Source organism: Culex pipiens, chromosome 2 (genome assembly GCF_016801865.2).
Source record: "Culex pipiens pallens isolate TS chromosome 2, TS_CPP_V2, whole genome shotgun sequence".
Lineage (NCBI taxonomy): Eukaryota > Metazoa > Arthropoda > Insecta > Diptera > Culicidae > Culex > Culex pipiens.
This window is the reverse complement of record NC_068938.1, coordinates 129,089,841-129,161,929: the sequence shown is the minus strand read 5'-3', so window position 1 is coordinate 129,161,929 and position 72,089 is coordinate 129,089,841. Positions and strand designations below refer to the sequence as shown.

The window sequence follows — 72,089 nt, the reverse complement described above, 5'->3', positions numbered from 1 at the left end:
GGGGTAAAAAGAAGTTTTCTTGGAGTGACAGGCAGAGAGATTAGGTTTGATTAGTTTCCTTGGCACGGGCCATCGTCTTTGTCTTATAAGGATACTTTAAATCAAATGCTTGGCAGCCTGAACATACACATAACCCATCAAAACCAGATGAGCATTACATGACAAGATCATGATAAGATGCGTTTCCTGTCCTGTTTGGCATCTGATGAATAATTGGAAAATATCCACAGCAGATTCTATTTATGTTGCATTTCTGGTCAACAGGGAACATGATTGAGCACACTTATGCATTGCACACACACACTATAAATTGTCGTCTTGCGTCTTGATTGACAATGTTGTGATTGATAGATGGGACATATTATAAATTGAAATGCCTCCGTTTGATCGTGCATTATTGATTTGGAATGCCCCCGGGAGGGGTGAGTAAGTGAGTAAATATTTTCTTGGAAGAGCCTAATGAAAAGCCTGTTATCAACTAGTGCAGAAATGTTTTGAGTTTGTTGCAGATTTAAAGCAAAATTAATTTAATCGATACTGTATCTAAGAGTGGTATTTTCAAGAATTCATACTGAACTGAAACAGCTTTAAAGTTAGAAACAAGCAAATCAAAACAACAAAACAACAAAACAACAAAACAACAAAACAACAAAACAACAAAACAACAAAACAACAAAACAACAAAACAACAAAACAACAAAACAACAAAACAACAAAACAACAAAACAACAAAACAACAAAACAACAAAACAACAAAACAACAAAACAACAAAACAACAAAACAACAAAACAACAAAACAACAAAACAACAAAACAACAAAACAACAAAACAACAAAACAACAAAACAACAAAACAACAAAACAACAAAACAACAAAACAACAAAACAACAAAACAACAAAACAACAAAACAACAAAACAACAAAACAACAAAACAACAAAACAACAAAACAACAAAACAACAAAACAACAAAACAACAAAACAACAAAACAACAAAACAAAAAAACAACAAAACAACAAAACAACAAAACAACAAAACAACAAAACAACAAAACAACAAAACAACAATACAACAAAACAAAAACAAAAACAAAAACAAAAACAAAAACAAAAACAAAAACAAAAACAAAAACAAAAACAAAAACAAAAACAAAAACAAAAACAAAAACAAAAACAAAAACAAAAACAAAAACAAAAACAAAAACAAAAACAAAAACAAAAACAAAAACAAAAACAAAAACAAAAACAAAAACAAAAACAAAAACAAAAACAAAAACAAAAACAAAAACAAAAACAAAAACAAAAACAAAAACAAAAACAAAAACAAAAACAAAAACAAAAACAAAAACAAAAACAAAAACAAAAACAAAACAAAAACAAAAACAAAAACAAAAACAAAAACAAAAACAAAAACAAAAACAAAAACAAAAACAAAAACAAAAACAAAAACAAAAACAAAAACAAAAACAAAAACAAAAACAAAAACAAAAACAAAAACAAAAACAAAAACAAAAACAAAAACAAAAACAAAAACAAAAACAAAAACAAAAACAAAAACAAAAACAAAAACAAAAACAAAAACAAAAACAAAAACAAAAACAAAAACAAAAACAAAAACAAAAACAAAAACAAAAACAAAAACAAAAACAAAAACAAAAACAAAAACAAAAACAAAAACAAAAACAAAAACAAAAACAAAAACAAAAACAAAAACAAAAACAAAAACAAAAACAAAAACAAAAACAAAAACAAAAACAAAAACAAAAACAAAAACAAAAACAAAAACAAAAACAAAAACAAAAACAAAAACAAAAACAAAAACAAAAACAAAAACAAAAACAAAAACAAAAACAAAAACAAAAACAAAAACAAAAACAAAACAAAAACAAAAACAAAAACAAAAACAAAAACAAAAACAAAAACAAAAACAAAAACAAAAACAAAAACAAAAACAAAAACAAAAACAAAAACAAAAACAAAAACAAAAACAAAAACAAAAACAAAAACAAAAACAAAAACAAAAACAAAAACAAAAACAAAAACAAAAACAAAAACAAAAACAAAAACAAAAACAAAAACAAAAACAAAAACAAAAACAAAAACAAAAACAAAAACAAAAACAAAAACAAAAACAAAAACAAAAACAAAAACAAAAACAAAAACAAAAACAAAAACAAAAACAAAAACAAAAACAAAAACAAAAACAAAAACAAAAACAAAAACAAAAACAAAAACAAAAACAAAAACAAAAACAAAAACAAAAACAAAAACAAAAACAAAAACAAAAACAAAAACAAAAAAACAAAAACAAAAACAAAAACAAAAACAAAAACAAAAACAAAAACAAAAACAAAAACAAAAACAAAAACAAAAACAAAAACAAAAACAAAAACAAAAACAAAAACAAAAACAAAAACAAAAACAAAAACAAAAACAAAAACAAAAACAAAAACAAAAACAAAAACAAAAACAAAAACAAAAACAAAAACAAAAACAAAAACAAAAACAAAAACAAAAACAAAAACAAAAACAAAAACAAAAACAAAAACAAAAACAAAAACAAAAACAAAAACAAAAACAAAAACAAAAACAAAAACAAAAACAAAAACAAAAACAAAAACAAAAACAAAAACAAAAACAAAAACAAAAACAAAAACAAAAACAAAAACAAAAACAAAAACAAAAACAAAAACAAAAACAAAAACAAAAACAAAAACAAAAACAAATAAACTTAAATTAATTATATCGGTTGATTTTGTGTAAAATTGCTCTTTTACAAGCGAATGCGTTTAATAATTGATTTTGTTACGATATCTTTAAAATTTTACATTAATATTTCTCCAAATAAACTCATACTACAAATTATAAGATTATCTCAAACCAAATTATGCTGATATACTTTCAAATCTAACCAAATGATGAACAACACGGCATCTGAAACAATAACACCGGTTGTGATTGCATCGTCATTCATTGATTCATTCCATTTTCACAACTGCTGCAGCATATCCCATCACCATACGCATCGTGGTTGTGTTGAAAATCTGCCTCCTGTATTTAATTGAAAAACATCCGAAACCACATGAAAGACCGAATCCAGCACGCTATGGCAACTTTTGCTGGGAGGAAACAAAAAATTAAAGCTTCCCCATGTTCATTCATAACTCATCAGTGGGTAATTCTCTACCAACTCACACGAAATCGAGAAAAGTTGCCCCGACCCCTCTTCGATTTGCGTGAAACTTTGTCCTAAGGGGTAACTTTTGTCCCTGATCACGAATCCGAGGTCCGTTTTTTGATATCTCGTGACGGAGGGGTGGTACGACCCCTTCCATTTTTGAACATGCGAAAAAAGAGGTGTTTTTCAATAATTTGCAGCCTGAAACGGTGATGAGATAGAAATTTGGTGTCAAAGGGACTTTTATGTAAAATTAGACGCCCGATTTGATGGCGTACTCAGAATTCCGAAAAAACGTATTTTTCATCGAAAAAAACACTAAAAACGTTTTAAAAATTCTCCCATTTTCTGTCACTCGACTGTAAAAAATTTTGGAACATGTCATTTTATGGGAAATTTAATGTACTTTTCGAATCTACATTGACCCAGAAGGGTCATTTTTTCATTTAGAACAAAAATTTTCATTTTAAAATTTCGTGTTTTTTCTAACTTTGCAGGGTTATTTTTTAGAGTGTAACAATGTTCTACAAAGTTGTAGAGCAGACAATTACAAAAAATTTGATATATAGACATAAGGGGTTTGCTTATAAACATCACGAGTTATCGCGATTATACGAAAAAAAGTTTTGAAAAAGTTGGTCGTCACCGATCATGGCCGTTCATGGTCACCCGCGACAGACACGGACGACGAAACAAAGAGAAACGCTAAAAGTAACTTTTTCAAAACTTTTTTTCGTAAAATCGCGATAACTCGTGATGTTTATAAGCAAACCCCTTATGTCTATATATCAAAATTTTTGTAATTGTCTGCTCTACAACTTTGTAGAACATTGTAACACTCTAAAAAAAAACCCTGCGAAGTTAGAAAAAACACGAAATTCTAAAATGAAAAATTTTGTTCTAAATGAAAAAATGACCCTTCTGGGTCAATGTAGATTCGAAAAGTACATTAAATTTCCCATAAAATGACATGTTCCAAAATTTTTTACAGTCGAGTAACAGAAAATGGGAGAATTTTTAAAACGTTTTTAGTGTTTTTTCGATGAAAAATACGTTTTTTCGGAATTCTGAGTACGCCATCAAATCGGGCGTCTAATTTTACATAAAAGTCCCTTTGACACCAAATTTCTATCTCATCACCGTTACAGGCTGCAAATTATTGAAAAACACCTCTTTTTTCGCATGTTCAAAAATGGAAGGGGTCGTACCGCCCCTCCGTCACGAGATATCAAAAAACGGACCTCGGATTCGTGATCATCTAATCTAATCTAATCTAACACAAACGCAGCCAGTCCGATGAAAGCATGCTGGAAAGTCTTGTGATTAGATTACGCCCCAAGCACTTTTCTTGTCATTATTAATAATTGCAGTACATCCGAGAACACCCGAAAATGTATTGCAAAAATTAAAGCGGCCAGCCCTACTACGTTGTGTTTACCGCAGAGAGGATTCTGAGAACGGATCACATTTCACAGAATCTACAGGGGAGGAAGGATGCGTGGACATACCGTACCAAACGCTCCTGTTTACAGTTTCATTTGTGTTTTGTATGATGTGTTAAGTGTAAAATATAGTGTGGTTATATAGTCAAATAAATATAATAATGCAATATAATGATCATTTAATAAAATCCCTTCACCTATATATAATAACCAAGCACCCCAGCACACAAACAGCGACATAAAAGAAATGAAAATGAGCATGCAAAAACAAGACAGCGCGTCCGCGTGGTCAGCGCACTAATGATGCCATTATTTAATTATAACAACCACTCACCCAAGCACACAAACAGCGACATAAAAGAAATGAAAATGAGCATGCAAAAACAAGACAGCGCGTCCGCGTGGTCAGCGCACTAATGATGCCATTATTTAATTATAACAACCACTCACCCAAGCACACAAACAGCGACATAAAAGAAATGAAAATGAGCATGCAAAAACAAGACAGCGCGTCCGCGTGGTCAGCGCACTCACGGACCTCGGATTCGTGATCAGGGACAAAAGTTACCCCTTAGGACAAAGTTTCACGCAAATCGAAGAGGGGTCGGGGCAACTGCTGTGTGAGTTGGCGGAGAATTACCCCAGTGCAAATATAAGGCCCAATTCGGGCCGGGTACCGTCCAGAAATGACGTCGGTCAAATTTTGCAATCTTTTTCGGTAATTTTTACTTTCGTTAATTTGTTTTAAATGAATTATAATTTCTGTATTCATTTACCACGACGATTTATGGATGACCCCACCCTTCAAAAAAAAGGGGAGGAAATAGTAGAGCAGTACTCACTGAGGTGAATAAAACTGGTTCATGCTACGATTAACTTTCATGCCAGACTGGTTATGTTTTTTTTCTCTCTCTTTTTTCCCTTAACCAGAGGCTCATCATGCAAAATGCGTGTGCTCCGACGGTGATGTCCGGGGTAGGCTTGACTTCCGTCGAACCAGCAGGCCGTGCCAGCTGCTGCCATCAGGACATGATGGACACGGCCCCGATGGTTAATGTTTAATCTTTTCGTCAGCCAGGTGGAGCCCGACTGCCTTTTTTTCCAGGTCGAAACATATGAACATTTTGCATGGATGGGATTTCATGATGTGGAGTGGCTTTTTTCATAATCAGTTTCGTAAAGTTAGTCTTTGGGACGCAGCCAGGTGAAAACCTTTCGGATGAGAAATGTTTTGTGCTTTTGAAGTAGTATCAACCCGAGTAATTGCGAAACATAAATGAACAGCTGTGATTCAATCAGCTTAGATGATTACCTGAAACTATCAATTGAAGAGCTTTTCTCGAATCATGAGAGAATAAAATTCAATCAGAAAAAAAAGGAAAAACTCAAAGAAATCTAGAATAGTTTAGAAGAACGCGTTTTACTCCATTGAAACTTGACTACAAGTTCGATTATCTTGTCTAACAACCCCATTGATATAAGTCTCATATCAGTTACCAGCTTTTTGTAGACTCTTCGCATTCCATCATGATCCCTAACAAATAAAAAACACTCAACTGATGCTGGTTATCTATATTATTGATTTACTTTGCACAATCTACAGAGCAGCTGCTAGTTGTAGTAGTAGCAGTAATGCGACTAAGCTGACGGCAAATCAGGTTTTACTTTTCCTCATTTTCCGCGTCCAACATGGCCTTGAACGAGAACGGCTGGAAGGGCAGACCCAAGCCCTCGTAGAACTTGCTCATGAACTCCACCCTGAAAAAATAAGAAAAACCCGTGTTAATCGTCTACCAAAACCGCATTTGAAGTTGTGTCGAGCTTACCAGTGCAAACGCAGGGTGTGCAGGAAGGCCGAAAGCCCTTCCATGCCGACCAGAATGGCCAGGGTAAGGGCCGCCCAAGCCCAGAACACCAGGTACAGCATGATGGCTCCCGTGTAGCTGTCCGACTTGAGTCCCATGGTGAGGACCATGCTGTACAACACCTCGGAAAGCTCTGATAAGTTGAGATCAAGTTATTAAATACTTTTTCAGGATAGATTTTGAGAGTAACTTACGAGCGTGAGCAAGCGACAGAGCCCACAAACGAAGGTACGAGGCGGTGTGAGAGATCGTACTCAGGATGTACTCAATACAGTGGATCGCCTGGTGGATGAAGATCTCGCTCATCGGTTCGTCATCGTGGCCGCCGTGACCACCGGAAGGTGCGACGTGCTCGCCGGGAGCAGGCTTCTTGCGAGTTGCCATGATGTACAGGGGCTTGGCCAGCAGCAGCCACGGGATGCAAAGCAGTCCAAGGAAGATGAAGATGGTTTGGACAGTTTCCTGGCTCTCGAACATGTACTCCTTGCAGGTCTCGAGTGGTTCTTGGTTCTTGAACAACATCATGTTGATGAACAGAATGAGGACCGAAGGGGCACAACCCGGCTTAAGGTGATCCTCCTCGGTGACGGCCGTGTACATGATCCACTTGAAGAACATCATGAAGCACATGTACGCGAACAGCAGCACCAAGAACAACAGCTGAGGCAAGAAGTCGAGCAGCAGGTTGATCGGACGCTTGAAGTGCAAGTTGTTCACGACGCTCATGCAAACGCCGAAGATCATGTGAATCACACCGAAGATAATCGACAACTTCATCTTGAACGAGTTCAAGAAGATGATCTTGTTGGTAGCCAACATCCAAGCCGGGTCTAAACCGTACCAGTACACAGTTTCAGAGTAGTCCTCACCCGGGTTCAGCTGCAACTCCTTGTTCTCCATGATCGTCGACGTGTTGTAGTTGATAGACCACGAAGATCCAAAGATGTTCATCGTCTTGGAGAACACGTCGTTGTACACAAATCCAGTGTACATCGAGAAGAAGCCCATCAACAGGATAATGTAACGACCTCCAAAGAACAGTTGCCAGATTTCGTCCTTGTTCCTGCTCAAAGACTTCTCGTAAAGCACCATCCAAAGTCCAAGCAAGAACAGAATAAGTCCATGACCCAAATCTCCAAACATAATAGCGAACAAGAACGGGAACGTAATGATCGTATACAAAGCCGGGTTAGCCTCACGGTACGACGCAATACCGTACGACTCGATCAAGTTCTGGAAACCCTGCGTAAACTTATTACACCGATTAAACGTCGGCGGAGTCTCCGTCGTCGAAATGACGTTCAAGAACGACGGAACCGTGCTGCCAACGGCGGAAGCCCCGTTAATCAACGCCTGCTTCACGTCCTGCAGATTCTCCGTCGGGACCCAAGCCTCGCCAAACAGGCACTTCTTCGATACGTCCACACTGAACATATTCATCGTGTGGTAGATCGCCTTGATCTTCTTCACGATAATTTCCCACTTGGGCACCTCCTTGGCCACGCTCATCAGGACGCGCTGGCGCTGGTCCTTGGTTTGGTTGATGACCATGTTGAGGTCCTCGATGCGGGTGCGGACGCCCGCCAGCATCTCGTCCCGCTCGGAGTACTCGTTCGGGCACGGGTACAGCGAGGCATGGTAGCTGTAAGGAAGGGAAGGGAATGGAAAATCAATATTAATAATACTTTGCAGGTCTTATTTAACGCTTCAATTTATTGTTTGTCTGTAAATATCATGATCTTTTATAAGAAACTGTTCACAGTAAAATAATGTGTAAATTTGGAAGTTGTAATTTCAACTCTGTTATGATGTAATTTTACCTCAATTTAGACTAAAAGTGACATTACACCAGAAAAGTGGTAAAATTACACCTTATCAGAGCTTTATTTATATGAATTATATATTTTTCTGACATAAAAGATGTTAGTAGTACCATTTAAGGACACAGAGAACACAGCTCAAGATGGGCGAGAGAATTATTCTCTCGAGGTTCATTTGCAAAAAAAAGTTCAGCCTTTAAACAAAAAACAAAAATAGTCAACAACGGGAATCGGACCAGAGACCTAAGGAGTGGTCAGATGTCAATGTATGGCACTTGTTGGAGATTAACTGTTTCAATTGGGTCCTAAAATGAAGCTTAGATTGCTGATATTATTGTTTGCAGCGATAAAGCTTATTTTTCTAAGCACAATGACCCTTTGTACGACCACAATTAGTTTAAAATGGATTTTTAAATCAATTTTGAAAAATTAACCTCGCGGTCCTTCTTGACAGCAAAGCTCCTACTTGACAGCTCGTTCCAAGGGAACCATAGTTGATCCATCGAAAAAATGTTGTCTTGTCATAGAAATTTGTTGCATTCAAATGAAAAAAAGTGATCAGAAATGGTTTTTAATCGTGTTTTTTACCGTTGTACATAAAAATTGACAAAGGGCTTTAGTACCCAATTAACAAATGAACACATTTGATGTGATGGTGCGAGTTGTTAGCATTATTCTTTCGATTTTGGCATTGAGCCTTCAATAAATTTTGAGGGAACGATTCTCTCGACTCTGAATTTTCAGTGTAGATGTAATATTACCATGATTTTTTTCTGTGTAGCGTCTCCCAACAAAACACAAATTCAAGGCAATAAATAGGATCAGTTCTCAAATGTGAGATAATCATGTAAGAAACAACTGTTTCATAAATAAAAAAAAATGAAAAAAACGTTAACCATGTTTCCTGAGCTTTTTTAATCAGATTTTTCGACAGTTTCACAAAATCTACTTAGAAATAGGGAAAATCTAAAAAAAACTGATGGTTTGTGGTCCAGAAAACAAAAAGATGTATCGATTTGATCTTAAATGACCAGACATTTTATTTTCTCAGTAGCTTTTGAGACGAATAATACATAATTATAATACGAGTTTTTGATTGGCTTTGTTTCCAATCACTTCCCTCGGTATTAAACATAAAAATAAAATATTTAATAATACGCTCATTTTAAAAGATAGGCTTGATTCCAAAAACCCTAAAATATTTTTTAAAGAACTCATAGAATTTCACAAATTTTGAAATTGGACCATTTGTTGCTTAGAATAGATGAGATTAGACTTAAATATACTTATAATTTAGTATTTCTTATTTAAAATTTCACAAAATAGGCTATTTTTTATAAGTAATCAAATTTCCAATACTTGTTAAATGAGTATCATAAAACGCAAAGTTTTGTTAACTTTTTTACTGTATTACTGTCACCCCAGTTTACGGTGAATTTTGCGTAGTTAGGATGCCAGATGCACAGATTTGTTTGTGTTTCACAGACATTTGAGCTTTGCCAGACATTTTTTTGAGGCTCACAGTCATTATATTTATATTTCGTATAAATAACAGCAGAAACTTGTTTCGATAGTCTTCAAATACATAGGGGAAGGTGGGGCAAGACGACCATAAGGGGCAAGAGGAACAATCGCTCGTACGGCCGTAATTTTTACAATTTTGATTATTTCCAGTATGAGGAATTGTTGCTAGCAGTGCAATTAACTAATTCTACTACCACGTAACCGTCAAAACGACGTAAACGCCACGGAGCATAAGATTTAATGATGTTTTTTAAAAACCTTTGTTTTCTTATAATATTTGGAAAGTACAAAATAAGGCTTACGGTTCGTTTTAAGGCTCATTTTATCAAAATCCTATTTTTCCTAGATCAGTAGTGTTCCAACCAATGATTTGCACCTATTAGAAAGTATGATTTAACTTTTGTTTTTTTTTTTGTTGAGAGCTTTTAGAAATCTTGTTCAGGTGGGGCAAGTGTACCATATGGATTTTTAGTATGGAAAAAATACGAATTTCTGCAACAACATATTTTATTGGGAAATAAATACAAAAAAGTTCTTAAAAACTGATAAACAATTGTTAAAAAAAAAGTTCCTACAAAATAAAGTGATACTATGAAAATTTACTATTTATCATCTAAGCAATAATTTGTTTTCGTAAAAACGATCAAATTTTTAGTAAAATATTATTATTAAACCTAAAAGTGAAAGAAACGTTTTGAATACATTCTAATCTGATGTTTCAAAGTGATAGCAGTTCACTTGTTAGCAAATTAACATGTTGTTTCATGCATCGTTCCTCTTGCCCCAACGGGTTGTTCGTCTTGCCCCACTAGTTGAGTAGAACGTACGGAAAATCAGAAATTTTAAAATCAATTTTTAACATTGAAAAACAGGATTTTTTCAAAATTTGTTCTGTCAAAGTCTTAGTCAAGACCTGAAATAAGGTGATTATGAAAAAATCCGACAGATGTTTTAACGTTTTAATGGGTTTTAACGAGGATTTCCTTAGCTTGTTACACTTGCCCCACTTTCCCCTAATAACGCAATTTCTCATTGATTTTCATGGCTAACAATTGACAGAATTAAATTTTAGCCAAATGCACAGATTTTTCTTGATATCCCTGGTCAGTGGAGTCGAGTCTTTTTTAAAAGCTGAAGACGGAATTGTTAAATCAGTGCCGAAGTCGGAATCGGAGTCAGTTTTCAAAAAATATCCCAATCCGCCCAGGGATCTACATTACAGTGCATTCTGTTTATTTAATTTGAAAAACTATCAGTCAGTTCTAAAGAAACAGTCTGTTCTAAAGAAACAGTCTGTTCTGATTTCCATTAATCTAATTTTTCCCAACCTATTATTTCAATGCCCACATGATACCCGAAGTAAACATTCTCCCACGTGACCCGTTTACGAAATCATTATCTCCCAAATGCTTACCCGCTGCAAATCTTCTTGACACGACTCTTCAGCTGCTCCCCTTGGAAGAAGGCAACAAACACGATCTTGTATATTTCATCACCCTGCGGAGAAGCAATTAGGTAATTATAATCACAATTAATTTTGTCTTCCTTGCATAACCTCGTGATGTCCCAATTAAAGTGACTCGGTCACGTGTGGTATCGCTCTCTCTCTCTCCCTCCCCCTCACTTACCGTGCGCGGATCCGTCAGCGGCTTATCGATGGGCGCCTGACGTAGGAAGACGTTACCACGTGACACGCGCCACAGCATTCGCTCGAAGCCGATGATGCGCTCACGTGGGATCACTCCGGCCACAAAGCCCAGTGGCTTGTTGTCGCTGGCACCGGGCTCGCCACCGGTCGCTTCCAGGTTCTGGGCGGCGGACTTGTCGCTGAAGAAGCCCTGACGAAATTTGAGGGACATTAAGAGTTGGACTTTTGAGCTATTGTATGTCACATGACCCACCTGGGTGTTCTCCAGGACGTTCTTCAGCTCGGTCAGCTCCATGAAGTTCTGCAACAGCGCTTGACTGTTCTCGGACAGCTCCATGATCTCGTTCTCGGTCTTCTCGAGGGCCGCCTCGAGGTCGATGATTTCGCGCGAGTTGGGCGTCCGCGGGATGTTGTCCGACAGGTCCGGCGTCGTGACCTCATCCTTGGTCAACTCGCGGCGGATCACGGCGACCTTGCGGGCCATTTCCTCGCATCGTCGGATCTCGCTGGTGTACTTGCGCTGGAACACGTTCACGTCGGCGTTGAGCTGCAAGAGAACTTTAAGGTCATCCAAATCCTACACTTTTAAGTTCTTGTCCGTCCTCACATCACGAAACTGAGCGATTCCGAGCTCTCCGAGTTCCGCCAGCGACGAGTAAGCCGCTTCCGGTTGGATGAGCAGCTGGACCAGGTCCATCTGCTCACTCCTGAACATGGCACCCATGGTTGACACCCGAAACTATTTCCCTTTCTTCCAAGAACCGCAAGTGCCTTCGTGTTCTTCTAAGTAATTCTACCTGTTGATTGGACCTGCCTGGCCGGGACTCCGAGGCGAACTGAACGGTCGGGCACCTCGTGAGGCAATTACGGGCAGCTCGTTATTGTCGACAATCGTAGTCGTTCGCCGTTCAGGTGATGTGTTTTATCACCTTCATCTTTGTATTTCCAAACGGGGCACTTGGGGGAAATGATAAATTGAGCTTATCGCGCGGAGACATTCGTTGAAGGTATCACACGGCCGCTGGTGCTGCTGCTGCTGGAGATAACGAAGGTGACTGCAGTGCATTGGTGGCGATGCTGTGTGGAGAGTTGAAATTATCGAATAGAATTCAATAGTGGTTATAGAACTCGAAATGTTGATTGCAATTTCTTTACGTTTAAACGTCTTCATACGATTCTATTTCACTTATTATATTTTTAAATCTACTAAAACTAGTTGAAGCCAAAATAGGAAGTCAATTCCACTTTGGGGAAGTTTTGGTCGATTCCGGTCAACCTGGAACTAGTTCCCGAATACCAGATCAATTGTACTATTTTTATGAAACTCCATCATTTTGCATATCATGAACTTGAAATTGAAAGATAAAAAACGTTCTGTATTTATTCTTTGACCCAAAAGAGACATTCAGAGCTTTCATTTGAGCCAAAAGGAACACAATTTATAGGTTAAGACTCACAATCCACTGATCGCGGAGCGGCCGTGGCTGACTGGTTACGGTGTTCGCTTTGTAAGCGAATGGTTCTGGGTTCGATGCCCATCTGCTCCCAACGAGAAAGTTAAGAACACATGAATTTGAAATGATAAATATGAACGAAAAATCAAAGTCGCTCGAGGCGGGGTTCGATCCCCCGTCCTTTGGATTGGTAAGCAAAAATGCTAACCACTAAGCCATGACGACTTGGTGAGCGTGGACTGGAATTAGGAATACTGTTACAGAGAGCGAGTTGTGGCGCTATAACCACGGCAAATAGTGTCCAGGGCATTCGTGGAAATACAATGTCCCATCCCAGAGGGTCCCGGAGTACCAAACCTTCTTAGCATGGGTGCTCCAAACGAATACAACCAAATCTCGGAGCGTATGGTGGTGTGTCCCCACGCTTCTTCACAGAAAAAAAAAATCATGGTAATATTACATCTGGGAAGGGGTACATCTTTTATGTCAGAAAAAAGGTGAAATTTTACCTCTGGAAATGTGTAATTTTACCACTTTTCTGGTGTAATGTCACTTTTTTAGTCTAAATTGAGGTAAAATTACATCATAAAAGAGGTAATATTCAACCTTCCAAAATTACAGCTTCCAAATTTACATTATTTTTTTCTGTGTTCCTCCCCTGTCGATTCAGAATTGTGTTGTTGTTCGAACACTCAGTGCTCAAACTCAACCCAATTACGAGTCATCTCTGCGATACGGCTTTACGCAGTAGGCCTGGCCGCTTTAACGCTTGTGATGTTTCAACGCATTTCAATGCAATGGCGCACTACAAATGTTAATAAATGACAAGAAGAGTGCTAGGCGTCATCTAACCTAAGGCACTCTCCAGGATCCCTTCGAAAGATTGGCTGCGCTAGGGTCTGATTAGATTAGATTAGATTAAGACTCACAATCCACTGATCGTCAGTTCGAACCCTGGAATGAATAAGTTTGCCTCACTATTCAAGCCTTGGAACTCCTAGAGCCAAGTAGGAATCTTGCAATATAGACCGCCAAGATTAAGTTGGATTTTTGAAGTAGATTTAAGATTAATTCAACTTGTGAAAATATTTCAACAAACTTTTACTAGAGTAATGTTTACTTGTCATCTGAAAAACGATTTCATTAGTGAAATCTATAAAGAATAAGCAATTGTTATTTTAACGGTCGGGACCCGCGGTGTAGGGGTAAGCGTGGTTGCTTCTCACCCAATCGGCCTGGGTTTGATCCCAGACGTTCCCGGTGGCATTTTTCGAGACGAGATTTGTCTGACCACGCCTTCCGTCGCATGGGGATGTAAATGTTGGTCCCGGTCTAACCTAAAGGGTTAGGTCGATAGATCAGTCCAGGTGTAGGAGTCGTCACCCTGGGTCCTGCCTCGGTGGAGTCGCTGGTATGCAGTAGGACTAACAATCCAAAGGTCGTCAGTTCGAATCCCGGGGTGGATCGAAGCTAAGATGTAAAAAGAGGTTTGCAATTGCCTCATCAAGCCTTCGGACTAGTGCGTCCATCCCGGGAATTCCCGGGACAAAAATCCCGGGATTTTTCCAAAACCGGGAATTCCCGAATCCCGGGATTTTTCATATTTTGTCCCGGGAATTCCCGAAATTGAAAACATATCAAATTTTGGTCTAGAAATTCAGATTTGGTTGTGGAAATTAGTAATCGATAAGCATTTTAAAGCATTAAAATTTTTATTCGGCATATGACAACATTAATTTGGCAGGGAAAATTGTTAAATTTTTTGTTTACAGATCCGCAAATGCTTTGCGCCTTAGATATTTTCTACTAAATTTTATTTATTTAAAAAAAGACTTGTTATTATATTCACGTTCATTTATGACTTTAAACTTGAAAAAAGCATAATATTTTGAAAATTATTTAACTTTTCATCATAAACCGGCATCTGGAGCAAATCAGGAAAAAGTAACGAATTAAGACAGCTGTTTAAGCTAATTTGTTTTTGAATAATGTTCTGATTGTTTTGATTGATTTCGATTACAACAGGAACAGATCAAAACAATTAGTACCCAAATTTATTGCTCTAAAATCTCCTGTACCTATTCAGACTGTAGTCCCGATTATCCCCTGTTGGTAGTTGATTGGTAGTGACTTAAAGATAATTTTTAAAATATGTTTTTAAATATAAAACATAAAATTCGAAATTTATCCAAAGTGTTACATTGTCTGGTATAATTTTATTTCTTGTTGTTTTAGACACTTTCAATGAAATTGTATAAGCTTTTGTAGTTATATTATATAAATAAAAAAATAAAAGAAATATATTCAAAATTCTGGTTCAATTAAATTCCAAAGCACATCCAAGAACACATTTTTTAAATTGTGTTTTACTGCTGTTTATTCGACCGTATCAATAAATTTTTAGGTTAGGTTTTGGCTTTCGGTCTGTTTGGGGAATCAAAACACTTGTATGTTCTCTTCATACAAGTGTTTTGATTCCCCAAACATACCGAAAGCCAAAACCTAACCTAAAAATTGTGTTTTACACTATCTAAAGACTGCTGTCCATGTTCAGATTGAAGTGTAGCTTATCACCATTAACAGTTTTGAGCTAATTCTATGATTTAAGCTAGAAAAACGTAACAAAAAAAACGTAATGAAAACATAGATTTTATGACTGCTGCAAAAATTTCCCGGGATCCCGGGAATTCCCGGGATTCAAAAAATATTTTTCCCGTTTCCCGGGAAATTCAAAACCCGGGAAAATTGGACGCCCTACTTCGGACACTTAGTTTCAAGAAGAAATCTCGCAATCGAGAACGCCAAGGCAATGCTGTAGAGCGAATAATTTGATTTTTTTTTTATTCATTTTCACCTCAGTGAGGAAAGCAAAACCAACTGAATCCACCTACGTGGTTAATTTCTTCTTTATACTACTCAATTTGCTAGCCGATGAACCTGAATCATTCCAAAGATGTGTCGTATAATGAATTTTGAAAAGTCTTTCAATTAACTTGGTTCGAGTGATGAAAGCAATAACCCTTTGCAATAGAACATCAATATCACTTAAGTGGCCATAACTTTAGATAGGTTGACCAAATCTTCAAAGTGTGTGACTCATTGGAAAGGTCTTTTGATAATCTATCTAAATAAGGTTACTTTTGTGACATCCGGATAGTGACGAAAACACATTTTTTCCATTATTTCTGAACCATTTTTCAAAACTTAAACAAAAGTTAAACTTGATCTCTGCGACCCTAAACCGAGTCGAAATGAATTCAGCTTATAGGCAATTTTACGGAGATCACTTTGCTTTTTTTAACATTTAATTTATGTCCACGTAAAACCGAGATATTTGCATTTTAGTGAACAAAAAGTGACGAATTTTCAAAATTCTTGGTATATAAGCGTTTTTAGCATAAAACATTGGCTCCTATGATTACAAACGGGAAGGCATATTGTTGGCTGTGGCCAACGGGAGGATTCATCCGGTTTATTAATCACAGTCCGGGGACATTAAAACAAAGCTGTTTGCATGTCTTAGTCGGTATATTTGGTAGATTAATAAATTCGTTTTTGCTCCCTAATGCAATTCAGTGGCCAATCGGCAAATCCGGTCGAGCTTGGTTTGGCTGAACTCATGATCATCTCTCATGGTTCAACGGATTTTAGGTTATGTAATTTCACATAAAGCTAATTGAGGAAAAAGGTGCAAAATTCATTAGATTTTAACCCCAAGTGGTTGCACTGAATAAATTACCGTTCTGAGAACAGAAAATTAAAGAAATTAGTAAATTTTAAAGATAATATCGCTGTGAAGCAGCACACATGGATTTCACTTCTGCTTCTTAACCAATTCGGATGACTTTTGGTCCAGCGCTCAAGTCAGATTGACAGTCGAATGCAGGTGACAACTGCATTGACTGATCAGGAGGTGCGTTAAGCGCTTCGGCGCGTAACACATATATTTTGGATATTGTTATTTTGCTCGCTCAAAAACGATAATTGGTTATAACATTTAATGAAAAAAACATGAGATTTTCTCACAATGTGACGTAAACGACATATCAATAAGTCCTACTGCTCTGTGCTCTTCTCGATATGAACAAATAAAGCTCTAATGGGTAACTTTTCTTGAAAAAATAAGTTTTTTTATAAATGAATTTGTTTCATTCGAATGTACATACATCCCAAGTAACAAATGATATGCTTAGTATTCTTATAAATTTTTATAAAAGTTTTAAAAAGTGCAATAAAGTATTACTAAGGCTTTGATTAAAACCTACTTGTTTTATGGTCACAAAACTTAATAATAGTTTCAAGATTTCTTCAAGATTATGTTGAGAATTATATATTAGGTTTTAATTTGGTTTTATTCCTTACGCTTTATACTATCTTGAAGAGGTTGTTTTGTTGCCAAATAACTTTAACGAAGTCTGCCTTAAATCAGTCCCATCTTCAAAGAGCATTTTTACAATCCTGTAAGACTTAAACTGTCAGTGTCTCTGCAACTTCGTTCGGTGCAGAACGTGAAGCTGTTCCCTAAACAATTATTCATGAATATTCAGTTAGATTTTTCATTGCTACGTTCAAGGTGTATTAAAAATGGGTTTTTGTTGTTTCTTATTGTGTTTTAGTTTTGATGAAAAGAATAATATATAATATTTTCCTGAAATAGTTATTACTGTTGTGTGCCTTGGAATTGGCTCCAAAAAAGTGCTTTTAATGATTTAGTGAATTTGTTTTCACCTGTCTAAACACATCCGACTCCGCCTGCGGTTCTTACATTGTGGGAAATAATTCTATATTAACACTGGAACGCCCAACGCATGTCCAACTTACACGGACGCCCAAGCCTCCCAAAAAAGATGGAACGGTAACTTCAACTCGCTGGTTCTCGGGCATTACTCAACCAATCGGGACTATTCTTGTTTCCAGTGATTTGTAAGAATCTCTAGATGATCCTAAAATTTTGCAGAACTTGATTTGAACAAATCTGTAATTTTTGCGACCGAAAACATCGTTCCACCTTTTTAAAAACAACTGCCTCCGCGGAATTTTTGGCGAATTTTTTTTTTACACGCAAAATAAAAGTTGGAACGATGTTTTTGATCGCAAAAATTACAGATTTGATCAAATTAAGTTCTGCAAAATTCTAGAATCATCTAAACATCCTAACAAATCACTGGAAAAAAGAATTATCTTGATTGGTTGAGTTATGCCCGAGAACCATTGAGTTGAAGTTGCCGTTCCAACTTTTTTGGAGCCTTGGGCGTTGGAATGTAAAAAGATAATAATATGAATTTATTTCCGATAAAGTGTGCTTGGTTGATATTTTTTGGGGAACACGTCTGGAGCATCATTTGGAAAGGTCGCAAAAGCATTTTGATAGCTGGAACTGTTTTGCAAATTCTGAAACAACAGGTAACTATTTAACAAAACCCGTAGTGTTAATAGGTAACCGGGAAGCCAGCTTTGTTTTGTGAAAGTGTTACCTTTTGTATCGAAACTTGTAAAATAGTTCCAGCAGTCAAAATGCTTATCCACCATTTTCCCGTGTTGCTAACGACTATTGAGATGTAACAAGGACTGGCATAAATACTTAAGGTATATAAAAAGGCAATCCATAAAACTTTATATTCCTAAATTAGTCTTCAATAAAACCAATCAGATCTAGTTTTCTGTATTGTTACGCCCAATAATTGACAGTTGCGCTCAAGGTGTGCTACTGTTGCAGTTTTCTGTATTTTTTTGTGAATAACTATTTCAATCAATAATATGGTCTTTTTGTGCTGTCTTATTGTGTAAGTGAAGTGAAAAGTACAAAAACTGTGGTGAATGTTGCGACGATCACTTAACAATAGTGATAATAAGGACAGTGTTTATAAAGCTACACGAATAAAGTTGCGTCAGTTGGTTCTTCATTAAGTGATCTTATGTGTGTTCATGCTGTGTGTTTTTAGAATGAATAAAAAGCAAAAAACCTTTCTGTTTTTTTATTCAGTTATTTTGAAATTCAATTTCTCCCCCATCGAAGGCGATCTACTTGCAGCTGAAAAAGTTGCATGTGCTACGGTCCTGCCATGTGCGATTCAATCTTGTAGAAAACCATGATAAAACATTTTGGTTCTGATTAAAGCCCTTATAAGTATTTTATAAATCTGGTATGTTCTGGCTAGTTTTGAGGCAGAACTGCTCAAGAATTAATAGATTTAAAAAATATTATAGAAATTATAGTAATAGAGCATTTATACTTATCCAATTTCGCCATATTGCTGAAAGAAGCAAGGGGCAAAAATCGCAGCCATATTGAATTTGGAAGCAACAACAAGCAAAAATTAATAGTTTTTGAAAAAATCTCAACTTTTCTTCAGAGAATGGAAAGTGCTCATACTTATTTTTCGAGCTATCTTTGAAAATTGGTCGATGATTTTTTTTGGCATAACTGTTGTGGCTTTTTATAAGTATAAACTTCAACAAATATTTCTTAGTTACAATAAATAAAACTGCCAAATTATTATCATCTGCCATCAGTCATTGTATTTGCGTATAAGAATAATTTATTTTAATCAAGTAAACTTGTATGCCATTCCCTCTGATATACAACCTTTTGGTTTTACTGCAAAACAAATAAATAAATACTTCAAGCTCTGATATAGCATTCAAGAATAATTACAGACTTCAACAAAACCTTTTTCCAAGCCAAGCAGCTTTAATCTTGTTTTGAAGAGCTCTATAATGTATTTATAAAGCACACATTAAAACTGGTAAGTTTTAACATGCTCCTCAAAAATACTCTTGATAACCTCCTAAAATAGTCCATTTTGGCTTTAATGTTGATTTAACTGGTATTTAACTCAGCATGTAGGACCATAAAGCATTTCATTTGAACTTTCTTAAGAATTCTTCAGAAATTCTTTTAAACTATTACAAAACTGAAATTGTTACTTGGGTATTCAAAATTCAAGTTTACAGCTTGGAGTTATGAACTTTAATAAATTAAATTTTGATTTATGATTCTTTGTCGTTTACGTCACATTGTCAAATAATAAATATCATGTTTTTTCATGAAATTTTATTAGCAAACAAGTTCTGACCGAACCACGTAGCCTAGTGGTAACGCTTCCACCTCGTAAGAGGTAGATCGGGGTTCAAATCCCGGCTAGGACCAACACAACTGGTGATCTTTTCCCTTCTGGATTCGATTGCTTAGTAAAGGGAAGGTAGTGTATCGTCACAAACTGGACCTTATCAAGACACCTTAAAAAGACAACCTATGAAATGTTAACATTACCCTAAAATGTTATCTTCCCCTCAGAACCAGAGAAAGATTTACTTTTTATGCAAAAATTACTGTTTTCGTGGAAGTGTTCTAACATATCAAAATATAATTATGATTGATGAACCATTTATCAAATGCCAATCAATTATGAAAGTCACCAATTGCAATTAGGACTAAACGAAACTGAAACCTTACCAGGCACAAAAGTATCAGCAATAACATTTCACGAAAACATATTCATGCTTGTTTTAGCCCATCCATCAATATAATTTGTGAGGAGAATTTTATTAACATGCTGATTTTATTTTTTTGGGCTCAAACTTTGTTGGAGCCTTCTTTTGGCGAAAGAAGCCATTTTGTGTCTTTGGTTTATCAATACAAGTCTCCAAACAATTGTACCAACTGACCACACAAAAATGGTAATAATTCAAAATTAAGATTACCAGCTAGAATTTCATCATTTCGATTTAAATTATATTGGAAAATGCATTATAAATGAACAATAAACTCTCTACAGTTGATTTGAAATCATTAATTTAAATAAAATAAGATTGTACGAAAAAAAAATTAAAAAAAAAACATTTTTTAACAGTACTGTACATATAAAATTCACCAAAATTCTAATATTTTTTTTTTAAATAAACCCAAATAAACCAAAATTGATTCTAGAAAACACAGAGGAATGCATTTTAGATTGATGTCAGAAAATTGCAGTGTTTCCTTTGAAATTAGGATGTTTTTGCCTTGCTTACTAAAGAAAGGTAATGGTTTTATATACTTTATGACTGGATTTTCATCTTCGTAAATATTACGATTCAGCATGAATTTTTGTCGGAAAAATCGTCAAAAAATCACACTGCATCGATTTTCGATGCTTCGTCGCCAAGTCGACAAGTTGTCAAGTTGAACTTCGAATACTGGCGCGAGAATGCTGGCGCATATATGTTCTGGCTCGACTTATACTCGTCCGTTTTTGCATAACTTTCCAATATTTATGCAAAAACTTTTGTGACATTGTGCTCCTAAAATCGCCTTTAAGTTGGCTTCATTTTGTCGTGATTTCGTAAGTTTATTTAACAGGGTTCATTGGATTCCAATAGGAGCTTTCTAAGCTTTTCATCGTTTATATCGTTTTCAAAGCTTTCAACGCTGGCAACGCCAATGGCTTTCTACCTAAGGTACTTGCGATTGAGTGTGTAGTGATGGGGTTGTAAAAATAGCTATCTCTGACTCAGTCACTTTCACAGAAGCTGAATGGTTAGCTTCCCTGCACTGTGCGGCATACGTGGTTCACTTCTCGGGTGAGTTTTCAAAATGCCGTAAGAGCCACCGTGACCTATTCAATTCAATCCAATCCGGTTTTATTAGTGAATAATCATGTTACAATAAGTTCTTTTGCAGTTCATAACAGAGTTTTGGAATTCCTTTCAGCTGTGTGTTGAATCTCATTCCATTTTGGAACGATTATAGCTTATAACTAGGAGATTACCAAGAGTAAGAAAAATATAGAAAAAACTTACTAAAAAAAACTTACTAAAAAGCCACTGTGACCTCCGACACTAATTTTCGTTTTTCTTCAAATTGCAACAATATTTCATTTGTTTTTAGTTTTGGGCAATTGAAGGACGTGTACACAGAAAAAAAAGTAATATTACATCTGGGAAGGGGTACATCTTTTATGTCAGAAAAAAGGTGTAAATTTACCTCTGGAAATGTGTAATTTTACCACTTTTCTGGTGTAATGTCACTTTTTCAGTCTCAATTGAAGTAAAATTACAACATAAAAGAGGTAATATTCAACCTTCAAAAATTACAGCTTCCAAATTTACATTATTTTTTTCCGTGTAGATGAACAATCTCTACCATTTTTGAAATTGGTTTATCGTTAGTATGTCGAACACCGATGCAAAAAGGGCTTTGTTTACCAATGACTCTTACGGCTTTTTGAAAACTCCCCCGAGACTTGTACCTCTGTTTTTCTTTGCGCCTGCTATGTTCAGTACGATGGTACGATGAACCAAAATACCAACACACAAAAGGGCTCGTACCGAAGCTAGACAACCAAAACCGCGGTTTGCGTTGTCACTGGCGCATGGGAAGCTTGCTATGCTCGCTATGCTGTACGATGAAAAATATTCTTTTGGTGAAAGTTGCGTTTCTTATTTCTTTTATAAAACACATCATTTATAATACTTTGCTTTCAATATAAGATTTTTTTTTGAGCTGACGTTATAAATTCGTTGTCGTTGTTATGACTTGAAAGAAGTTCTACGATTGTTACATTATTTAGTAAGAAAGGCTCTATCTCACCTCAAGTGGGATTAAATCGGGTTTTTTCAAATAATTTTTATTTTGCTCCTCGACTTTCGAGCCGATTTTTAAGGCCTGATCAAAATTGAAAAAGTATTTCAAATTGGATGTAACCTGTTTACGACCTGTTTTACATTGGTGAAAAACTCGCTCTTAATGCAATTCAAATTTATGAATCGGCATAAAATAAACTACTGCCTTATTTAGAATAGTGCAAATATAACACACAAATTTAAACAAGGTAATATTTTATTTATTCAAAACTTTTTAGTTTATTATTCAATGCAAATAAAAACCCACAAATTAAAAAAAACAGCAACCTGGCGCCACTGCACCATCATCAAACGCCAAAGCTAACAGATTGGGTTGGGGCAGGTGTGGGAGTGTTCACCCTACACCCTCCCGCCCGCCCGCGACCACCGTCATCCAACAATTGTCTTGAAGTGTCTGTGCCCAGGTAAAGAACAGCACAGCCAAAGGGTCTCGTGATGCATCTTATCTGCTGTGCTCGTTGAAGAAGCGATGGAAAGAAAAAGACGAAGCTCCACAGTCAAGTTGCTCAACACACGTTGCGTTGGTCGTGACGCCTGCTGTCATGATGTTCTGGATTTGTAATAACCCCCCTTCTTTTTGGAATGTTGGGGCGAATAAACAAACATCGATAATGTCGATTTACTCGACGTTCAGTACCCCCCCTAATCATTTAAGCCACTATTCGGAATCGAAACGAGTTGATAGGGGCTTATCTCAGGGGGGGTTTGAAGCTGATAGAAGCTTATTTGGATGTAATCGGTTTAATCGTATTTATCAGAAATACGCGTATAAAAAGTGAGTTTAATGCTCTAATTGTTATCAGCTTATCAGAAAGAATTGTTTTTGAGGTTGTGCGTCAATGTTGTATACAAAATTGGGTGGTCTTAGGCTATCTAAACAAGGGGCTGTAGTCTATTTGATACAAATGGAAAATAATATTAAGAAAGTTTTAAACAGTTTATAAAAAATGTTATGTTAGTTAGCTTCAATGCTCGACGAATGTCGAAAATTGAAATTTAAATGCAGTGATAATTAAGGCCTTTCGAAAATGATAAATTTTAATGATTTAATACAATTATAATGACTCACACACATATCCGGACCTGGCACTCGAATCGAGGCTGTATGCATGACTGGCTCTTAACTGGACGTGATTTGCTGTTATTAGTGGGGGTTGACGCGGGGGTGCAACACAGTCGGATTTCATCACGGAGTACTCATAATGAGCAGCAGCGCAGTCAGTGTGTCAGTATGTCTCACTTAAGCCTCCCCCACCCACATATAGCCTAGCAAAGCGGGGTAGTGGCTCTGGCGGATTATGTCACAGCAATGCTACGATGCATAAATAAATTAGCTTTCGAGAATGCGAGAAACATGCAGCAGGGGAAAAAAAGAATATTTACCGGGATTCAATTGTGATTCGACGGTGCAGTGCCGTGTTGGGTTGTGGGAAATTTTGTAGAGATGATGATAAGTTCATTGATCGGAAGGAAGTTGATAATTGTACAACAATATTTCTTTGCTTGATTGAGTGCTGGAGAAATATGAAAAGGCATCTTTAAAAAAAGCAAAAAGCAAAAAGCAAAAAGCAAAAAGCAAAAAGCAAAAAGCAAAAAGCAAAAAGCAAAAAGCAAAAAGCAAAAAGCAAAAAGCAAAAAGCAAAAAGCAAAAAGCAAAAAGCAAAAAGCAAAAAGCAAAAAGCAAAAAGCAAAAAGCAAAAAGCAAAACAGCAAAAAGCAAAAAGCAAAAAGCAAAACGCAAAAAGCAAAAAACAAAAAGCAAAAAGTAAACTTTACAAATTTGTTTAAAGCAAAACCGTGTCATTTCCATTTCTTATTTAATTCCAGCTCTTCATAACGCAATAAAAAATTACGCAACTGAACCTTATCAACCGTTGCAAACCCAGCTATTCGATAAACTTTGGACTCAAATCCAATAACTTGCACCGGTCATCGCTGTGGTTTGCGATGTGGCAGCATGAAACATCCTTGGCGAGAGCAATTTGATACCGCATACTCGCACGCATAACTGTTATCCGAATGAATTAATTATTATGAAACACACCGGTCGGCGGTGGGGTCATGGCGGTGCTTTCACGTCCTGTGAATCATCCTTCCTGACCTAAGCCGGGGACTCAAAAACACACGGCCGTGCAGCAGCATGGCTGATCTCTTCTCAATTAGTGAGTCCCAGCCAGCCAGAGTTCCCTCGTATTAATGCCATTAGTTATGGATTGCAATGGCCACCAAACTACACCCTTGCCACCCACACCCACACATGCATATGAAATGGTTTGCCCGGTTTCCCCTGGGGGCCTGACTGAAAAACAATTATTAAAATAGAACTGGGATTAAGATTGCACCCCAGTGCAATTTATGCTGCCAGTTTAATTTGGTTCGGCGACTCTGGAATGGATTGTACGTGCCACTCAAAGTGCATTAGGTAACACGGAAGTTTATTTTTGTGAAAACAGAAATGAACTAATAATATTTTTAACATTGATATAAAAATGTAATTTTGTGTAATTTTTCAATGATTTTTTCAATTTGACTCATAATTTTATCATCTCTAAACTCATGGAATTTTTTGAAGCAAAAATAAAGAATGTTTTTTTCTAACGGAAGTTTAATAGGCTGATAATAGAAATAGCCGTAAATAGAAAAGCCGTCCGTGATTTATTGAATAAGTTGAGCGTCTTTCTTTGTCTTTGTCTTTGTCTTTGTCTTTGTCTTTGTCTTTGTCTTTGTCTTTGTCTTTGTCTTTGTCTTTGTCTTTGTCTTTGTCTTTGTCTTTGTCTTTGTCTTTGTCTTTGTCTTTGTCTTTGTCTTTGTCTTTGTCTTTGTCTTTGTCTTTGTCTTTGTCTTTGTCTTTGTCTTTGTCTTTGTCTTTGTCTTTGTCTTTGTCTTTGTCTTTGTCTTTGTCTTTGTCTTTGTCTTTGTCTTTGTCTTTGTCTTTGTCTTTGTCTTTGTCTTTGTCTTTGTCTTTGTCTTTGTCTTTGTCTTTGTCTTTGTCTTTGTCTTTGTCTTTGTCTTTGTCTTTGTCTTTGTCTTTGTCTTTGTCTTTGTCTTTGTCTTTGTCTTTGTCTTTGTCTTTGTCTTTGTCTTTGTCTTTGTCTTTGTCTTTGTCTTTGTCTTTGTCTTTGTCTTTGTCTTTGTCTTTGTCTTTGTCTTTGTCTTTGTCTTTGTCTTTGTCTTTGTCTTTGTCTTTGTCTTTGTCTTTGTCTTTGTCTTTGTCTTTGTCTTTGTCTTTGTCTTTGTCTTTGTCTTTGTCTTTGTCTTTGTCTTTGTCTTTGTCTTTGTCTTTGTCTTTGTCTTTGTCTTTGTCTTTGTCTTTGTCTTTGTCTTTGTCTTTGTCTTTGTCTTTGTCTTTGTCTTTGTCTTTGTCTTTGTCTTTGTCTTTGTCTTTGTCTTTGTCTTTGTCTTTGTCTTTGTCTTTGTCTTTGTCTTTGTCTTTGTCTTTGTCTTTGTCTTTGTCTTTGTCTTTGTCTTTGTCTTTGTCTTTGTCTTTGTCTTTGTCTTTGTCTTTGTCTTTGTCTTTGTCTTTGTCTTTGTCTTTGTCTTTGTCTTTGTCTTTGTCTTTGTCTTTGTCTTTGTCTTTGTCTTTGTCTTTGTCTTTGTCTTTGTCTTTGTCTTTGTCTTTGTCTTTGTCTTTGTCTTTGTCTTTGTCTTTGTCTTTGTCTTTGTCTTTGTCTTTGTCTTTGTCTTTGTCTTTGTCTTTGTCTTTGTCTTTGTCTTTGTCTTTGTCTTTGTCTTTGTCTTTGGCTTTGTCTTTGTCTTTGTCTTTGTCTTTGTCTTTGTCTTTGTCTTTGTCTTTGTCTTTGTCTTTGTCTTTGTCTTTGTCTTTGTCTTTGTCTTTGTCTTTGTCTTTGTCTTTGTCTTTGTCTTTGTCTTTGTCTTTGTCTTTGTCTTTGTCTTTGTCTTTGTCTTTGTCTTTGTCTTTGTCTTTGTCTTTGTCTTTGTCTTTGTCTTTGTCTTTGTCTTTGTCTTTGTCTTTGTCTTTGTCTTTGTCTTTGTCTTTGTCTTTGTCTTTGTCTTTGTCTTTGTCTTTGTCTTTGTCTTTGTCTTTGTCTTTGTCTTTGTCTTTGTCTTTGTCTTTGTCTTTGTCTTTGTCTTTGTCTTTGTCTTTGTCTTTGTCTTTGTCTTTGTCTTTGTCTTTGTCTTTGTCTTTGTCTTTGTCTTTGTCTTTGTCTTTGTCTTTGTCTTTGTCTTTGTCTTTGTCTTTGTCTTTGTCTTTGTCTTTGTCTTTGTCTTTGTCTTTGTCTTTGTCTTTGTCTTTGTCTTTGTCTTTGTCTTTGTCTTTGTCTTTGTCTTTGTCTTTGTCTTTGTCTTTGTCTTTGTCTTTGTCTTTGTCTTTGTCTTTGTCTTTGTCTTTGTCTTTGTCTTTGTCTTTGTCTTTTTATTCATTTTCTACAGTAAGTTTGAATCAATTCCGCACAACATTCTAGAACACAGCATATCTTTAACCCACACGCTGACAAGATACAGGCTAAGGGGTTCAAGTCTCTCCACTCTCCCCTACCCCAACACAGCTTCGATTGTGATGTGATCTGATATGGTTGTAAAATATGTATCCGTGCGCCTTAGTCGCTCAGAAACAATTCAAAAAGTCACTCCAAACAACTCCCCTCTTGAAAAATTCAGTACACAGCAGAAAGTTTTATTTTATTTCTGTTCGCTTATGCAGCTCTGCCGAAACAGCAGTCAAAAAAAGGCATGGTTTATACTCACTTTTGCCTTGAAATGTGACCATTACCATTTTCGGAGCCTTTTTAGGGAGGGTTTCTTCCCAAGAAAACGAAAAAGAAGAAAAAAAATCTTTTCCGAACAAGTTTTTCCAACAAAACACAAAAGTCGTTCCAATTTTATTGTCCAACTTTAGCTGGCCCGTCCAAAGTCGCTCACTCACGGCGAGGAGCAGAGTGTTTTAGTAGGGAAATTGGCTCCAAGATGGCACCACAGCGCGGCCAGAGCAGTTTGAGGCAGATTTTCGACACCGCCACCAACTGTCGTATTTTAGGCTGAGGAGATGAGAATGAACAAAAAAAAGTTCTGATTCAATGCTCGTTGGCCGTTTCTGCAAATTATGGGAGTTGTTTTCGGTTGTGCGTAAATTGGGCAACTTTCGCACTTCAGTGATTTTTAACCACGAGGAGAGACCGTTCATTGCATTTTGGGTAACGATGATCTCAATATTTTATTTGGTTTAACCTTTCTTTTGTGGAAAATAAGTTGAGTTGAGTTGAGTTGAGTTGAGTTGAGTTGAGTTGAGTTGAGTTGAGTTGAGTTGAGTTGAGTTGAGTTGAGTTGAGTTGAGTTGAGTTGAGTTGAGTTGAGTTGAGTTGAGTTGAGTTGAGTTGAGTTGAGTTGAGTTGAGTTGAGTTGAGTTGAGTTGTTGAGAGTATTTTGTGATTAAATAGATTTTCTTATTCAAACTTTAAATAACCACTTCAAGGAAACTTCAATCAAACACGTGCATCTCCCTTTTGTTAGCTGAAACGAAGCACATTTTCAAACATTGTGCGTTCATCGTCTTCTCTTTGCATTCAAATGGCTGAGTAGTTGTTCTACACTTCTTCAAAGTAGAAAAAATTCCAATCCCATCAGAAGTAGCAGCAGCATGCAGGTAGTTTCCCCAAAAGAGGATCACAAGCAGATTGATTCCGAAAGTATACACTCTTCCCAATTCAATTCTGCTCCTTAATTCTGCGCAAACCTACCAAACCACCTTCACCAACCCCCATCAGCTTCGGGGGGTTCGGGTTGAGTTGTTCTTCATCTGTTGAGCAAACTGGAAAACTCTTGCACACGTCCCCGTCTCGAGGACAATCCCTAGGTGGAATCAATCCTTATCATTTGAGAATTCCCTTTCTTGCAAAGCAGTGGAAACCTGGGATTGGGTTTGATTAGATTTGAACCGAATCCCACATGCGATGACTGGATCAAATCTTCGCTCCCCTCGGACGGGGGTTTTGACTGGAGATGTTTTCAATTTTAAAATTTGGGCAAATTTGGCTTGAAGGAAATCTTAAAAGTTCAGAAGTCTTCAAATTTCAAGTTTTTCTAGATAAACTGAAAAACAATTTTTCAAAAGATAATTTGACAGTTGAATTCTGAACACCCCCACCGAACATGCAAACACATGCGCTCCCGATAACGAAAATGAAGACAGCTTTCAATCCAATTCTCCAGTTTTCCCTACGTCGACGACGACTCCAACTCTGGAACGACTCCGTTTGTACAGCTGGAATGAAGATGTATTTCACGCTATCGAACGGCTGATTGATTAAAACCTCTGCTTCTTGCAACAGTAGTGGCGGCAAAATTGGTGTGTCACTCGGTCTCAATCCGAAATTCCTGAGATTCGCTGGATCGAGAGCATGTTGTGTTCAGTGTTGTCAAACAAAAGTTGTGCCTCTTCGTTAAGCGGGTTTGGAGGTAATTGGGAAATGATTTATAGAACTCAAGTTAAATTGAATTGTTGGAACAATCAGTTGAATCTAAAAAAAAAAAGGAATGCCAAAAATGTACAAAATGCAATGCCGTATTCTTTTAGTGGCATTTTGGCAATTTCTTCCAGACTAAAATACCTAAATTTAAAAATTACTAGGTTACTAAGATCTGGTTCTGGTTCTGGTTCTGGTTCTGGTTCTGGTTCTGGTTCTGGTTCTGGTTCTGGTTCTGGTTCTGGTTCTGATTCTGATTCATTTTGATGTATTCTTACCAAAACAATAAAATAACAATAAGGTTACATTTAACGTGTTAATTTATTCAGAAATATAAGAACCACAATCCTAATAATTAGCTCTGCAGTGGTCTGGGCATAAAGTACAACTTTTTCGTAAGCGTTGAGTAGAAACTGGAGATCTGCTTCTTGTTGTTCCGTCTGCCATCGACGTTGCTAACCCGTCTCGATACGGCATTGTTGGTGGCCGTCAAGATATCTAGTATGGACTCGTCGTCCGGATCGAAACTCTCGATGACGTTGCAAAGCTCCTGGATGTACCAACTTCCTTGCGCATTCCGGAAGGAAACATGGCCTAAAATGATACTGGTTGTAGTGTAGAAGTCATGACGTCTTGAGCGAAAACAAACCATGATGTGAACTCATTGCTATAAGAAAATCGGCAAACTCCGGATAACTAAAGATTCTGTTATCCTGCACAGGGCACGTATAACGCCGACCTCCGACGAGGTTGGCGCCAACAAAAGATCCCGTGTCGAACCTGAAGCGGGACACCAGCGTTGAAGCCAGCCCGGAAACCAGCGATTGCAGCTGAACTCCACGATCCAACCTGCCTCCCCGGCAGGCTTGCACCACGAACAGCTTAGGCTTGCCGGCCATTGCCGGTAGGGCTGCTGGTGTGAAGTGTTCTATGAACTCGTACAAATGGAAGGTTTCATCACGAGCCACCAACCGGTCATTTTGCTCTCCGTGAGTGAGAAAAAATACCATCAAACTGTCACACTGAGTCAACTCGGCATCAGTCTTCACTTCGAAAAAAAAATACAAGATTCATTACATTTCATCAAATTCATTTCAAAAGTGCTCACATTTTCCAGCAATTGCCTCAATATCCGAAGCGTCTTGGTTTTCGAAAACTTTGATGTGCTCCCGTGCGTACCCCAGCAAGGGCAGCGTCTGCAACAGTCGTTCGACGTCCTTTTCCGTCCCCACTCGGGGACTGTATCCGTTGGTAAATTCACGATGATTAAATATGAGCACTTTTCCCCGCAAGCGGGATTCCATCGAGTACCGCTTTGAGGACGGATCCACCGAAGTTCGGATCGTGGAGAACATTACGGTTCCGTATTATTCTTACTGAATTGACGAAACGTGCGGTGAGTTGCTTGTCGAAGCTGTTCTTATCGCGACCAAGGTTTGTTTACTAACAGGTAGATAACAATGACTGAACCAATATAATAAGTATAACGTTATTTAATCCACTTGAATGTGGTTGGGGCCTTTTTCTTGTTTCAATTGACTTCTATTGATCAAAAAGCTTTACGTCGTTTGATCTCTTATAGCTAATTATGCCATTTTGAGTATTTTCATAACTACCTATTGTGTTTTGTGAAAATTTGAGTATTTTTCACTAAAAAATGTAACACAATGCAAAACTGTTCGAGCAGAAGTATAAATTTATTATAAATATATTTATATTGAAAAAGAATACTATTTGTTGCGTTCTACAAATAATATTTATAAATAAACATGTACAAATGAAACGAACATGGCTGAATTTGCATTCCAGCGAAATAAATCCACACTTGCGTGCAAGCTTGTATGCAAAGCATCAAAATCAAGCTGAATTCTGTCAAATTCTCCCCTAGCCTCTCCCATGGAAATTGCAACTCATACAGCTTCTTTTGTTCCATGCAAGGCCAAAATCAGGGGTATGGTAGTAAGTAGTTATGTCATTAGCAGAGCGAGAAGGCAGATATGATTGGGTGGGAGAGCAAGTAGTTGCATTAATAGCCGGACCCGGGTCTGAGGGCACACGGAAGGACTATGACATTTCAACCGTAACAGTGAAAGTGATCGGATAGGAGTTTTGGAGTTTGCTTCGCGTCTTCAATTTACAAGTACGGTGCGGGTTGGCTCTTTGCGTCTTGATGATTAACTTGATTTTGGATCTGTTGATGACATCGTTGAGCGATTCTAAGACAAGCTAAATGGAATTATTCGGGAAGTTGTAGGGGAAATAAACCCATTTTAAGCCTAATAAGCGGTCTTGTTTGAATGATGCTGGATAATCTGGAGTGTTCCTTGAAATTCAGTAAAACCAAGAACACCAACGAGTAGAGCAACTTTTTGTGAACATTTCTGTTTATTTTCACTTTTATTAAAAGTTATGCTATTTCTTTTACAAGCATTTTTAAAAAATATTTCAAAAACGCATTCTAATCAGTCGTGTGCATTGGGCCACGCCCATTTTTCTATTTTCAGCTTAGTTCTTTTTTTCTTCCAACGCTCGTTTGGGTCTGCTTCGTGCTGCCAAAATTGATGAAATTTTGAGCGAACACTCACGAAAAGTAGCATTTATAGAGAAAGTTTCCTGGCAACACCACAAGCGCTGCTGGTGGTGTTGGTGGCCACCCTTTGTCCTTTATTTGCCTTCGCTTCTCGCTCGGTTTTCTTCAGCCTTCGATTAGAATGGATGGTCGAAATTGAAACGTCAAAAGACTTAGCGCGTTTGTTTTTTTTTTATGGCGCTTGCTAATTATTTACATGTTTCGGGATTATTTTTCAAGTGAGTGACTAAATAAGTAACGGCCAAAAGAACATGTTGCCGGTAGTTAGAAGCAATTTTATATCTTAAGCGCTTTGAAATCGTTAGCGCAAGTGAAAAGATATTGAAGGCGACTTTCGTTAAGCAGTTAACCTCTGATCTTGCGTGTGGATGTGTGTGCCACCAAAATGTTGAGAAATGGTCTCGCAAAATAGAATTTATGATCAAAAGTGCATTAAATTTGATCTTTTTGGCCAGTAAGTGGCATAAATTTGCGTGCTTACTCGAGGCGGTGCTGTTGCTGGTAAGTTTACAGCCTAAATAGTATTTTTGGAGCTTTAATCGAGCATCAAACTCTCCATATGACGAAGATAGGTGTTTGATTAGAAAGGGTATATTTCCCCTGTCTCTGAAGCATCAACGTTGTGCATGAGTTTTTTTTATCCCGGGCCGTGCAACCAATAATATCTGTCTGTCAGCATGGCTTCATGGTCAAGAGATCTACAACAACGAACCTGATAACCTTCGTAACCGACGTTTTAAGGAGTATGGAGAGTCGCTGCCAGGTGGATGCTGTCTACCTGTCTACATGGATTTTGCGAAGGCGTTCGATAGAGCGCCGCACCGTTGAAAAACTGCGAAGGCTTGAACTCCCCGAGTGGATCAAGACTTGGCTGCACTCCAACCTGTTTGTTACAGGCACTTGTCGCTCGATTGGAACCCAAATTCGATTAGCCGTCTACCCCGGAGGAACGGTGTATGACAAACGAGCTGCAGTGACAGGTGTGCACTGCTCGGCATGGAGTCTCTCGAACAGCGTCGGACTTTACATCAACGAATGTTTGTTTTCGATGTTCTGACTGGCCGCATCAAAATTGCAATTTTGCTTCCAGCTGCGAGAAGAAATCAACGTGCACTCTATGGCTACAACCGACCCATCGACCGTTGCTGTCGAATCTTCAACACCGTTTCAAACGAGTTTGAACCTGGCATGGCTAGAGAACGCTTTAAATGTAGAATTCGTACCCTTGAACTGCTACCATGAGTCCATGAGATTTTTCCCCATGCGCATGATCTAGCAAAAACACCCACCATAACAGCTCAGCCGAGCCAGAACCAATCGAAAAGCACACGTATCGTACCGCGTGAATGAACGAAGCAAATAAGAGTTAGCAAGATCTTTTATGGTAGAATTGCGCTCCGGAAGTGGTCAAAAGCGTCCGTGCGGCTTCATCAAATTCTTTGAGCTTTGGGTCCAGCCCCGACGATCGATGACTTTCTTGCCTACCTATCCACGGATGGCGTAATGCGTTCATCCCTTATTGAGGATGCAATTTATTTGTATCAAATGCTTCAAATCTAGCCCGATCCCAATTCTACGGATTAACGAAAGCTCCCTCGCACACGAGTAATGGAACCAACCTCAACCGCAAACACCGTTTCGATTTTTGATGGCACGTGTATTTGCAGTGTATTCCACTCAATTGTAGTGCAAACACCGACTCTCGAAACATTCGTACCCAGCTCAGACACAATGCTGCTCGACGAACGCTTCCTGCATATTGTGTGTGTGTTTTTCAACGTAAAATGTTTGACAACAAATGTGATTTTGCCGACGACAGATTTGTATGAATGAATGAACCTCACCCCTCCCCAACCAAGGTGCTTTCATTGCCGGTGCGAATTCGATACAGAGTGAAGAAATAAAGAGCAAAAAATATCTCTTCTCCGCAGGGACACATCATTAAAGAGACCTGAAAATCAAAACAGAAGGGAGCTCTCGTGAATGTTTTGTAGCAATTGTCGTCATCGTTTGCAACTGTTCTCCGGTGATGTTTGCGTGTGCTGCTGATGACAAAAGGAGCAGATTCAAAAGAACCTATCAATCTTTGGCGCGAGATGAGGGGGCCGTGCAGACGTCACACATAAAAGCCAAAGGCAAACAATCAAATATCGGATCTCTTAAGGGACCATCCATAAACCACGTGGACACTTTTTTGGGAATTTCGACCCCCCCCCCCCCTTCGTGGACAATTGTCCATACAAAAAAAAACTTTTTTGTATGGAGCGTGGACAATCGCCAAACCCCCCCCCCCCCTTTAGGTGTCCACGTGGTTTATGGATGGTCCCTAATCGGATACAGTAAAATTAATACGAATCCATTTATCACTCGGGTTTCGTCACGTTGAATTTAGGGATTTGGTTCAGCGTACTCCGTACATCCGCACACTTTAACAATGCAGTGTGGTTCGCTTGAAAACGGAACCATATGAAGTAGTTTTTAAATTTGAAATCTCAATGTTAACGTTCGAACACCAGTTTGTGTCTTCAATGAAACCAAGAAATCTACCGATCCTGGAGAGCTGTCACAGCTAAACCACGGAAAAAACAGTAAACAAACAGACAGACATAGACAGATTGTCTGACAACAAGCTGCAAGGAGAATACAAAAACTTCTTTAGAAATTTGGATGTGATCTGAAAAAGTAAAACCCATCTGAAAATTATGTTAAAATTCATATGATTGACCAAAAATACGTAACCGGCATCAGCTTCTTTCAGTCCGAAAAGTTATGCTGGCGAAAAAAATGCTTGTTGTTAAATGGTATACTCAAAGGATTGACTATTGGGACTGTTATGGATGTTTTAACTCGCATAAACGTTGTTTACGTTCAAGTTTAAATAACAACAAATGAAAAGTAAAGCTATGATCTATCGTTGATATTGAACCATGATTCAGACAACTTTCTAAGCAATTGTAAATACAGGCAGTTCAAGTTTAAACTGAAATCCGTATTAGAAAATGCATTATTCGAATTGTTTAGTCAAGACACATAACAACAATTTAGTCAAGACACACAACAGACCTTTATTTTTCATAGCGGAGGCCTAAACTAACTTAAAACGGATATTTTCAAGTTGCTTTTTTTGTATGGAAAATATCAGATTTTTTCTAAGATGTCAAAAAAAGCCATTAAGGCGGTTGCAAATAATTTTTACAAGTTTAATCGGCCCGAAAATTAGAGGGCAACAATTTTTTTTCGTACAGCTTCAATATTTTAATGAAAATTGAAGTCTAATGAACTGATTCAAATTGAAATGCATTTTACCGCATTTCTTATCGTATTTAGCATGTTTGGGCTTGTTCAAAAATATTTTATTATGTTGTGATCTATATCTATAGCAGATAGTTTTTTTTTTTAGAAAAAAAGTTTCGTAAATTCTTAGAACAACAACATTTTCTCAATAAAATGGCGAAGTTTGATGAAACCTCCATGCCAATTGTTTGAAAATTAAATAAATCTGAATCCAAAGAGGGGGTGACATGCTTTTGAATAAAATCAACATGATTCTCAAATACCAAAAAAGAGATCAAAACAAATCATTCACCATTGTGACTTGTGTGAGGGATTTGTATCGACATAATTGATTAATTCTGTAGATTTCTGAAATATTTCAGTTCATACTTTTTTCTTCTTTTACTAACACCAGATCATTTTGTACATTTTTTGGTCGTTTTAAACAATTGCAGAGCTTGTCAAAATGAACATTTTTATTCCTGAAAAACGAATTTTGGTTAATTCTATCAAGTTATGAGCAAAACAACGTTTAAAAAACTGTCATTTTCAAATCTGTACTCTAGAATGTGTACACCAAGGGTGACCAAAGTATGGCCCGCGAGGTGATTTTTTGTGGCCCGCGGACCCATTTTGAATGATCATGTAAAATGGCCCTTTGCACATTTGTAAGTGATTCTATTATTCCTGAAAATTTAGATTATTTTTCCTAATATAAAACTAATGATTCCATACTATGACCCCGATTAAATGAAACAAATATTGAGTTGAGCAATCTTTCTTATAGAAACAATGTAATTAACTCGTTTAAATGTGATTTGTAAAAGTAAATTTTGCCAAATTTTCATCAAACATTTTTGGAAATGAGTTGCAGAACGTTATTTTAATTTTAATTTGATTTAAGCAGGAACCTGTTAAGAGATAAAATATAGGTATATAATTATTCAAAAATCATGATGTACGATTTTTTTTATTATCTGAGCCTAAAACTTTTTTCGCTCTTAGAACATTTCATCGCGTGATTTGAATTCATAACGTGTGGGTTACGGATCTGAGTACGTAACATCTGATTAAGGCAGAATGAAATTTATTGAAATTTGATTGAAAAATCTTTGAGCCACGATTTATCATTAAAGTTGCACAATATTAAACAAAAATTACGCATTTTCACAAAATGTGTGTCTCCCATTCTGAAATATATTTGAAAAATTAATAAAAACAAATTCAGTTGAAATAGAAGTGCATTCAACTAAATACCATTTAATTTTCAGAATATTTGTTAAATCACGATTAATTTTATTGATTGTTGAGGCACGAAAGATGCAATGAAAATTAGATGAATAATATTTGTTTTGCATTTTTTTAAATTGATTTTTTGATTTTAATGAAATTAAAACAATTAAATAACAAATAAATACATAACGAACATGTTCTAAAATAACCTGGAATTAAAAAAAAACTCCAACCGATTGATGCTTTTTTTCAATTTTAAGATTGATTTTTTTTCATTATTTTTTTCAATTTTTTTCTCCTTTGGCCCGCAAGCTCATGTGAGCTTCTAATTTGGCTCGCCATTCAAAAACTTTGAGCACCCCTGGTGTAAACCACAAAAAACCACAATTTTCTAATGTCGATATCTCAGCAACTAATGGTCGGATGTTATAATATGAAACATTCAATATTACGCCCATTTGAAATGTTAGTCTTGATTTAAAAAAATGTATTCGAAAAGATCAGAAAATATAAAATCGAAAAATACAGTTGAAAAATACAGTTTTTGAAAAAAATAGTTTTGAATCAAACATTTATAACTCAATCAAAGATTTTTACATATTCTGGTTCATTCTGAAAAGTTGGCATTTGATGTCCCCTAAAAAATATCAGAAAAAAATAAAATAAAAATAGTGTTTTTTTTTGCAAATCAAGTGTAGTGACAAAAAGTGAAATTAAAGATCATCAATTTTCTTTTGACGTGCATCATTTTTTTCAGTCAGTCCTTATCCTACAACTTTGCTGAAGACACCAAATCGATCAAAAAATTATTCAAAAGATTCAGATTTTTGAATTATCACAAATCATTTTTGTATAGACAGCTGTCAAATTTGTATGGAAAATTATACGGACAAACTAATGATGCAAAATGGCTTTTTTGGGCATACCAAAGGCACCAAAAAAGTTTCAGCCGGATTAAAAAAAATCTAAAAATAAAATTGAATAAAAAAAGACCGATTGCGTAGAAAATTGCTCAAAAGAAAAGGTAATAAAATATTTAAAAAAAACTTCGACTGTTTTTACAATACGTTATCGAATAAGAATCTAATTTTTATGTTTTGATAATAAATATATTTGAATACCTAATAGAATTTATTACATGTCCCAATTCCAAGCAGACCAGCCCTTACCAATTTCCGGTGGGACAAGATAACAGAATTTTTTTTCCTCGTCAAACGTTTTCGCAATCGGTTAAAACTCCCGAGAGGCGGAGAGATTTGCCTCGGGAAAACTTCCCATGGGAGGATTTGCCGGCTCGAGGGTCACATTATTAGCACGGTCGCGTGCGTGCATTCATGAAATCCATGTTTTGAGCATAAAACCACCGATAATGGATTTTATGATTACGCGTATCATCAATTCCGTTCCGCTTCGGTGACATCTGTCGCGCTGGCAAAAATGTCGTTTGATATTGTTTTTGAAATTTTTTATGGCATCACTGCTGCGCGTTGAACAGTGCAGCCATTCAGGCGTGTCAAACGACGTTCGAGAAAGAAGGTCGCCAGGAAGTCCTAAGTAAATATCAATCAGCGAGTTTGCACAACAAATCCGATCGAATCAATATCGATTCGAGGGTGGGAGAAAGGGGGGAAGGAGCAGATCCCCGGGGGCTCTAAACTGAATGGGATAAAACAATGGGGACGTTTAGGTGAAAAAATAAAGGTCCTCGGGGAGAAACGGTTGAAAGTTGTTGTTTTTAGAAGACCTGTTCCCAATCTTAATTTTTTTTTTTTGCAATCAGTGAGACGATTTTGTTTAGTTATGTTGTTTTAAAGTCTTGGGGATCAACTGTTTGGTTTGGTAATTGCTTTATTCTAAGTACTTCAAGTCCGATTATAAGTTATTAGGAGGTATTCCAATTTTTCTAATTAATAACAAAAGCAAAATGTAAAACGCATATGAAAAAAATCCTCTTTCCTTCGCTTCCAGAAACGTTGATAAGAAGATTTCTTTTTTTGTAATTAAAAATTAAATGATGAGAAAAGTTTGCGACTGAGACTAATTTAATATTTCAGATGAGTTTTCCTCAGCTCTTGACGCGTCGAAACACGAGACTTTTTCCTGGGCACGAGCCTGTTGCTGCTGAAAGTTTTCATCCCTCCAACATTCCAGAGGTTTCCCAGGGTGGCTCAGAGTGAAAAGGGGTACGAGTGCGAGGAATGTTTTATCATGGATTTTCCATCAATCCGTCCATCCATGGCATCGCTTGCCACCCAGGACGACGAACTGCGAAGGCGATGGTGTTCCGAGAGAGAGAGAGAGATGGAGAAAGTTTGACTTGGTCAACATCCTCATCAAAGTTTGATTACCAAGATAAAAGATTGGACGCCTTCGTACGATGACTTGGAAGGAAGCTGTGCGTTGTTTGCTGAATCATAACACAGGAAGGATTAACAATTTTGGTGTAGGATATTGCCGTCTGAAGGATGAAAAATGATGGTAAAGAAACATCATTGAGAAAATGAGTATGTTTTGGAATTTAACAAAATAGAAAAAAATCTGAAACAACTGCAACATTTTGGACATCTGAAATATATTTAATTACAGAAATAATTGAAACATCTGTAACAGTTTGAGGATCTGAAAAGTCTGAAACATCAATGACCAATGGCCAATGACCAATGGCCAATGACCAATGACCAATGACCAATGACCAATGACCAATGACCAATGACCAATGATCAATGCAAAAAGCAAAAAGCAAAAAGCAAAAAGCAAAAAGCAAAAAGCAAAAAGCAAAAAGCAAAAAGCAAAAAGCAAAAAGCAAAAAGCAAAAAGCAAAAAGCAAAAAGCAAAAAGCAAAAAGCAAAAAGCAAAAAGCAAAAAGCAAAAAGCAAAAAGCAAAAAGCAAAAAGCAAAAAGCAAAAAGCAAAAAGCAAAAAGCAAAAAGCAAAAAGCAAAAAGCAAAAAGCAAAAAGCAAAAAGCAAAAAGCAAAAAGCAAAAAGCAAAAAGCAAAAAAAGCAAAAAGCAAAAAGCAAAAAGCAAAAAAAGCAAAAAGCAAAAAGCAAAAAGCAAAAAGCAAAAAGCAAAAAGCAAAAAGCAAAAAGCAAAAAGCAAAAAGCAAAAAGCAAAAGCAAAAAGCAAAAAGCAAAAAGCAAAAAGCAAAAAGCAAAAAGCAAAAAGCAAAAAGCAAAAAGCAAAAAGCAAAAAGCAAAAAGCAAAAAGCAAAAAGCAAAAAAGCAAAAAGCAAAAAGCAAAAAGCAAAAAGCAAAAAGCAAAAAGCAAAAAGCAAAAAGCAAAAAGCAAAAAGCAAAAAGCAAAAAGCAAAAAGCAAAAAGCAAAAAGCAAAAAGCAAAAAGCAAAAAGCAAAAAGCAAAAAGCAAACAGCAAAAAGCAAAAAGCAAAAAGCAAAAAGCAAAAAGCAAAAAGCAAAAAGCAAAAAGCAAAAAGCAAAAAGCAAAAAGCAAAAAGCAAAAAGCAAAAAGCAAAAGCAAAAAGCAAAAAGCAAAAAGCAAAAAGCAAAACGCAAAAAGCAAAAAGCAAAAAGCAAAAAGCAAAAAGCAAAAAGCAAAAAGCAAAAAGCAAAAAGCAAAAAGCAAAAAGCAAAAAGCAAAAAGCAAAAAGCAAAAAGCAAAAAGCAAAAAGCAAAAAGCAAAAAGCAAAAAGCAAAAAGCAAAAAGCAAAAAGCAAAAAGCAAAAAGCAAAAAGCAAAAAGCAAAAAGCAAAAAGCAAAAAGCAAAAAGCAAAAAGCAAAAAGCAAAAGCAAAAAGCAAAAAGCAAAAAGCAAAAAGCAAAAAGCAAAAAGCAAAAAGCAAAAAGCAAAAAGCAAAAAGCAAAAAGCAAAAAGCAAAAAGCAAAAAGCAAAAAGCAAAAAGCAAAAAGCAAAAAGCAAAAAGCAAAAAGCAAAAAGCAAAAAGCAAAAAGCAAAAAGCAAAAAGCAAAAAGCAAAAAGCAAAAAGCAAAAAGCAAAAAAGCAAAAAGCAAAAAGCAAAAAGCAAAAAGCAAAAAGCAAAAAGCAAAAAGCAAAAGCAAAAAGCAAAAAGCAAAAAGCAAAAAGCAAAAAGCAAAATGCAAAAAGCAAAAAGCAAAAAGCAAAAAGCAAAAAGCAAAAAGCAAAAAGCAAAAAGCAAAAAGCAAAAAGCAAAAAGCAAAAAGCAAAAAGCAAAAAGCAAAAAGCAAAAAGCAAAAAGCAAAAAGCAAAAAGCAAAAAGCAAAAAGCAAAAAGCAAAAAGCAAAAAGCAAAAAGCAAAAAGCAAAAGCAAAAGCAAAAAGCAAAAAGCAAAAAGCAAAAAGCAAAAAGCAAAAAGCAAAAAGCAAAAAGCAAAAAGCAAAAAGCAAAAAGCAAAAAGCAAAAAGCAAAAAGCAAAAAGCAAAAAGCAAAAAGCAAAAAGCAAAAAGCAAAAAGCAAAAAGCATAAAGCAAAAAGCAAAAAGCAAAAAGCAAAAAGCAAAAAGCAAAAAGCAAAAAGCAAAAAGCAAAAAGCAAAAAGCAAAAAGCAAAAAGCAAAAAGCAAAAAGCAAATTTGCTCTTTCTTAAGAAAATTGCTAAATTATCAAAAGTTCTTCCATATCAATTACGATTATGAGCAATTACGGTAAATTTTATTGGATCATTGGATCTCAAAAGTAATGAAATCTAAGATTGGAAAAAATAGCGAAAAGTATATATTTTCACAACTGCACATGCTGAAATTCAGTAACAATGTTTATCAACATTCGAGTGTCAATTGTTTACGCTCTAATTGTGTCAATATTTCAAACAATGCACCGTTGTTTGTATCGCAATCACTGTCCATCCGCTTGACCAAAAGTTGCAAACATGCCAATCAAGCCGACAAACAGCGATCAGCAGCGGGTAATTTAATTGCTGCCCATTTTCTCCTTATTGCCTCAACACAGCAGAAGCTTCAGTCTTCTTGTAGAAGCTGAACTAGCCCTGCAAATACCTTCCGATACTGACGACCGTGAAGAGGTTGTTGACGAAGCTGATGGTACCCGTCTGTTTTGTCGAGAAATTCTAGCGATTTGATTTATTTGCACTGTTGACTGACTAAAAGGTCGATTTTTGGAGATTTAAGAAAATTTGGTTGCTCTGCACCAAAAAGTTCAAAATAATAAATAAAATTTAATAAAATATAGTTACTGATTTGAAAATTTCCCTAATTTAATCATCAGTTATTTGAACCAATTTAAAACAAAGACAGTGACAAATCTTCTGCTAGTCAGGTCTGTTAAAAACTGCCAGACAGTCGAAATAACTAGAGCAGAACCAATTTCCTTGCAGCTGGTGTCGGAACCAGATATTGCAATAAAGATGGTGACGACGACGACGACGACGACGAGCAGGCATGCTGCTTTCTGTATTAATTTTCACTATCATCAGCATTTAGCGAGGACTGGTGGAGCAATTCAGAATAAAACTTCTTTATAATTGAAATTGAAATTAAAGAAACTTTCGAAACTATACTGCTAAAATAACTGAAATAAATCATGATGAACATTCAATTCACTTTCAACACCAGATTTCCACAGATTCCACAAATGTAATTGAATCATTTAGTTGTATACATTACTAAGTCTTCTTTACAATCTTCCAACATCTCTCTCCCTCCAAAAGTAAACAGAAAATCATAAAATTAAACTGCCTCTTCGCTCCCCAAAAACTTATCATCTAAACGAAATCACACAGAATTATTGCACCCTGGCAAGTACTAAAAACAAACTCCCTTCAGCCTCAGTCTTGACTTGTTTTCCCTTCTTGCACTTGTTTCCAATTGAAGCAAAAGACGCGCGGCGGCGGCAGCGATCCCACACACTTTCTTGCTGGAGCTGATTTTCCGCCGTAAGCTGTTTGCCTTTACGACGGGGTCTTTTTGCAGCCACCCAGACCATGGCCCAGCCAACAGACAACAATCTGTTCCGACGTTGCAACAGCCAGCGCAGAAGACCATTCTTCTTGGGCATCGTCTTTTTTTTTGTTCAGACCTTGGGGGGCGAGAAACAGTATCGCTGGGCAAAGTACTGTTGGGTGGAGAGAATTTGTTTTTTTTTTTTTTTGTTTTTTGTTGAGGAGTTCAAAAAATGTTTAATTTCAATTTTAGCCTACACAGTAAAAAAAAATGCTGAGATTACATCTGGAAATAGGTACCTATATCTTTTATGTCAGAAAAAATGTGTAGTTTTACCTCAGAAAATTTGTAATTTTAACACATTTCTGGTGCAATACACTTTTGCAGTCTAATTTGAGGTAAAATTACATCGTAAAAGAGGCAATATTCTACCTTCCAAAATACCATATTCCAAATTTACACAATTTTGTTCTGTATAATTAAGTGTTAAATTTTGACATTGCATATGGGTAATTTTCTGCCAACACACACAGCAGTTGCCTCGACCATTCTTCGATTTGCGTGAAATTTTGTTTTAATGGATATTTTTTGTCACTGATCATGAATCCGAGCTCCACCATAAAAAATACATGTTTTACAATAGAGCAATTCTCCACGAAATCGGTATTTTTTCTAAATTTTAATTTTTGTATTTTTTAATCCGACTGAAACTGAAAGATTTTTTGCACAACCTGGAAATTTCAGAAAAGTTGGCATTTAATGTCCCCTAAAACAAATAAAAAATGAAAAAAATAAAAATAGTGTTTTTTTGCAAATCAAGTTTTAGTGACAAAAAGTTAAATTAAAAATCACCAGAAAATGTTTTACCGTGTATCCATTTTTTTCAGTGCAGTCCTTATCCATACCTACAACTTTGCCGAAGACACCAAATCGATCAAAAAATTCCTTCAAATGATACAAATTTTTGAATTTTCATACATCATTTTTGTATGGACAGCTGCCAAATTTTTATGGAAAATTATATGGACAAACTAATGATGCAAAAAAGCTTCTTTGGGCATACCGAAGGCACCAAAAAAGTTTCAGTCGGATTAAAATATACAAAAAAATTTGAATGACCGAAATCTAAGAGAATTGCTCACTTTTATGTTAAAGTGGACGCTAAATTTGATGGCGTAGATACTCAGAATTCGTACAGCGAAATGAATACAAAAAAAAATAAAAAATAAACTAAAATTTTTCCTTGCTCAAATCACTTTTTTTAATTTTGGCACATGTAATTTTAAGTGAATATTAATGTACTTTCCGTATCTCCAATAACCTAGAAGGGTAATTTTTGGCACATGTAATTTTAAGTGAATATTAATGTACTTTCCGTATCTCCAATAAACTAGAAGGGTAATTTTTGTATAGAAAAAAATAAAAATGTCGTGTTTTTTTATGACTATGCAGGGTTATTTTTAGACTCTAGCAACGTTCAATAAAGTTGTAGAACAGACAATTACAAACAAAACAAAGCTTTCTACGTATAAATCTCCGACAGGGTAATTCGGTTAATAATATTTTGTTCCAGGCACGCCGTGAGTTATTGGCATTTTAGTGAATAATAGCCCAATTTTCAAACTCAAATAAAAAAGTGTTCCATCCAGATATCAACTCGATTCGAGCTGGTGCTTGTAGGAGACATCTGGGACTACCATCTGAGACTGATAAAGCTTTGGGTAAGGCATTTTAACACAGAAAATAGACACTTTTTTAGTGAATTTTTTAGGTGTAAATTTGGGTTCAGTCTGGTGTAGAGCGTCCAATTTCCCGGGGATACAAATTTCCCGCGAAACGGGAAATTTTCAGCCAATTTCCCGGGAAATCCCGGGAATTCCCGGGAAATTTTAAATTTATTGAAAATCATTATGATTAAGGTTTTAATTAATATTATGCAACAAAATTGTATAGGACATCAACATTAATGGTTTAAATAAGCGTGAAGATCAATTAAAAGCTTGACTGCATGTAAAAAATCATTCAACTACAAGAAAATGTATTTTGGTATTTTTTATGAGAAATTTTAAACTTGCCTCTGTGACCAGTATATTGAAATGAAAAAAAAAACATGTAGAAATTATGTTTTTCATGACAAATACTGGTTTCAGCTCTTGAACAAATGGTAAAGCTTTTTAGTGTTGGTTTTACTCCAAACAACACAAAGTAGCTTCAAAAATTTATATTATCAGAAATAATTCTGATATCAGAATTTCTGATAATCTGATTAATTATATATAAACCAAACAATACATTTAATGGAACAAAATCATGTTGAGTTTGTTCATTTATTATTTTTCAGAGAATTTTCAAAAAAAAGGTTCCAAAAATTTAAGAAAATGTATACTTCAGCTTGAATTTCGGGAATTCCCGGGAAATTTACAAATTTCCCGGGAAACGGGAAATATTTTTTTTTCGGGAAATCCCGGGAATTCCCGGGAATTTTTTTCCCGGGACGGGAAATTGGACGCTCTAGTCTGGTGATAATTTATAGTAGTCTTGAAATGTAGTTTTTTGTTTAAAAAGTACTACTCAAACTAGTGAAACAGCGAAAAAAAGGTCAAACAAAAGGTCCTTCAAATAGTAGGGTCGACTGTAGTATGGACTGAGTTCTGATCCTAAAGTGATTTGTTTTTCATGCAACAATTTTAATCTAACTGCTTTGAAGCCCTTAAGAATATTAACAGAATATTAATTTGAATTTCAGCAGTAAGCTATTTCTGCCAGCAGCATTCAAGCACTTATTAAAATACAAAACCACCCAACACAACGGTACCCCCAACCATCATCGAACATACCCCTCCGGCGATGAAGATGCGACGAAGTGTTCCACTGTCTTCGTCGTTGCTGGCTAGTACTGAATCCAATTCTGGAAACAATTACACTAAGATTACAACAACACTCAGAGGCACCAACCAAACGCCCCCCACACCCTCGGCCCTCATTACCGATGGGCGCTTTTCTTTGCGCTTTTTATTAGGTTTTATTTTCGTTTCCTTCTTCCCTTCTTCTTTCCGCCTTAAGGGGGGTGGTCCATTTTTCTCAAATTTTGCCATCAACGACGATCCACTAGCTTTTCAATGATTTGTATGCTTTTGTGGGGGAGTTCCGCTGGCAGAGTCTTCAATTGATCCCTTTTTCATTGAGCAGTTTCAATGTAAAGCATTTCGAAGAGAGGGATTGTTTCAATCCTAGAGAAAGATACTCAATCTCAACTGGGAGCGGTTTAAATTTGCAGTACATTTGAGTCATGAGTGCAGAAATCAACCCTAAAAACCAACCGCCGGGGACATTTTCCGTTGGTCACCCACCGCAATCCTAGCACGTGGTCGGCAAAAATATTCCACATCATAAACTAGAGATAGGGCATAGAGATACGCCCCCTCACCACAGACAGAATGGCCAAACCAGCCCTGGCATGGAATGGTGACACTAAATTCGGTATGATTTATGAGCTGACAAATCGAGTATAGCGATTTAGTTGTCCAACTCCCACCCTCCGTTCCGTTTCTCCCACAGGACTTCTTCTGCTGTTTGTCGCATCCCAAATATTGCAATCATTCACCAAACGCTACCCTCGAGGGTACGGTTGACCACGTCAGGGTAGGGTAGGTGGACAACACGGTGGGTGGTGTAAGAAAAATGCACCCCGCCGGCATCACATTTATGGGATTCTGGGGAAGACTTCATTTATTTTCCAAGATGTTCTGATTTTACCCCAAATCACCCTAGAAAAAATGGGAAAATACTTTGACAAACCGACCAACGATAGCAGTGATTTTGGCGTCCCATATCGAACTTGGCTGTTGTCCCGCTGTGTTTGCGTGCAAGTGATAATAATTGATGATCACCACTTGTTTTCTACTGTCGGCTTCCGGGGAAATTGAGTGAAAGGTGATACAAAAAAGACTGGTAAGAACTCCATTATCTTAATCAACAAAAATCAGTATAATTTAAAACAAGTTTACGATAAACACTTTGTATTTTCAAATAAGATTAAATAATTTTTCTTTTTGCTTTTTGCTTTTTGCTTTTTGCTTTTTGCTTTTTGCTTTTTGCTTTTTGCTTTTTGCTTTTTGCTTTTTGCTTTTTGCTTTTTGCTTTTTGCTTTTTGCTTTTTGCTTTTTGCTTTTTGCTTTTTGCTTTTTGCTTTTTGCTTTTTGCTTTTTGCTTTTTGCTTTTTGCTTTTTGCTTTTTGCTTTTTGCTTTTTGCTTTTTGCTTTTTTGCTTTTTGCTTTTTGCTTTTTGCTTTTTGCTTTTTGCTTTTTGCTTTTTGCTTTTTGCTTTTTGCTTTTTGCTTTTTGCTTTTTGCTTTTTGCTTTTTGCTTTTTGCTTTTTGCTTTTTGCTTTTTGCTTTTTGCTTTTTGCTTTTTGCTTTTTGCTTTTTGCTTTTTGCTTTTTGCTTTTTGCTTTTTGCTTTTTGCTTTTTGCTTTTTGCTTTTTGCTTTTTGCTTTTTGCTTTTTGCTTTTTGCTTTTTGCTTTTTGCTTTTTGCTTTTTGCTTTTTGCTTTTTGCTTTTTGCTTTTTGCTTTTTGCTTTTTGCTTTTTGCTTTTTTTTTGGTACTCAAAATTCCTGAAATCCGGAAAGTAGCAACAAAAAATTCTAAAACTATCTAACGCACAACCTGCGACTCCTGCTGAACTTCAACTGCTCCAAATTTTCCGTGATGTCACCGGCCAGGAATCTCGTAGCATAGCATAGCATAGCATAGCATAACGGGTCTGCACCACGCTGTAGGGGGTGCCACAATGGTCAATTCAATATTCTTAGACAATTTGATTGCTGCCCGGTACATCCAAAAATATCTAAGAACGTAAATTTCCACACTGTGCTCCAAGGCTACGCCCATACAGTCCCGTGGGGATTTGGGAGGGGATGTTTTTGTTGTTCACTAGTGGCAAAAGTGCAGGGAACCCATGCGACTTTTAAAAGTGAACGGAATATTTTTGGGAGGTTCGGAATGAGGGTTAGGGGAATTTCATCGGGCCGATGAAAATGGTTGAATGCGTATTGTATTAAATGATTTGGATGTTTGTAAGTGTAAATGTGAATCTGTAGTGTATTATCTAATAAGCATATAGTATTGTAATAATAATAAATAATAAATATAATAAACACAATCAATATAGTAAATTGAATAAATATAATAAATATGATAAATATAATAAATATAATCAAGATTATTCCAGGAAGCTGTAAAAAAAATAGCAGTAATTTAAAATATAAATGCTCCGGATGGTTTCCATGCTGTTTTAGAAAGTTTCAATATTTTAAGCAATTTAATCATATATGGTATGAGGAGATGGTATGTTACAGGAAAAGAATAGGACAAGGATTAATATGAACATTTGAATAAATCATATAGTGAGTAGATAAATGTAGGCATTTAATTTAAAATAATTCCAGGAGGCTGTAAAAAATAACAATAATTTACAAACTAATACTCCAGATGGAACCACAAATAAAACAACAGAAACACAAGAATCCAAACACGCGGCTTCGCACCTTCCACAGAATTCGACTTGAACACGGCCACGAATAAAGCACAAAAAGAACACCACAAAAATCCATCTTCTCGGCACTGCTGCTCACACGATCATGTCACCGGCCAGGAATCTCGTTGACACAAATTTCGAAGGTGTACCCCTTTGAGTTGACTTCTCAATTTACAAACCCATCTAGCAGCAGGAGCAACAGCAGCAGCACCAGCAAGTAAAGGTAAAATATCCTCTTTCGAAAGTTTTCCCCGAGGATCGATGTCGATGGCTGGCAAACTCTCCCCGAACGCCGAAAGGTCCTCCAGTCAAGCACAACAAATCCCAATTTATAGTTTTACGACACTCCCGGTATCGTTTTACAAGCTTGTTTTTCCGCTCCTCCATCAAACCGGAGACTTCTTTGGAGAGGGTGGGAGAAGATTTTCGCTTTCACAATAAAAATCGTAACATTTGCGTGCATGTGGCAGATAAAATTAACTTCACTTTTCTTCAATCTCCCCTAGAGTTGTAAAATACGGAAATGGAAATCTACACAGACAATCATGCTTCACTTTTCGACACGCACAATCGTATTCGGTTTCATCTCCCATTTAATCAGAAAGGGATTTTCTTGTCCTTCTTCCCCCCTCTCTAACTCGCAAATCGCTTTCATCTTAAGCGGATCCTCATTCAAGGACTCTCCTGGATTGCCGATGAAGGCAATTTGGGCCTCCGGGCCCGAATTTAAAACTGAAGTAATTTACAAAAAAAAAATACTGCACTTTGGCTAATGTCACGACAGCCGATAAAAAGGGGGAGAACAAAATGCGATACAAGAAAAGGGAGGGTTGGCTTTTCCTTCTTTTTTCCATCGAACGTGTGTTTTCTCCCCCTCTAGGGAGATGACAAAATTTTAATTGCATTTAGACTGCCAAGGTATGCAAAAGCGAGGACGGTTGATGTCGACGTAAAACTGTCACCAAATTGTTAATTTAAACGGGCAATTGTACCGCGCGCGGGAGAGAGAGCACACACGTTCGCGTTTTATTTAAGTGGGTAATTCTACGGTTGTTGGGAGTGAAGTGCTTTTTTACCTTTCGATGTGTTTTTGAAATGTACGCGAACAAATAAATACTTGTTATTTTTTCAAGGCTCATTTCGAAAGTCATTTGTTACAACATTCTAACATAATTGTGGAAATTTGAACTTTAGAGCACATTGTTAAAATAATTTTGCTGAGCAATAAACCAACCATTTCACAAAAACACAATATTTTAAGCCGTCAATCTTGAAATTTTTATCAAATCTTGAAAGTGTTGTCAATTAGAAAATAGCCTTAATGATTCAACTGATAATAGCTCAGCATCAAGCGGTCTGATTTTTAATATTTAAGATTGTTTTCAGTTGATGAGTCTTCTAGTTTCATTGAAGTCGTGGAGTTTTTTTAAAAATGTATTATTATTTATTGAATTTATTTGCCCCTGATTTTTCGGAACAATTTTGAAGGGGGAGCGACATAAACTTTGAAAATTAAATGTCATTATTGTAGTTTGTTCGTTTATTTGAGGTAACTTTCTTTGTCTTTGCCTATTTAATTTCATATTTGGATAAGTTTTAGATGACCAAAATGCCATCTTTTGAGCAAAGGCACTTGTTGGTCAAAATTCATTTGGATGTGTTGCCAATCTCTCAAAAAAAAATCATGATTTTCGAAAACTATAAAAAAAATAATGTTATGAGATTCAAAAACTAAATTTGCAAACTTAAAGTGTTTTACGGAAATTTGGATATCATTCAAAGTTTTCAGGCTATAGCTAGTAAAAGTCATTTTATGATGTTTGTAATGAAACACATTTTTTTTGAGCAATGGGACCATCCATAAACCACGTGGACACTTTTTTGGAAATCTCAAACCCCCCCCCCCTCGTGGAGAATGGAAAAAAAATCTTGCTCAGACCCCCCTCCCCCCCTTAGAGCGTGACATACTTTATGGATGACGCCTTACTAAACATCAAAAAGTAGTATGATCGCGGGGGCTTTTTATCAAAGCGTGTTACACATTCCAAAAATTACTTTATCTAGTACAATTTTAAGGGATTAACTGTCTTATACTTTTTCCTTATTTTTATTTTTGACCGTGTTCAACCAAACAAATTCTTTATTTGGATTATTCTTTAGTTAAACGTGGCGAATCGAGTCTACAGTCTGAGTAAGGACATTAGATTTAAGAGTACTTAAAAGCTAACAATTTAAAACTTACCTGTTTTTACAGCCCTCGCGAATATCTTTCCATCGATTTATACATTTTTGATGATTAAATATTTTGGGAGATATCTTTGGTCAAAATTAGGGCACATTATCGAACATATCGATTGTTCCCTAAATGTTTCAATGGTGCTTTTTGTGTTTTTTTGGCAAGCTGAATCGAAAGAGAATACACAAAAAAAAAATTATGATAATATTACATCTGGAAAGGGGTACATCTTTTATGTCAGAAAAAATGTGTAATTTTACCTCTGAAAATGTGTAATTTTACCACTTTTCTTCTTATTTTACCATAGTATGCTTTATACCTAAGGGCAAGAGAGTAAGTTTATCACTAGCTCCAAATCTTGATTTGCATCGGTTAGCAGATTGATTCCTCTTGGTCTAAGCTTTATACATGATAACAGTTATGCTTGTGTCAAAAATTTACAAAATTATCAGTTAAGTTCCCTAACTTGCAACATTGCAAATTTCATTTCAAGTTTTCGTCCCCCTCTCTCCTTCATAAAATTCTCTAAAAATCAGGGGCAAAAAAATATTGCAGAATTTTTTTTATTGAAAAAACATGTACAATAATTTAAACAATGCAAACTATTTAAAAAAAAACATTGTAATTTTCTAACACAAACCACCCTTTTTACAATCTTTCGAAGTTTGTCTGAAATCGTTTTTTAAGCATAACTTTTGAAGTACTTTTCTAAACATCACCACCCACCCGGGACTGAGATAAGCTGTATCAGCATTCGGCATATACAAAGTCTGATACAAATTATACTTTCCCATAATATCGCTACCGGTTAGCTGGTATTGGATTGGACCGTACACCACACACACACACTTTTCTAAACATCATAATATTAACTAGGTCTTGTGGGACCCCAAGACGGATCGAATGATACCAAATAGCCGGACCGGAGAAAATCGTGTGCATATTTTTCGGTGCACGGACTTATAGACATACACACGCACAGACATTTGTTCAGAATTTGATGCTGAGTCGATAGGTATACGTGAAAGTGGGTCTACGAGGTCGATTAAAGAAGTTCATTTTTCGAGGGATTTTATAGCCTTTCCTCATTGAGGTGAGGAAGGCAAAAACTGTAACAATGTTTAATGCATTTTGTGATACTATGCCGGGAAACCGTGGTGTAGGGGTAAGCGTGATTGCCTCTCACCCAGTCGGCCTGGGTTCGATCCCAGACGGTCCCGGTGGCATTTTTCGAGACGAGATTTGTCTGATCACGCCTTCCGTCGGACGGGAAGTAAATGTTGGCCCCGGACTAACCTAAAGGTTAGGTCGTTAGCTCATTCCAGGTGTAGGAGTCGTCTCCCTGGGTCCTGCCTCGGTGGAGTCGCTGGTAGGCAGTTGGACTAACAATCCAAAGGTCGTCAGTTCGAATCCCGGAGTGGATGGAAGCTAAGGTGTAAAAAGAGGTTTGCAGTTGCCTCAACAATCAAGCCTTCGAACACCTAGTTTCGAGTAGGAATCTCGCAATTGAGAACGCCAAGGCAATGCTGTAGAGCGAATAATTTGATTGATTTGATTTTTTGATACTATGCTTCACAGTTTTATAAAAATGGGCTTGACACTTTTTTGTCACCCCCCCCCCCCTCCTCCCCACCTTCTTGACCAAGGCCAAGTACAAAAGCTTTTAATAAAATGTGTACCAGCCTAAACATTTTCTGTTTCCTAAAGTTCTGGGTCTTTTTCAGTTCTAAAGTCCACAAATTCTAAACTTATTAAATCCTAATATTTGATTTTTGGCGAGAAACAGCGTTTTTACTGAAAAAGTTGGATTTTGCGCAGCAATCGGAAGTACCGTAAACTGGGGTGACTTTGATAGCCCGGGGTGACATTGATAAAACAATTATCTGTCCAGTAATTTTTAAACATCCAAAGGAACAGTCACATTTTTGCATATATGTTCGATAATAAGTTATCCTTTAATGCTTACATACTCATAATTTTCTAAAATGTTGAGATATTAATTTGATGGGCATTTCAAAAACCTATCAAAGTCATCCCGGGCTATCAAAGTCACCCCAGTTTACGGTACATGGTGTACTTTTCAACACAAAAGGAATGAATCCCGCATAGTTCGTTTTTTATATGTGAGAAATTTATTTCGGATTTGAATTCATAGGACAGAATGCTGCGCAAAATCAAACTTTTTTCAGTAAAATCGCTGTTTCTCGCCAATAGTTCATTTTAGTTTGGGGTTAACATTGGTTATTATGTAAAATTGTCCGGGGAACACGATGGTGACAAAACAAAACAAAACAAAATATAAGGAATTGGTCAAAACTGAATTTTAACTTCATCATCCCGGTACGAGAATCGAACTCACGACCTCTGGACTGGAAATCCAGTACGCCGCTAGTCGAAACCCATCCCCTACCGGTCAGTATTCCCAGTGAGTAGAATAACTCTTTGAAGGGATCTGACTTTGCCGAGCCAGACAGGAATCGAACCCATCACCTTCCGCTTACAAGGCGAAACCCGTAACCTCACAGCCACGGTAGCTCGGCTTAAAACGATAAAATATAAGATTAGGAGGCATTCAAGGGTTAAAATTTAATTTTTATCAAATTCCTTGGACAATTTTCTATAAAATGTAACCTGTAGAAAGTCTTTTGCTCAAGTACTTGCAAAGCTATGATTCAAAGAAAAAAAATCCAAATCGGTGAAGGTCGAGTCCAAAAGTGTACCCAGTTGTCGTGGAATGACCCATATGCATTTTCTTCACAATTTTTTAGTTAATGATGCAGGTTGGTTCAAAATAATGTGCTCTTTTAGAAAGCTTATTATGCAATACTATTTTTAAAAAACCAGAGGAAATCCAGCTTTTACGCAAAAACTAACTTAATCCACCTACGTGGTTAATGCCTTCCTCACTTTTTACCAACAATGGGTAATATGAGTGGTTTGGACATATATTCCAGCTTTTTTTTTTAGATCCGGAAAAACACGCACACACATATAACTTAAGTAATCATAACTCGAGACAAGGTTGCCTGATCAACAATGTTGTGAAATCGTTAGAAAGGTTTTTCGATTACCTAACCAACGATGGGTTGGATGGTGCATCCGGACATAGTTTACATATATCTCGAGACAGGGTTGCCAGATCTTCAATGTTTTGGACTCGTTGGAAAGGTCTATTGATTACCTAACCAACGATGGGTTGGATGATGGATCCGGACATAGTTTACATGCATATAAGTGAGATCCGGATAAATGTGAAAACACATTTTTATATATAACTTTTGAACTACTTATCAAAACTTCAAACAATTCAATAGCGATGTATGGGACCCTAAACCAAGTCGAATGCAACCGGTTTGATCAAAATCGGTCCAGCCAGTGCTGAGAAAACTTGGCAAAAATTTTGAACACATACATACATACACACACACACACATACACACACACACACACACACACACACACACACACACACACACAGACATTTGTTCAGTTTTCGATTCTGAGTCGATAGGTATACATGAATATAGGTCTACGAGCTGTTTTTCAAAAGTTCAATTTTCGAGCAGGATTATAGCCTTACCTCAGTGAGGAAGGCAAAACGTACACGTACCCTTATGTAACCAAGCACTGAATTTTTTTTTCGCAGAACTCGATTTTTTTGTTAAAAGCAAGAAAACGAAATTAAAACATAAAACTTGGGATTATCAAACTACGGATTATCAAGTCTGGTCTGTACTTTATGATGAAAAAAAAACCCTGCAAAAAATATATTCGTAAAACTGAGAAAATTTCAAACAATTTTCCCTTTTGCTGGTTGCTGAGTTAAAGCCACTTAAAATTATAATTTTATGATTTTTTTTTTTTTGCTCAGTGTCATCCAATTATCTTTCATTTTTCAACTCGCGATTTCTTCTTTTGAACATTTTGGTCATTTCAAATATTGGGCTGGATCCGTCTGGTCCGCTCCTCTTCGAGATTTGGTTTCAGGCAAGTATTAGTTGTGAGCACCATGCAAAGAATTATCGGTACTCCGGGGCCGTGGTTATAGCGCCACAACTCGCACATTGTATTGTTATAATATTTAGATCGATAAGCTTATCAATCCCAAATGAGAAACGCTAATCCCTTCCACTAGATGAATCCATCCGATTTCTTTCCTCCTGCTCTGCAATTTGATGATCCTTCAAAGAGCGCATAAACAAAATTAAATTATAATTTTAGATGTCATTTAACGGTGAGGTGGTACTTCGAACATCGCACACGATCCTGGTGCTTCATGCGTGAAAGCTGAGACCGAGCAGCCGAGAGCTAATTGGGGATTGTGGAATTGAGTGTAAACCACCCTCGGGGCACGTGGGAGGTGGGTGCGTGGTGGTTCTCCATGTGGTGATGTAATTACGCCTGTTTGCCGGCTGTGTTGCTTAGCAAAGTGAGTGTTATTAAATCTTCATCCCCCGCTGATCCACCAGTCTCGTGGCGTGACAGTGTCGAAGTGGTTTTAGCGGTTTTCCAGGAAGTGACAAGAAGCTGGTGAGTTATGCGTGTGGGGCTCTTACGACAGTCATCGTCCAAGTCAGTACTGAAGGGATTTGACGGCGGCGGTGACACGATGTCACACACGCCAAATTCCAATCGATCCAAGTAATTATGGTTTAATTAGGAGTTTGAAGGAGCGTGTAGAACACACTTCAGGAGAGTGTTGACGGCGTCTTGGTCGGATTACAAGTCAAATGGTTTGTATTGTGGAAATTAATTGTCATATACATGGCGGAGAGGCGTTATATTGGCTGTTGTTTCGTCAGTAATTGAATGTAAATTGATTTTAGCGTACAAGTGCTGCCTTGTGGAAAGTATTGATAACAAGGTTGCGATTTCATCAAAGCAAATAATTATGAAAAGTTAGTTTTTAAATGTGAACGATACCTTCAAAACTCCTCATCAGAATCGTTTAACATTTCAGAAGTAAGTCCAGAATTGCATCCGACAGACCTTCAACATAAAAAAAAACAAGTTCTAATGCGAATCCGACCCAACCCAAACCCATCAAAGTGATCTAAAAACCAAGGCAGCATTATCGCAGCAGAACCATGTCTGGCAAAGAAATTAAACGATTCCGCGCGAGAGTTTTATGACGATTGTTGTTGGCCATTAAAGAAAAACTTTATCTTCACGTCACATTTCACGCGAGAGGGAGAAAAGTCAGAAAGTTCCTTCTCTTCCCCCTACCCCCCTTCTGTGAGCCGGAAACACTTCATAAAACACGCGGACGCGGATGAAAAATTGCTTCTGGGTGCTTTCCCCAGCAGCAGTACAGGAAAAGGTACCACCCTCTAACCTGCCATCTCTCGCTCGCGCGCTTTGTTCTTTCTGACTGTTGATAAGACGCTCAATTATCTTTCAGTTCACTTGAGTGATTTATTTTGGCCCGAAAAGTTTTGTTCGCCTGCTCTGTGCCTTGTTTCAGAGGAGGTCTTGTCTTACTACGGCGGAGGTTGTACCTGGAAAAAGGAAGATTTTTGCGTTCCTCCCAAAGCGGGGTGAGGGATTCGAAAAAGTTGGGTGCAGTTAGCTAACAAGTCGTGTTACTGCTTGCAGCGAGCGGAGCCGGTCGAAATTGTTTGTGTTGAGTTTAATTTGGGTTGTGATGATGAATTAACTTGAAAAACCTTAAGAATGTCTAGAAATTACACAGTCACAGAAACTTAAATTTTTCGAGGATCTGAATTCCAAATTTGCTGCAAAATTATTGTTTTCGCTTAATACGAATCTACGTACAAATAAGCTCCAAAGTTAGCTTAGCTTTTCGAAAGTTTTCGATTGAGTCATGTATACAAACTGTCGGTTAAACATAAAATTCAATGAATAATAAAATAGAAGTTATATTTAGGTCATTCTCCGCCAACTCACACAGCAGTTGCCCCGACTTCTCTTCAATTTGCGTGAAACTTTGCTCCAAAGGGTAATTTTGGTCCTTGATCACGAATCCGAGGTCCATTGTTCAATATCTCGTCACTTCTGTGCTATCTTGTGACAAACGCCATTTAGTACTTTTCGAGTAAATCGATTTTTAAAGTTTGAAGTTGATTATCTTCACATCAGTTACTGATAGAATCATTCTGGATGAAGCGATCGGTTCGTACACTATCACTCAACAAACGCTCCAAGTATGAACTCATTTAATAACACCTACTAAAAGATATAGTACAGAAAGTATACAAAAATCAGAAAAGCACGTGTCACAAGTGTGCCCTGAAAGTAAAAAATGTACTACGTGTCACAAGTGTGCCCAGAATTCCCATACAAACTAAGTTAACATCAAATTGATGTTTTTATGAACTTAAATAATATTATTTTTAAATCCAATGTTGTCATTCTTAAGAAACTACTTATTTTTTTTATTTTTTTGAATAAAAAGTTAAAATTTTCCCGATTTTCTTGGATTTTCCGGCTATTTTCGTGACTGCTGGTAAAATGGCACTAAAAGTCATTTTAATCAACTAAATTCATACAAAAATTATTGGAAAATACAAAAAATTAAAACATTCAACACGCTTTCAACAAATACAATCAAAAGAAAGTTGGAAACATCGAGAAAACCCCTGATAATCAAAGGTTTTCCCGCATATCCGAAAAGCAAAGACAATAACCCCGGATGGAAAATTATTTCATTCTAGACACAAACCTTTTATGATTTATGGCAGATCAACGTGTAACAAGATAGCACAAAATTTTCGAATTGAAAATGTACTACGTGTCACAAGTGTGTTTCTACGAATTAATTGAAAAGCTCGTTGAATGTTGATGGCGATTTGTATGGTTGTTGTCACAAGTGTGCCACCAATATTTTGATAGTGATTTGTATGGCGGTTGTCACAAGTGTGCCACCAATATTTGGATGGTGATTTGTATGGCGGTTGTCACAAGTGTGCCACCAATATTTGGATGGCGTTTTGTATGGTCGTTGTCACAAGTGTGCCACCAATAATTCGATGGTGATTTGTATGGCGGTTGTCACAAGTGTGCCACCAATATTTGGATGGCGTTTTGTATGGTCGTTGTCACAAGTGTGCCACCAATAATTCGATGGTGATTTGTATGGCGGTTGTCACAAGTGTGCCACCAATATTTGGATGGCGTTTTGTATGGTCGTTGTCACAAGTGTGCCACCAATAATTCGATGGTGATTTGTATGGCGGTTGTCACAAGTGTGCCACCAATATTTTGATAGTGATTTGTATGGCGGTTGTCACAAGTGTGCCACCAATATTTGGATGGCGTTTTGTATGGCGGTTGTCACAAGTGTGCCACCAATATTTGGATGGCGTTTTGTATGGTCGTTGTCACAAGTGTGCCACCAATATTTTGATAGTGATTTGTATGGCGGTTGTCACAAGTGTGCCACCAATATTTGGATGGCGTTTTGTATGGTCGTTGTCACAAGTGTGCCACCAATAATTCGATGGTGATTTGTATGGCGGTTGTCACAAGTGTGCCACCAATATTTTGATAGTGATTTGTATGGCGGTTGTCACAAGTGTGCCACCAATATTTGGATGGCGTTTTGTATGGTCGTTGTCACAAGTGTGCCACCAATAATTCGATGGTGATTTGTATGGCGGTTGTCACAAGTGTGCCACCAATATTTTGATAGTGATTTGTATGGCGGTTGTCACAAGTGTGCCACCAATATTTGGATGGCGTTTTGTATGGTCGTTGTCACAAGTGTGCCACCAATAATTCGATGGTGATTTGTATGGCGGTTGTCACAAGTGTGCCACCAATATTTTGATAGTGATTTGTATGGCGGTTGTCACAAGTGTGCCACCAATATTTGGATGGCGTTTTGTATGGTCGTTGTCACAAGTGTGCCACCAATATTTGGATGGTGATTTGTATGGCGGTTGTCACAAGTGTGCCACCAATACTTTGATGGCAAACTAAGGTGTAACGAATGTTACGGTGAAACGAATGTTACGGTGTAACGAATGTTGCGGAGTAACAAAGTACGGTGAAACCAAACTACGGTGTGAAGAAATATTACGGTGTAACGAATGTTGCGGTGTACCAATGTTACGGTGTAATCATATTACGGTGTAACAATTTTACGGTGTAACAAAAGTAACGGTGTAACAATGCTACGGTTTAACAATGTTACGGTGTAACAATGTAACGGTGTAACGAAAGTAACGGTGTAATGAATGTTGTGGTGTAACCATTTTACGGTGTAATCATACTACGGTGTAACTAATGTTACGGTGTAACGAATGTTACAGTGTAACGAATGTTACGGTGTAACGAATGTTGCAGAGTAACAATGTACGGTGTAACAATGTTACGGTGTAACAATGTTACGGTGTAACCAAACTACTGTGTGAAGAAATGTTACGGTGTAACGAATGTTGCGGTGTAACAAGGTTATGGTGTAACAATGCTACGGTGTAACAATGTTACGGTGTAACAATGTAACGGTGTAATGAATGTTGTGGTGTAACCATTTTACGGTGTAATCATACTACGAAGTAACGAATGTTACACCGTAACGAATGTTGCGGTGTAACAATGTTACGGTGTAATCATATTACGGTGTAACAATGTTACGGTGTAACGAAAGTAACGGTGTAATGAATGTTGTGGTGTAACCATTTTAAGGTGTAATCATAATGAGGTGTAATGAATGTTACACCGTAACGAATGTGGTGTAACAATGTTACGGTGTAATCATATTACGGTGTAACAATGTTACGGTGTAACGAAAGTAACGGTGTAATGAATGTTGTGGTGTAACCATTTTACGGTGTAATCATACTACGGTGTAACGAATGTTGCGGTGTAACAATGTTACGGTGTAATCATATTATGGTGTAACAATGTTACGGTGTAACAATGTTACGGTGTAACGAAAGTAACGGTGTGACAAGGTTACGGTGTAATCTTACTACGGTGTAACGAATGTTACAGTGTAACGATTGTTGCGGTGTAATAATGTTACGGTGTAATCATATTACGATGTAACTATGTTACAGTGTAACCAAACTACGGTGTGAAGGAATGTTACGGTGTAACGAATATTGCGGTGTACTACGGTGTAACGAATGTTACGGTGTAACGAATGATGCGGTGTAACGAATGATGCGGTGTAACAATGTTACGGTGTAACGAATGTTACGCTGTAGTGAATGTTATATTGGTGGCACACTTGTGACAACCGCCATACAAATCGCCATCAAAATATTGGTGGCACACTTGTGACAACCGCCATACAAATCACCATCAAAATATTGGTGGCACACTTGTGACAACCGCCATACAAATCTCCATCAAAATATTGGTGGCACACTTGTGACAACCGCCATACAAATCTCCATCAAAATATTGGTGGCACACTTGTGAAAACCGCCATACAAATCACCATCAAAATATTGGTGGCACACTTGTGACAACCGCCATACAAATCTCCATCAAAATATTGGTGGCACACTTGTGACAACCGCCATACAAATCTCCATCAAAATATTGGTGGCACACTTGTGACAACCGCCATACAAATCACTATCAAAATATTGGTGGCACACTTGTGACAACCGCCATACAAATCACCATCAAAATATTGGTGGCACACTTGTGACAACCGCCATACAAATCACTATCAAAATATTGGTGGCACACTTGTGAAAACCGCCATACAAATCACCATCAAAATATTGGTGGCACACTTGTGACAACCGCCATACAAATCTCCATCAAAATATTGGTGGCACACTTGTGACAACCGCCACACAAATCACTATCAAAATATTGGTGGCACACTTGTGACAACCGCCATACAAATCACCATCCAAATATTGGTGGCACACTTGTGACAACGACCATATAAATCGCCGTCAACATTCAACGAGCCCTTTAATTAATTCATAGGAACACACTTGTGCCACGTAGTACACTTTCAATTCAAAAATTTTGTGCTATCTTGTGATACGTGGTGTTATAAAATTAGACATAAATGTGTAGTGACATCTGTTGGTACCATACAGTTTTATAGCTTGCTTTTGCCCCTGCACGTGTCACAAGATAGCACAGAAAATTTGTTGAGAAATTGGTCTATGTCACAAGTGTGCCCTACGATATCCCGGAAACGGAAACGAATTTAAAAAATCGGGTGATGGCATCTTGTAGCGTTTGTAAAGTTTAATGAAACGCCATCATTAACTCATTTTCGACCAAAATGGCGTTTGTCACAAGATAGCACAGAAGCGACGATCTCGTGACGGTTGGGCGGTACAACCGCTTTCATTTTTTTAATTTTTTACCAAGACACGTTTTTCAGTGATGTGTAGCTCGAAACCCTGAAGAGTTAGAAATTTCTTGTCAAAGGGATTTTGTATAAATTGATGGCGTACTCAAAATTCAGAAAAAAAAACGTATTTTGCTTAAAAAAGTAAAAAATAAATGTTTTAAAGTCGCTGCCATTTCTTGTAACTTAACTGTCAAAAATCGTGACACATTTTATGAGATGGGTAATTTTTCCATTTATTAAAAAAAATCATTTTTAAATTATATGTTTTCTGTAACTTTGCAGGGTTTTTTAAGAGTGTAACTATGGTGTACAAACCCACTGAGAATTTTGGCTCAAGCTTCGAGTCGCTCTGGCTCGAGATCGAGTCTGGATCGAGTCGAGGCTCGAGCCAAAATTCTCAGTGGGAAGTTGTAGAGAAAACAAAAATAACAAAAAAATATAATTATAAAGTGATTGTATGTATTCTTCACGAGTAATCAATATCTTACAAAAAAGTTTCATAAAAATGTGATGAATTTGACCATATTTGACCAGTTTTTCGAATGTTAATCCCCTAAAGCTCAATCGTGTTCTTTTGAAAGTATTTTTTTTCGAAAAGTTCAGCAAATTTTGCATAAGAATTACTTTTTGGACGATTGTTGTGACTCGTGCATTGCTAGAATCACGCATTTGTTTTCTTAAAAAAAATATTTTTTATAATGAGTATCTGGTTTGTTTTCTTTTTAACAAAAATCCCCACATAAAACTTTCCGAATAAAAATACTTTTAAATGCACACGATCAAGTTTAAAGGGTTTATAATAGGAAAAACTGCCAATAATCATCACATTTTTGAACAACTTTAATGGAAAATTCTGATTACTAGTGAAGAATACACAGCAAAAAAACCGATGGTAAAATCGCATGCAAAAGCATGCACATCACCTTTGTGAAAAAAATCACTTAAAATTACACTCATGAATGTACACCAAAAATTGTGTAATATTACACAAAGCCCATTTTTGGTTCCAGGGATAGGTATCGAATTGGTATTTGGTTGGAAACGTCATTTCAACTATAAACAAACGAAATATTTTATTCTCAATCTGATTTATTGCCCACCGAAACACTTCATTTTAACATTTGTATTTATAAGTAGTAGCTTTTAGTAGCTTTTTACATTTTAAAGAATATGCAACTTCTAAAATAATCGATGTTCTTTCCCGATTTTCGATCTTCTTTCGCACAACCAGCTCGGGCACTTAGTGTCGTTTAGAATCGTTTGAAAAGCTTTCAAAGGAAGGTCCGTGTGTGGACGATGCGTTGTCCTTCCCTGGAGCTCGGTCATCCGTTGCATCCGCGTGAAATTGTTCTACGACAACCTTGTCCGGGCGACCGCAATCAGCACGGACTTGTTCTCCGGCTTTCCGTGCACTGAGTTTGGGGGAAAATGGTAATATTAAAATGTGATTTGGAAACCCAAAAGTATAATTTTTCACTTACTCAAAACATGTTGAATTAACTAAACAATTTCCGTCATGTTCCTGGATGAGCTCATCGGTATTTAACCAAGGCAGAGTGGTTGCGTGACCGTCCAGCCCGGGATACAATCTGGTTCGGGCGGTAGCTACATTCTTATCGCTAGCTGCTGTAAAAAAAAACGAAGTTGACTTTATAGCTGTCGGCCACCATTGCTAGTACCAACCACTAGTGTCTTCCTTTTTATCTACAAGGACTTCGCCGCCCTGGGCTCCTAAGTGTACGAGAGTATGGCACGGAGCGACGGCGCCGAATACCCATATTTACACAAAGAATTTTAGAGCGCCCGCCGCGGGATTCGAACCGGCGACCTCTGGATTGGAGTCCAGTGCGCGGTTCGATTGATCCACACGGGCGGGTCAAAGCTGCTGTAAGTTTCATAAATAAATCGCACAGCTTGAGAACCGCGAATTGTCCTAATATTCTCGACGCCGGTTGGTTCAAATACCAGTATTGATTCCCACACCCGTCGGCCGACTTGTGACGAGCACTCTTCCCCCAGAAATAAGCAATAATAATCAGCTAAGATGGGCCACTTCTGGACAGCGGCTGCAGCTGTCGCCGAGGCGTTGCACACCACGGCGTTCGAGGACAGCTTTTGAATGGCATCTGCGGCGAAAAAAAATTATTTCAACAATTTTAACCCTCTTCTCTAGCTTTTCTTACTAAACAAACTCACCTAGCTTTCGTGAAAGAATCATCAGAATTATCTGCAGCATCTACTTGGACTTTTTGACCAGTTGGCAGGCCAGTGTTGTTGGAAAGGTTCGATCCGGCTTCCGAATTGCCGACCAGTTCACCCTGTTAGGCATCCGATAGGCCAGATGACGTCGGCGGTGCGTTTCGATCACCATCATCGAATCGGCCGAAATGTCTCAATGCGGATTGAACATCTTGGCGGAACATTCCACATTCTCCAGACTGTTCCTTGATCTTGACCTTGATCTGATCCGTCAGCTGGAAAAGGACGACCTGGACGACCTAGAAGAGTAGGGTCAGAAACCAGGTTAGTACAAGATCCGAAGTAATTACGGAACTCCGATACTGCTGGGCAGCTGAAGCACGCGATAAAACCGACCACGGAGCAGGTCCTTTTCGATTTGCTTGGACGTCATGAGTGCATAGTTCGACGGAGCTTTCAATCCTGATCGACGGAGATGACAATCCTGATATGTAGTCTCCGATTTCAGCTTCTTCTGCAATGGTCCACCTCACGGTTCGTCGGCTCGTTCGGATTTGGCTGCCCCAGTATATCCTGCGGCATCATTGACGGCGTCAACCCCGGAAACGGTACTCCGGCCGTCGTGCAAATTGTACTCCGTGATGTGCACCCCTCGGCAAGCTCAACTAGCTCGCCATCATCCATCTAATTAGCAGATTAAAAAAAGAAACTTAAAAAAAAGTGAAATCGCCCACGACTCAGAAGCGTTGAGCCGCCACCAAATGTTCCTTCTTTCCGGCATTACCTTCGTGGTCACGGGCACCCTGGGTACCAAATAGGAACTTGGCCACATCCGCTGCGTTTCCCACTTTCGACTCCCAATTTTCGACGAAACACGGAAAATAGGCCCGAATTTTTCAAATTCGCGCGCCTGTCGATTAAACCTCACACAATCTTTTCCACTTTGTTTTGATTTGATTGCGGACTGCGGACGGAGGAAAATTTGACAGCTCAAAATGAGACAACACGCATATGCGATATTCAATAAAAATATGGTTAATATTACACAATTTAAGAGTAAATGGTGTTAGGCAAAAATCGAAAAGGAGCTGTATGCAAACTGTGTAATATTACAGAAAATTGATTACACACAGACACGTTACACGCAGGCATTTTACACATTTTTTTGCTGTGTACATACAAGTTATATATCAAACTGTTTGTTTTTATCTGCTCTACAACATTGTAGAACATTGTTACACTCTTAAAAATGACCATGCAAAGTTAAAAAAACACGTAATTCTGAAATGAAAAATTTGATTCTTGATGAAAAAAGACCCTTCTGAGTTATTTCATATCCAAAAAGTACATTAAATTTTTCATAATATTTAATATATATGTGACTCGCGATTTTTTACAGTTGTGAAACCGGAAATGGCAGCGATTATAAAGCTATTTTAAACTTTTTTTTTATGAAAAATACGTTTTTTGGGAATTTTGAGTACGCCATCAATTTTACACAAAAGTCCCTTTGACACCAAATTTCTATCTAAATCAGTGAAAAACGAGTCTTAGTAAAAATCCAGCCAAATGAAAGGGGTCGTACCGCCCCACCTTCAAGAGATATCAAAAAATGGATGTGTGATCAGGGACCAACATTACCCCTTTGAGCAATGTTTCACGGAAATCACCCATTTAAAATAATTGGGCTCGTTTAAACATATATTGTATTTTTTTGTAAAGTTCCGATTTGTAATACCCCAGTCCAGGGATATAAAAAGGGTTAGTGAAATTTCACGTTTTCGCGGACAGCGTGAAATTCGTGAAATTTGAAGATTTCCGTGAAATCCCGTGAAATTTATCAATTTTGTCAAATCAATTCTTTGAAATAAAAACATAATAAATATTTCATCCAGAAAGACTTATCAAGTAAATGTTATAAGTTTTAAGTTGAAAAGCGTGATATGAAACATTTAAAGAATTATTGGCAAAACATACATTAACAAAAAATTGCTGCAACATTTACCGAGAAGTGAATGCTGCTGAATACTTATATGATGTTAACAAAAATCAGTAAAAACATATTCTCGGAATCATCAACTTTCACAAGCATGAAATCGTCAACCATTTGATTGCAGTTATTCTCTTCAAGCTTGGTTTGTTCAAGATAAAATGAATAGTATTTTTGATTTTTTAAATCTCACTTTGAGAACATTTCTGATTTGTTCTGACTCTTGTTTAATTTACACGATATTGAATTATATAAATGAATAGTTCCCGTGGAAATTTAAAAAATATCATTTTTTTTGCTTACTGTTCTGATTTTGATTTTTAAATGAGTTTTTGATAAGTGAGATTAAAATCTCAAAAATAAGTCTACTAGGCAAAATATCGCAGAAAATTCATGTGATTTTAACCATTTTGGCTGGACAAGATGTTAAATATTGCTCTAATATGAAGTTCAATTTGATGTTACATGATAAAATAGAAGCAATTTAGCGAAAACTTTCAAACTATATTAGTCGAATATTTGTAAAATGCAGTTCAATAAATGAAAATACACATGTTTTTAGTCAGTTTTTTTTCTTATCTTTTTCTTACTTTCGGTAACCCCTTAACTACAAGCAACAATTGTTCCAAAATGGATTATGATGTAACACACAGCTGAAAGGAACTCCAAAACTCTGTTATGTATTCCAAAAGAACTTATTGTATATTGATAATTCACCAATAAAACCGAATTGAATTGAATTGAAATTGAAAATACACATGTCCTTCATTTCGTTTCAAAATATATTTAGATCAAACTCATAAACCACGTGGAAACTTTTTTGGAAATTAGAAAAATGTTTTTTTTATCACGCTCAAATTTAGTGAAGATATTTTTTAGTTTATTAAAAATAATATAAAATGAAGCATAACAAGTAGTTTCTGTAATTTTAACAAAAGATTTTCAGAGTTATTTTGACGTTTTTCACGTTCCGCGAAATTTCCGTGAAATTTGATGTTTTGAAATTAAGGTCCCCGTGAAATTTGCAATTTTTGAGCGTGAAAAATCACTAAGCCTAGATATAAACATCAAAAAACATTTACAACGACCTTAAAAAAAATAGTAGAGTAAAATAGTGAAAATTTTATGTGATCTTCTTAAATGAGTAATTAAGTTTTTTAAGATGATTTTCAACGAAATGAAGAATATTTCTAAAACATAAATTTTATCATGCGAATAATTCTCGCATCTTTTGTATTTTTGTTTTGGCTGGAATTTTTTGAGTATATATTTTATGAGTTTTCTTATTTTCGTTGAAAATCATCTAAAAAAACAAAATTGCTCATTTAAGAAGATCAGATAAATTTTCACTATTTTACTCTTCTATTTTTTTTTTTTAAGGTCGTTGCAAATGTAGAATGAAAGTATACTTTCGCTATTCCAGGTTAGTTCCACCTTTGGCAATAACACAATACGATCAAAATTTAAAAGTGGCAGTATTGCATATCATTCAATTATGATTAATCAAAATAATCATAAATTAAGTCGGAATAATTTTGACCAAACTTATGACGTGAAATCAAATTGAATATATGAAAAATAGCATCATAATTTGTTTGACAAGGTGCACAGTTTTCAAACAACATCATCCTTAAATATAACTTTGTTTGTTGTTCACGAAGAGGGGGGGGGGGGGGTATTTAAAGTGTTTATAAGTTAGTTTCAGAAGCCTTGAAACACTGGTATATTAGCCCGGAGAATGAGCCCACAAAGCAAAAAAATCATGGTAATATTACATCTATTATCATCTTTTATGTCATTAAAAATGTGTAATTTTACATTTTTTTACAGTGTTAAGTCACATGTTCAGTCTTAAATGAAGTAAAATTACGTCTAAAAGAGGTTATATTCAACCTTTCAAAAATTCACCTTCCAACATAACAAAAAAATTGACTGTGCTTTTAATAAAAAAAAATCTAAGTAAAAACAACATATAAAAAAAAATTTAAATTGCAAGCCATGGTTTCAACATTTTAATGAAAAAAGTGTTTTAAAATGCATTTTACACCTGCCAAGATGTTTTGCAAGCTTAAGTTTTCAAAATATCATAATATTGGCGAAATATATTTTTTTGTCGAATACAACGGAATTTCACAAAAAAAATACTGTTGATCGATCTCAAATATGCTAAATATGATTTTAAATGCAGGAAAATGCATTTCAAATTAAATTTAAAAATTTAAAAGTTTTTCGGAATTTTTTTGAACTCTGATTTTTCGGACCGATTTTGAAGGGGGGCGACATAAACTTCAAAAAATATTTGCAACGGCCTTAACAGGCTTAAAAAGTCAAAAATCTTAAAATGTGAAGAATTAGATTTATGAAGATTTGTATAGCTTCAAACTGTGTGCTCTGATATGCCCCACTTCCCATTTACCTACACCCAACCGACGATCGCATGATTGTGATGCATGGCGGCATGAAAGTATATCAGAATCTGCATGAAAGCTGTCCTCATGCATTTTTTGCAATATAGGGGTATGGCATTTTTGCCCGTTACCGACAATTATCGACATTACCGACGGCTTTTTGGTTGTATATCACAAAAAAAAACCCTTATCAGAACGAGGATTGAACCACCAACTTCTTGGTTATTGATCCGATACACTACCACCGCGCCATGGACGCTTGATGAAATGTGAGTGAAAGAGCACCAACATATTCATCTCTTTGGAGTGTTGCTCGGGGACGGGCCAGCTTTATATGTGTTGGTGATAACTGCAGATCGCTGACATGTTTACACGCGGGCAAAAATGATCTATGGCCTTGCTGCAAAAAATGTTATAAAATGTGACATTTTTTGCAGCAAATCCACTGTTGCAGATTTTGAGATATATTTTTGCTTTGGGTGTATAGAGTGCTCATATCTGGCCCAGATGCTAGTTACACCCAACTGGCAGTCGCATGATTGTGATGCATGGCGGCATGAAAGTATATCAGAATTTGCATGAAATCTGTCCTCATGCATTTTTTGCGATATAGGGGTATGACATTTTTGCCCGTTACCGACAATTATCGACATTACCGACGGCTTTTTGGTTGTATTTCACAAAAAAAACCCTTAACAGAACGAGGATTGAACCACCAACTTCTTGATTATTAATCCGACACGCTACCACCGCGCCATGGACGCTTGATGAAATATGAGTGAAAGAGCACCAACATATGCCTCTCTTTGGAGTGTTGCTCGGGGACGGGCCAGCATTATATGTGTTGGTGAGAACTGCAGATCGCTGAATTTTTTACACGCGGGCAAAAATGATCTACGGGCTTGCTGCAAAAAATGTTATAAAATGTGACATTTTCTGCAACAAATCCAATGTTGCAGATTTTGAGATATATTTTTCCTTTGGGTGATGTCCAAACAACCCCTGAAAATTGGAAAGATCAATGCAAAATGGGTATGCTCTGCTTGTGGACTCGCTCTTAAGATTTTTAATATTTTTTGGATCCAGAATCCGTTCTACCTCACTTCTATTTGTCGTAGAGAGCTCATATTCGGAATGATTTGAACTCATGTATAGACAAACAAACATTGAAAGTTTAATCCAAACCTGGATACTACCTCTACAACAAACCAGGCAAATTTAAAAAAAATGTCTTGTTAATATTTTCAACTTTCTAACCATTTTTAAAGATTTACGATTTTATTTCTATATTGCTACAAAAATACATTACATTGTTTTTGACATCATTAAATAAAAGCTTTCGATTTTATGTGTAGCATCAACCCATAAAACCACCATTCGAATATTTCCCTTAATTCCAGTGTGTCAACCGGAACCCCCATCAACACCAAAGGACGAAAGGACAAGTGGCTTCAGAAGCAGCAGCAGCAGCATCGTCATCATCACCGGACCATAAATTATGAATTTTATGCGCTCACTCTCTCGTTTGTGCCTCCACTCCGAATCGGCAGTAAATCCGCGTCAAGTTATGCTCCACGATTGGAAGATGAGCTTATTCCCTTCTATTATTTTGTTTTTGTTGGTGTCTCCTTTTTTGCACCTCGTTGGATCGTAAAGATTTGCACGAGTGCGCGAAAAACAACAAACGAACGCCCGTTTTCCCGGTCCCAGCTTGCCGATATCGGAGTGCGATCCTGGGGGGTGATTATGAGCATAAAAATGTTTATTTATGCTTGGGCTGTAAAATTGTCAACGAATATGATGCCACCATGCCGGATGGTGTTTGATACTTTGTTGTTATTTTCATCGGCGAGGGTGATCAGCGCGGGAATTGTAGTTTGGAGTAAGTTTATTTGTTTTACCAGTTTATTACTTTGAGCTGGAACATTTTGTCTTTATTGTTATTTTTGTTTTAAAAAATGATAGTACACAGAGAAAATGTGAAATAATTTTATAAAGACCATACCTCCCTACTTTAAAATAGCAACAAAGTGAAAAAACAATCAAATTCCCTGTTGATTCAAAACGTTGTTATTGAATCAAATACCCCATGTTCAAACTCAACCAATTTTAACGAATCATCTCTGAGGCTAACTTCACGCAATGTGCCTGCCCGCTTTAAAGGTTGTAACGACGCACTTTAAATGTTACTGAATAAGTCGAAGACTCAAATTTCTCATTATTTTTCATCGAAAAAAGTGCAACAGGATTAAAATCTGGTGCCACGACCAAACTAGTTTATTAAAGAGCTATAAATGGAAATTGAAATATCTTACTGACGTTTTTGCAATTCTTAATCAGAAAAGCCAACACCAATTTAATCGACAAACCTAACTATTCCATTTCCAATTAATTTTAAAAATCCACGTCTTTTTCAACGAATGTACTTCTATATTCCCGAAAAAAAAAGCCAACTTTAACAATCTAGATTTATTCGGCCATACATTTTCCCCGGAACTGCCAATCGATTTCGACTTTAATGCCGTTTTATTTCCCAAAAACCGGAATTCGTTCGCGGCGCCCGCACCCAGAACTGATGAAGCCCAGCATGCCCTGGGTGGTTGGAAGGAAAAACAGCTCGGAAAACGAAGGCGACAATGAGGAAAAAAAAATCCTCATAAATAACGTTCCTTATCGAAACATTCTGATCCGCGGCAATTTTCCATTGAATGGTGTGCAAAAACCCAAACTCGTCCAACGACTCTCGACTACGCTGCCGGCTTCTGAGCAGAAACGAGCCAAGAATGCGTATTAGAGATGGGAAATCGAGATTTTTCCAATTCTTTCCCGGACGGCTCTCGAGGTTTTCGGAGGGAGGTTTTGGGAAGAAATCCTAACAACTCTTATCCTGGCCCTCCGTTTGCAGAGGATTCGGTTCCGGGGGGCGAATGCCAGAAAAGAATAAGTAGGTACAATTGTGTTGGCACAAGAAGGCAAAAAAAAGTAAGAAAAAGTAAACGAATTCATGCCGGGACGGGAAGAGCTGAAATCGAAGGGCATTAGTTTGGAGACGGTTTGACGGCTTAGAAATAGATCAGCCAGCAATGGGAATGCTATTTCGGTGATAAAAAAAGTAATGGCCTCTTCCGATGGGGACATTTTTGAATAGAGAATGTGAAAATGCTACAGAGAATTCCATTGTGTCACTTTCTTCGGTTTCAAGCTAAAAATGTTGCAATTGTTTCGTATATCATTAAAGTGTAACAATGTTATTTTTGAATTCTTTTAGAAAAAGTTCGCTCTACGTCCGACGGAAGGCGTGATCAGCCAAATCTCATCTCACAAAATGCCACCGGGACCGTCTGGGATCGAACCCAGTCTAACGGGGGTGAGAGTAGAGCGTCCAATTTCCCGTCCCGGAAATTTCAAGACATTTCATAAAAGTTTGAGCCGTCGCAAGACGAATTCCTATTGAAATCGAGAATTGGCCATATCAGGAGCCTGATCCGGGCCTTTTGTACGGAATTGGCCTCAGCGGATTTTCAACAGATTTTTATGCTCCAGGTTGCATTGGACTGGTCATTAATCGTACGTTCAGGGAAAAATATGGATTAAGTGAAAATCTCATCTCAGCTAAAATGAAAATAGTGGCATTTTGACACGGTGCTGAAAAAAACCGGAACATCTCCGGTGGCCGTGGACCGTTACCTTGTTCCAGTACATATTCAAAAACTAGAATAATTTTAGAAATAAACAATTCCTTTCACATGCTTCTTGAATCGACATAATCGATCAAATTTTCGCAAAATTATGAGCATTTGAATTTTGACAAAGATTTGCCTGTCCCGATCATATTGTCCAAGCCCTGTAGATAGACAAATTCACTAAACTCAGGAAAAATCATTCATTGGGAATTTTGAATCGAAAAAAAATGGTACAGTTTTAATTTCCAACAAACTATTGAGTTGAAATTGTACCAGTAAATTTGAAAAACTTTTTCAACATGTACCGTAAAACGGAGTGACTTTGATAGCCGGGGTGACTCTGATAGGTTCGCGATTGCTCCGCAAAATGAAGAGTACAATTAAAATACTTACGGAATCATTCAGAACCATACTGACTGCGGAAGAAAAGTGTTCAAAGTACCTCAAGAAGAACTTTTCATAAAATTTTGAAAAGTTTAAATAGTTAGTTAACGATAGTTAAGAAAATGTTGATGAATGTCATTATTTTAAACTTATCAAAGTGTCATGATTTTCTCAATGAACATGGTTTTGAATCCGAAAACTATATCAGGAACTTTAGTGATGGTACATTTAACGTACAAGGGTAATTCTCCGCCAACTCACACAGCAGTTGCCCCGACCCCTCTTCGATTTGCGTGGAACTTTGTCCTAATGGGTAACTTTTGTCCCTGATCACGAATCCGAGGTCCGTTTTTTGATATCTCGTGACGGAGGGGTGGCACAACCCCTTCCATTTTTGAACATGCGAAAAAAGAGGTGTTTTTCAATAATTTGGAGCCTGAAACGGTGATGAGATAGAAATTTGGTGTCAAAGGGACTTTTATGTAAAATTAGACGCCCGATTGGATGGCCTACTCAGAATTTCGAAAAAAAAACGTAATTTTCATCGAAAAAACACTAAAAAAGTTTTAAAAATTCTACCATTTTCCGTTACTCGACTGTAAAAAAATTTGGAACATGTCAATTTATGGGAAATTTAATGTTCTTTTCGAATCTACATTGACCCAGAAGGCTCATTTTTTCATTTGGAACAAAATTTTTCATTTTCAAATTTCGTGTTTTTTATAACTTTGCAGGGTTATTTTTTAGAGTGCAACAATGTTCTACAAAGCTGTAGAGCAGATAATTAAAAAAAATTTGATGTATAGACATGAGTGGTTTGCTTGTAAACATCACGAGTTATCGCGATTTTACGAAAAAAAAATTGAAAAAGTTGGTCGTGATCGATCATGGCCATTCATGGTCACCCGCGACAGACACGGACGACGAAACAAAGAAAAACGCAAAAAGTAACTTTTTCAGAACTTTTCTTCGTAAAATCGCGATCACTCGTGATGTTTATTAGCAAACCCCTTATGTCTACACATAAAAATTTTTGTAATTATCTGCTCTACAACTTTGTAGAACAATGTTGCACTCTAAAAAATAACCCTGCAAAGTTAGAGAAAACACGAAATTCTAAAATTAAATATTTTGTTCTAAATGAAAAAATGACCCTTCTGGGTCAATGTACATTCGGAAAGAACATAAAATTTCCCATAAAATGACATGATCCAAAATTTTTTACAGTCAAGTAATGGAAAATAACTTTTTTAGTGTTTTTTTCGATGAAAAATACGTTTTTTCGGAATTCTGAGTACGCCATCAAATTGGGCGTCTAATTTTACATAAAAGTCCATTTGACACCAAATTTCTATCTCATCACCGTTTCAGGCTGCAAATTATTGAAAAACACCTCTTTTTTCGCATGTTCAAAAATGGAAGGGGTCGTACCGCCCCTCCGTCACGAGATATCAAAAAA

At 36.8% G+C, this 72,089-nt stretch overlaps 3 protein-coding genes across 4 annotated transcripts; all 3 read right to left on the bottom strand.

The window, feature by feature from the left end:
- Positions 1–6,177: 6,177 nt before the first annotated feature.
- On the bottom strand, positions 6,178–12,362 carry LOC120420850 (V-type proton ATPase 116 kDa subunit a 1-like). 2 transcript variants are annotated; one of them, XM_039583967.2, is made up of 7 exons: positions 12,085–12,358; positions 11,731–12,024; positions 11,458–11,667; positions 11,244–11,326; positions 6,680–8,127; positions 6,447–6,618; positions 6,178–6,378 (listed from the first exon to the last, which is right to left on the bottom strand). In XM_039583967.2, exons 1-7 carry the CDS (start codon positions 12,199–12,201, stop codon positions 6,282–6,284), a joined length of 2,421 nt encoding a protein of 806 aa, XP_039439901.1. In that variant the 5' UTR covers positions 12,202–12,358; the 3' UTR covers positions 6,178–6,281. The 2 variants fall into 2 exon arrangements, with proteins under 2 accessions (XP_039439901.1, XP_039439900.1); XM_039583966.2 differs by having other exon boundaries at positions 11,458–12,024; positions 12,085–12,362.
- A 16,935-nt stretch (positions 12,363–29,297) lies between these two features.
- On the bottom strand, positions 29,298–30,360 carry LOC120420833 (caspase-6-like). Its single transcript, XM_039583954.2, has 3 exons — positions 30,086–30,360; positions 29,627–30,025; positions 29,298–29,571 (listed from the first exon to the last, which is right to left on the bottom strand). The coding sequence occupies exons 1-3, from the start codon at positions 30,330–30,332 to the stop codon at positions 29,333–29,335; spliced, it is 885 nt and encodes a 294-aa protein (XP_039439888.1). The 5' UTR covers positions 30,333–30,360; the 3' UTR covers positions 29,298–29,332.
- A 31,240-nt stretch (positions 30,361–61,600) lies between these two features.
- On the bottom strand, positions 61,601–63,081 carry LOC120420840 (uncharacterized). The gene is made up of 3 exons (XM_052708725.1): positions 62,950–63,081; positions 62,163–62,849; positions 61,601–62,092 (listed from the first exon to the last, which is right to left on the bottom strand). Exons 2-3 carry the CDS (start codon positions 62,200–62,202, stop codon positions 61,761–61,763), a joined length of 372 nt encoding a protein of 123 aa, XP_052564685.1. The 5' UTR covers positions 62,203–62,849; positions 62,950–63,081; the 3' UTR covers positions 61,601–61,760.
- Between the last annotated feature and the right edge of the window lie 9,008 nt (positions 63,082–72,089).

Coding starts and splice junctions, on each gene's coding strand:
- LOC120420850 (XM_039583966.2), bottom strand. CDS start 12,201: ATGGGTGCCATGTTCAGGAGTGAGCAGATGGACCTGGTCCAGCTGCTC. Junction 11,327..11,457: donor CGCTGACGGATCCGCGCACG/GTAAGTGAGGGG, acceptor GCTTCTCCGCAG/GGTGATGAAATATACAAGAT. Junction 6,619..6,679: donor TCTGTCGCTTGCTCACGCTC/GTAAGTTACTCT, acceptor TCAACTTATCAG/AGCTTTCCGAGGTGTTGTAC.
- LOC120420833 (XM_039583954.2), bottom strand. CDS start 30,332: ATGTTCTCCACGATCCGAACTTCGGTGGATCCGTCCTCAAAGCGGTAC. Junction 30,026..30,085: donor TGAGGCAATTGCTGGAAAAT/GTGAGCACTTTT, acceptor TTTTTTTCGAAG/TGAAGACTGATGCCGAGTTG. Junction 29,572..29,626: donor AGCAATGAGTTCACATCATG/GTTTGTTTTCGC, acceptor GTATCATTTTAG/GCCATGTTTCCTTCCGGAAT.
- LOC120420840 (XM_052708725.1), bottom strand. CDS start 62,202: ATGCTGCAGATAATTCTGATGATTCTTTCACGAAAGCTAG. Junction 62,093..62,162: donor GATTCTTTCACGAAAGCTAG/GTGAGTTTGTTT, acceptor TTTTCGCCGCAG/ATGCCATTCAAAAGCTGTCC.